The sequence below is a fragment of the Carassius gibelio genome, chromosome B3, assembly GCF_023724105.1.
Source record: "Carassius gibelio isolate Cgi1373 ecotype wild population from Czech Republic chromosome B3, carGib1.2-hapl.c, whole genome shotgun sequence".
NCBI lineage: Eukaryota > Metazoa > Chordata > Actinopteri > Cypriniformes > Cyprinidae > Carassius > Carassius gibelio.
This window is the reverse complement of record NC_068398.1, coordinates 20,794,292-20,855,239: the sequence shown is the minus strand read 5'-3', so window position 1 is coordinate 20,855,239 and position 60,948 is coordinate 20,794,292. Positions and strand designations below refer to the sequence as shown.

Below are 60,948 nucleotides of genomic sequence, written 5' to 3'. Positions count from 1 at the left end.
CAGTCAGGAAGGATGCAGGGAAGCATTCAAAGACATTAGGATGGTGTGTTTATAATGTTAATTCTGCTTTCTTGTCATACACATTTTTTAAATTATTATTATTATTTTTTTTTTAAGAGACTAAAAAGTTCCATGAGCACTAAAAGTGAGGACATTTGTTTTTTTTGAGCTCTGTATTTTTTTCTAATTTATTTATTTATTTATTTGTTAGCTCTTCAGCCATTAGTGCTTAAGAGTTTCCAATCTTTTTTGTCTTGTGCACTTTATTTGGTTGCCATGACAAACATGAATGCATGAGAATCCATTTGAGACCTTTTCTAGTGCGGCTGGTTAGTGCGTAATCTTCAGTAGGTGGAGATATGAGTCCTCTTGCTCTCTCTCTCTCTCTCAGCGCTGGGCTCCCAACAGCACACAGATCAGAGGCCAAATAAACATGCATCACTCGTGTCCTATGCATCACTCCATTACTTCTTTACTTTACTTTTGCACTCATCACAAGTGTCTTGCTCTAAAAGTCTTGGTCAAATCAATCAAATTATTAGGAGGAGTTCACTTAGGATTTGGCATCACTTGGAATATTGCTTATTTATATATAAATATTACATACATACACTACCTTTCAAGCGCTGGTTTTCTCAAAATATTATGCAGCACAACTGTTTACAGCATTGCTAATATTAAGTGTTTCTTAAGCAGCAAATCATCATATTAGAATGATTTCTGAAGGATCATGTAACACTGAAGACTGGAGTAATAATGCTGGCTAATTAAAAATTAAAGTGCCCCTATTATGGGTTATGAAAGGTTCATATTTTAGTTTTGGGAGTCCTGATATAGATGTAAGGTGAAAAAACACTTTCATTTTCCAATTAAATAAATATGCATTTATTTTTTTCACACACGTTTCACTCAACGATTCATTTTTCCAAACCCCTTCATTGCGAGACGATAATTTGCAGAGATTGGGCCGATTGGTCTTATTTTCATTTTATCATATCTATAATGACTGCAAAGAGTATAGAGCAAGACCAAGCGGCGAAACGCTGATGCTTTTTGAGTAACAGTCTCTAGGTGGTGATTCGGTAGCGCTACCGTTTTGGAATGAAATTTTCAACTGAATAACAGCACAAATTCACAGAAACAGACAGAATAACAATGAAAGAGAAGTCAAAGTGGAATAAAAGAATGCAATGTTGGGCAATCCATGGCAAGATCAGTGTGAAAATCTTCCCTTTCATCGTTTTCCCAAAGACCCTGACAGTTTATTCACAAAAGTGTAAAAATATTGTGTTTTTTGAAGTGGGGCTTAGCGCTGTCTTATTCACCTGCTAACTTTAACTGTTTTCAGTCTAGTGGTAAACTTAAATCCTTTTAGGAACTGTAGGTCCTAGCCATAGAAACCATAATAATTATTTATATGGATATGACACCAAGTAATGAGTTTATGCAACTTTACACATTTACAATTATTTATTATTATCATTTACTATTACTCCACAAGGTCTGAAATATACAGTCATGGCCAAAAGTTTTGGCAGTGACATACATTTTGTATTTTGCAAAGTTTGCTGTTTAAGCTGTTGAGGTGTTCATTCACATTGTTTCTAGATTATTATGCAGAGTGATCAGATGAGGAGTCACGTCTCCAGCAGTGAAGAGCTTGCTCAGGAACGGCAGCAGATTGGTGTGAGAGCATCTGCACGCACAGTGAGGCCAAGACTTTTGGACAAAGGCCTGGTGTCAAGAAGGGCAGCAAGGAAGCCACTTCTTTCCATGAAGCGTCAAGGACAGACTGAAAATTCTGCATGAAGTACAAGGATTGGACAGAAGACTGGTTCAAAGTTATTTCCTCTGATGAAACTCCCTTCCTACTGTTTGGGACTTCTGGAAAATCGATTGTTCAGAGAAGAAAACACTACCATGAGTCCTGTGACGTTCCAACAGTGAAGCGTCCTGAGACCATCTGTGTTTGAAAGTGAAAAAAAAAGTGACGTGACATTCAGCCAAGTATGGTGACCCATACTCAGAATTCATGCTCTGCATTTAACCCATCTAAAGTGTACACACACAGAGCAGTGAACACACACACACACACACACACACACACTGTGAACACACACCCGGAGCAGTGGGCAGCCATTTATGCTGCAGAGCCAGGGAGCAGTTGGGGGTTCAGTGCCTTGCTCAAGGGCACCTCAGTCATGGTATTGCCAGCCCGAGACTCAAACCCACAACTTTAAGGTTAGGAGTCATACTCTCTAACCACTAGGCCACAACTTGGGGTTGCTTTTAAACCAAGGGAGTGGTCTCTCTCATAATTCTGCCCAAAAACATGAATAAAGAATGGTATCAAAAACGTCCTGCAAGAGCGACTTCTTCCAATGATCCATGAGCAATTTGGTGATGATCCGTGCATTTTACACAACAAGTCATAAAGCTAGAGTGATGAAGTAGCTTGAAGATCATTGCATTGGAATTTTGGATCCATGGCCAGGCAGCTCACCGGATCTCAATCCCATAGAGAACCTGTGGACACTTCTCCAAATGCAAGTGGACGAGCAGGAGCCCAAAAATTGTGATCAACTCTGAGAACTAATCAGGTTAAGAATAGATCTCCATCAGTCAAGATTTGGCCCAGAAGCACAGAACACTGTAAATATTGAATCATTATATATTTTTGCCAAAAAACCTTTAAAACTTATGATATGCTTATCATTGTTTTTTAATTTAACATATACATGTTTGGAGAAATAATCTACAAATACTGAAGCAGCAAACGTTGCGAAACACAAAATCGATGTCACTGCCAAAACGTTTGGCCATGACTTGTATGTTTTAATCCCCTTGAACACACTACAAACATGATTGTCTAGATTAGAACATGATGCATCGCTGTGTCATAATTAAATAATTAAAAAAAGTTGCTGTATGTGTTTGTTTCTAACATAAATATATATATATATATATATATATATATATATATATATATATATATATACAGTATTCCTTTAACAGACTTTCAGAAATGTAAGACAATACTGCAAAAAGCGTTATATTCTTGTTATATTTTAATTGTCCAACATTCATAATTGTATTTGTATTGTACTTTTCATTGGCTAGAAAAACAACTGATGTAAAATTTTTTGATGAAATTGTTTTGATGAACAATTTTTCTCTCCCAAGTCACCCGTCTCCATTTTGGAGAGTATCATCCTCTGCACATAAACAAGGCGCAGCGCATGTGTGTTCTGCGTCAGCAGCATCATGCACACATATCATGAGATCTAAAGCACGCGCATACAGTACATCATGATACTCTAAATTTGGTGCCCTAGTGACTCATGGGAGAAGAATTGTAGAATAAAGTTGATATTTTTGTTGTCTTTGCACACAAAAAGCAATTCTCATAGCTTCATAAAATTACGGTGGAAATACTGATGTCACATGGACCATTTTATCGATGTTCTTACTATGTTTCTATGCCTTGATCATGGTAGTACCCTTGCTGTCTATGGGAGGGCCATCAAAAGTATCTTAATTCGTGTTTTGAAGATGAATTTAAACCAGGCAACATTTAGGGTTAAAACAGGGTTTTCCCGAATTCAGTTACCGGAGGAATGTGAACATACAGGAATGTGTATCCAATGAATTAATGGAAAAGATCATTAAATCATTGTGTGAAACAGCAGTATGAACGCTTGCAGTCCCCTACCAATTAATGTCAGATTTTCAATCACATTTCCTTTATTGAACCCATCAATGGCAATGAAAACATCATCAGGTCATATATTACCCCAGTGCTTAGACCAGTGAGCACTCCGTCTCCCTTTCTTGCCTTTCAGTTGCACTCTCAATCTATCGTCATCTCGATCTTTCATTGCTCCTTTATCTCTTGGCTTCCCTCGCTGTTTACTCTCATCTTTAATTTCTGACCAGTGAAGTAGTCAACATTACCTACACAGATTTTGCTTTTGAATTTGTCACTTCTATACATTTTGAAACCGTAACAAAACCTCATTCTTAGTCACATCACACTCCTGCTGTAATTTAAGATCATATGACATGTCCAGAATCCTGCAGTCCTTCTCCCAGCGGCCAGCGCTTTGGGTAGAAATGTCAGCTGTCTAGTATGAGCCATACAGATGGATTATTTTCCCACACAGGACCCTTAATTCAATCAAAGGATCAGGTCAATAGACACAATGCTCAAAAATGCAACGGGCCAATAACAAACAATATCTGAATAGGAGGAGGGGGAGGCAACTTTATTGGCAGCCAGGGAAAAAAGTAAGTGAAATACAATAAGACCATATATGACATACACTCAAAGTCAAAGAAACGCGCAGAGAGGAAAAGCAGTGAATTTGCTCCTTAAATTCTTATCATAATACTATCAATAGCTATAATTAAATAATATGAAAATTTTATTTTTGTATCTTTTGAACCAGGATCACATAATTTAGTATTATTTATTTATTAACTTCCAAAAATATAAATGCAACAGTTTCCATGCTAAAATGTTTGGCACAAACCGCTAGTTTCTAGCACCGGGATCATCGTAAGGATTTGCAGAGCAGCAGGTGCTACACATCTTTTTCCAACACAATCTCATGACAATTCATATCTATTTTTAGTTTTTGCTTATTGGTGGCCAATTTATATGAATTTTTTATTTGTTAAATCTTATTTGTACATTTTAGTATGATCTGCTTATGCCCCAGTGGTGGTTATGTTTAGGGGCTGGGTAAGGGGTGAACCATTAATGACCTTTTTTTTTTTTTTTTTTTTTTAATTGTATGTTTTTATGTAATTCACATCACCACCTTGACATTGCCAGCTAGTAAAATATGTACATTTTCCTGTAAGATTGGTTGGCTTCCAAATTTAGGCACCACTTTACAGTACATTACTATAACTGGGTGAACTAGTGTTTGAATACTGGATAGGTATCGCTAATGTTTAAATGGTGTGTTTATTGAAATCTATTTGTTTGAGCTAAGCTGTCTTTTTGGTTAGTTTTTCAGTTTTGAAAATTGCAACGTTTTCAATGCTTCTGTATCTACAAATAAATACATGCACTAAAATAAAATAAAGGTTTCCAAAAGCTTTCCCCCCCGCAAACAATACTTAATATGATCCACTTTGTGTTCAGTGAACAGTTCCTAAAACAACCTTTTTTTATGTGTAAGAGCATTTTACTAATGACCCTTTTTACAAAGAATCAGACAATATATAAAGTTTCAACTGATTGAAGTTATAGATGTCAGCAAAGACACTTTATTTTAGGAATGTATATTAAAATATGGATTTTTGATGATACGAGTCCCTGTGAAAGGATTCTTTGTAATATAGTCTGTCAGACATCAAATCTTAATGTTTACTGTGAGCTTTTTTGTGATGAGATTTTATCTTTCCTACTGTATTCTATGTACCCTTTTGCATTTCCCTGTGTCGTCCCCTCCTCTCTTCTTGGTTACCTTTCTTTCTTTCTTTCCCTTGGCTGTATTGCTGTGGCACAGAGAGGGAGAAGAAGAGAGGGTGGGTGTGTGTGTTGGGGTGGGGGGTGGGAGGGGGGGTTACTCAGTATAAAATCCTCAGACTGAGAAAACGCCTCTGCAAACATACCCTGTCTCTCTTCTATATCTGCTTCTCTCTTTCTCTCTCTCACGCTGTCCTTCACTCCCATGCGTACACTAGCTCACTTCATCCTCTCTTCCTCTTTACTGCCTCTGCCATCCCTCATTCTCTTCATTACCGAGTGAAACTCTGTCCACCAGACAATGGGATTGACTTTTGGGGAGAGCGTGTGAGTGCGTTCGCATGCATGCGCCTGCGTGAGTGTGTGAGAGTGTGTATGCATGTGAGTGAGACCGAGCGGATGTGGGATCTGTGTGAAAGCGCTTTCCTGCCAGCCCACCGGATCCAGTGAGCCAGCTTAGCAAGCCAGGCGTGCACGGAGCTGGGCAAGTGTGTGAGAGCGTGTGCATGTGGGTCTCTTTCACCCTCACCCGCTCCTCAACACGCTTGGGATCCTAGGGCTTGGCGACTTTCCCCCGGGACCCCACCCCCCCTGCACCCCTCTGTCTGTCTCTCTCTCTGCGGTCTCCTCTTCTCCAGCAGTCACCATTTCGGCTCCCGGCAGACCCACGCTGGCTGCCCAGCCACTCCCGCGCCTCAGCCTGGGCAGGAAGACCCTGGTGGCGGCCGCCGTAGGGGTCATGCTGGTGCTGGTGCTGGTGGTGCTCATCCCCGTGCTGGTCAGCTCCGTGAGCAATGACAACAGCCACTATGAGATGCTGGGCACCTGTCGAATGGTGTGCGACCCGTACCAGAACAAGGGCACCAGCACGGGCATCGCCAGCACCGGCTCTTCTGTGCAGGCCGAGGCCGAGGCTCTGGCCGACCACAGCAACATGCCTCCACCCTCCACGCTCCTCCAGGGGCCACAGGGGAAGCCGGGCCGGCCAGGCAAACCGGGACCTCCAGGGCCACCAGGGGAGCCAGGGCCCCCGGGTCCGATGGGGCCCCCGGGGGACCAGGGGGACAGGGGCCGAAGCGGGGTCCTGAGTCTGGGCAATGATGGAGCTATTAGCACGGTTACATACAACACGCACCCACGGGTGGCTTTCTACGCGGGACTGAAGAACCCACATGAGGGCTATGAGATCCTCAAGTTCGACGATGTGGTCACCAACCTCGGCAACAACTATGATGGCACTTCGGGCAAGTTCATCTGCAGCGTGCCGGGCACATATTTCTTCATCTACCACGTCCTGATGAGAGGAGGCGACGGAACCAGCATGTGGGCTGACCTGTGCAAGAACGGACAGGTAAGTGCCAAATCGTTCCTCTTTGCATAAAAGTTATTTGTGAACATTTGTATTTATTTATTAATGTTGCACGTCTTAGCTATTACACATTACATTATAGGCCTATAAATATGTTAATATTTTATTTCAATGTTATTGTTTTCAATATTTTCCTTTTTATGTATGTATATTTTTCCTGATCTTTTTGAAGTGTTTCTAAATTCATGTTGCATGTCTATGAAGTGCATATCTTATGTGCTTGTGGTTTGCGCTGGTATTCACAGAGCGGATCTAAAATTAATTAAGCTGTTAATAATGACCCCGCAGAGGACAAACGAGACCGTTGTTTCGCTTTCTCCTCTGCTTTTTTTGTATGGTGTGAAACTGGTGGGAGACGCAGTAACATCTGCTGTGGGTTTCTGGTCCCCCCAGAGCACGCGGGTGAAGTTCGCACAGCTGCGGCGACACAAACCCGGCGAGAAGACAAGCGCTGAATGCGCTTAATGCGTGCTGACTTTGAGCGCGTGTCCCCGTTAACAGAGGACAGAGTTTCTGCCTTTCTCTTTAATGGTATTATTGTCTTTGCATGGTCCAAACTTTTTTATGACGTGTCAAATATGTTTTAAAGCGCATAAAACATTGATTTATTTTATTTATTTACTTATTTTTATGTATTTTGTTTATGGATCTATAAATAATATAAGTAGACTAAACGATATAATTTTAGCTTTGTTGTCGAGTTTGTTATTATGACTATTATCATACAGATATTAAAGGGAGGAAATACAACACGGGATGCTACTCCATCTGTTTACACTAAGTCGAACTCATGGTTTTAAGGAAATGTTTCACCGCAGCTGTGGCTATTTTAGCCACAAAGTTAGGATCAGTTGATCAAGGGCGCGGACGAAAATGTCACCATCTGACAGAAACCGGCAGCGCGAGGAGGAATCGTTCAACATCATGAACTTGTAATCAAAGTGCCTCGAAGACAAGCTACAGCCACAAACACACCTTATTATCTCAGCATGTCTCAGAAAACGACCATTTAATGTGTGCTTTTTACTCTCTTCTTCTTGGTCTTTCTGTCTGTGCCTTCCTGTATTTGAATGCTCGCATCTCCATCTGTTTAAAGTTTTTTTTTTTTTTTTTGCTCTCTTCAATTAGGAAACGTGCAGTTGTGCACTAGATGCATTGGCGTGTGCAGATAGAAACATACCTTGCAATGTTTAAGGATCTGATGCGCTTACGATTAGGGTTAGTCGCCACGGTTGTAATTCCCGATTCAGTATTTATTAAGGGACCGTTTTATATTGCGATGTGTGTGTGGTTTGGCACGCAAGGCTAAACTCTCAGGTGGGAGAAAAGCGCACGTGCAGCGTCATCCCATGAGTTTATGTCGCACGCGCAACGGGGGAGCTGTGACAAACTGAATAGAATTAGACAGTATGAGTCTCTTCAGGATCTAGTGAATTATAAAAAGTTTTTCATGTAATGAAATATTACATCTTAGGTCAGTATTGAGTTTTAAAATGAACTATGTCATGTCAGACATTGACAAAATCTTTCATAAGAGTGACGTGTTTAATCACTTAAACGGTCGGCTAAGATAAGTTTGAGTACTGTTACTACCATGGTAATAAAAAAATATTAGGCTAATAATAATAATAATAATAATAAAATTATATATATATATATATATATATATATATATATATATATATATGTATATATATATATATATATATATATATATATATATATATATATATATATATATATATATATAATTATTGTTGTTAATATATATATATATCAAAGTTTTTTATTAAATATTTTATTTACCTTGACTAATCTAAGCTTTATCTGCTCTGGCGTGTCTTTTAATTTAGCTTGTGCGCTTTGTTTAGTGCTAATATGGCACCATTTTACTGAAAGACAGTATGCATGTTTTATTAATAGCCTACATAAATCAAGCATTTCATGCATACATATCAAACCTTTTTTTTTTGATGTACAGTCTGTGATTTTTACTTTTAATGCAGTTCAAGCTCTTCTTAGGCTCAAGTATTCCAGTTAATATAAATAACTTAAATGTCTCCAATTTGCCTTGCTAACACAGACAAAGCGACCATATGTTTGTCAACATTTATTTTTAACAATTTAGCTGGAATTGCACCTGGAATTGAAGATGGTGTGAGGAGAGCAGCACCTGGAGGGCGCGTGCGTTTTTAGTCTTTCCTTGGCCCGGAGGTCAGCGCGCGCAGGAAGCGCAGCTTTCGCGAGACAGCCGATATTTCAGTCAGATAAATACAATTACAGAGGGTTATCCGACTGCCGCCGCGATCATCCAGCAGCCTCTGTTAGAAGAAATAGTTCAACTCCCTTAAAGAAATTGTCACAGAAGAAAGACCGCCAGACGTTGCCCAGAGGGTAAGCGGAAAAAATGAAAGAGATAATAAAAGGAACCTAACAGTCACTGTAATATCTGAAATTGAAATTGCATTATGTTTTTTTCCCCCGTCCTCAACATGACTTTAAACTCCATCTCCTTCTTTCTCAGCTCATATGTGCCTCACTACCAGCTACATTTCTGTCTTTTTTAAAACCTTATTTAAAGTTAATCATGTTCTTTATTAGATCAAACCAGGCAGCTTGCTGAGACAGAGTCCTTGTAAGTGCTGCCTGTCTTTTATACTCTAGTTGCCATATTAATTGAACTTGTCTGGTCCCTTGGTGCCATGACAATGTGGGCAGATCACATCCTCTTAATTGAGATGAACACTTGTTTCTGTCACAAACACATCTTTTGATTTGATTATGCTTTAATCTGAACCCAGACCTAGCGCGCAACCTCAGAGAAGCACCTTCACAGCAGGAGGCTGTACCTTTGGGAACTTCTCTGTTGTACAGCTTAAAAGTTTATCTGCTAACTTGCAGTCTTCCCAAGTGCTGTTTTAAGGTTTCTTTGTTTTCCCCGTGCCCTAACTAGATTGCCTAAGCAAAACCATAAAATAAGTACACTAATGGCAAAGGCAAGAGCACGCAAAAACTGCTGGGAGCACAGTACAGCATTTATGGAGTGTGTGAAGGAAGAGCATTGGGGAGGGAGAGCATATGTTGTCGTAAAGCACCGTCTGTTGAACACAATGGGTCCTGATCTCTAGAGACCCTCCTCACAGACACTTTAGGCAGACATGGGCGACGAGCCTTCCTCCTGAGAGCAAGCTAATCTTTATAAAGTGGTTACCGCCTCACTAATTAAAACGCTATTCCAGATCAGAGGAATTGCAGCAGTATGTGTGTGTGAGAGAGAGAGTGGGCATAGGACCTCAGGCGGGCCGCTGTTGGATGTGCTGTTTTCGGAGTCTCATGTCGTTCCCTAACAGTTTATAGAAACTTTTACTATTTAACTTTGTTGTAATCCTCTTACTCTGAGAATGTGTGTGAAAGCAGTACAGTATTTCTCAATGGCAGTGATGGAGCGCTAACAGACTTCAGCTAGTCTGCTGCATCCCTGTGGACTTGCTCTATTCTTCAAGCGGTCACTGACCATACCGCCATACAAACCCACACAGCTGCTGAGCAGGACGTATACATGAGAGAATGAGGAAGAACACGAAATAATATTTTTGTTCTGGTGAGACTGTGTGGGAAAATATTAGTGCTCTATTTATTGCCATCACATTGTGTATGCTTAATGGATTTTAGCTTTAACACACAAAGGATGCATTCCTTTTCATCCATTTCCACTACTCTTTTCAAACTTCTTCTGTTTATTCCACACCGTCTCAGCTTTCTTTTCTTAATTTGCCAAATTTTTGCAGAAAAAAGTCCCATTTTTGCCAGATGGACATGTACAGATGCCTGTGCGTTCCTTTTGAAACTCCACCGGCTTTACAAGGAATTCCACTTCAAATGTGATAAAGGAGCGAGAAAAAAAAATGAAAGGCTGGAAAAAAGAAAAGGCGTTTGTCGTGTGCCAGAGAGTCTTTTTAATCGTAATTAAAAACTTTGAACCGCATCCAGATTGCGCTGGCACCTGTCCTCGTGTTCCTTCTGTTGATATTGTCATTAATCCACCCAAACCCATTCTGACTTCATTATAAGCAAATGCATCCAGGCAGTCTTTGTGTTTCTCAAGAGGCTCCTTCGGGATAATCTTGCTGTCTCAGACAACACTCGCACGCGCATGCGCGGATGTGCACTCGCACGGTTATCTGAAGATTCACCTGTTTGGTTTACGGATGGTTTATACAGTATTTGATATGTTTTCCCATGATATTTTCAGATGACTTAAATGGAGTAAAACTGAGTGAAGTGAGCAAAAATGGAAATTCTGTTATCATTTATATTTTATCTTTTTTATCTTTTTTTTTCACATAATGGAAATCAGTGGGGTCCAATAAAAAGTCCACTGACTTTAATTGTGCAGAAAAAAATAAATAAATAAAAGGTCAAGATATGTTCTTTTGTGTGCCTTAGCAGAATGGAAGTCATACAGGCTTGGAATGACATGAAGGTGTGTAAATGATGACAGAATTTGCATTTTTAGATGAAAACTGCCCTCTTATGCATGAAATGACACTAAATTTTTCTTATTCTTTTTTTGTTCCCTCACGCCTTCTGTAAGATATCTCTGGGAATAGTGTATGCTTTTATGCATTTGCGTGCATTAAATGTGCTATTATAATCAACATGACTGGGAGCAATACATATACAGTATGTGTATATCACTGTATGTGTGTGGAAAAGCAGCACACCTCACCATCTGCAACAGAAAGAAACAACATGTTCTTAATTATAGAGTTCAGTGTTAAATTATTAGAGACAAACTTACTCGTGTTTAATTACACAGCACACAGAAATGCAAGTGTTGTTTATTGGTATTTGGATGAAGAGAGAGACAAGTAACAGGCTGCCAGAGTGAAAACAACCCCAGGATCAATATTATTTTTGCAGGAAACAGGACAAAAGAACATACAGTATAGCTTACGCAATAATCCTTTTGGTTGAAGTGTACCAGATCTTTCACTTGTCTTTTTTCAGTCACGAAACAAACTTATTATCCTTAAAATAATCTCCTGGAAAAAGTCTGCAGCATCTTTTAACAAGTCCAATAAGCAGTCCTCTTCAATAACAGCTTGTTAATTTGCGTCGGAGTTGGAGGGTGTGCTTGTGTTTCAGTCAAACACACTCTTCTCGCTCTCCACTCGTCTAATCAGCTGTTGAGACGCCGGGGCGGGGCCTTTGCCCCTGATGTGATGTCTAATTGGACACTAAATTTGCCACCCAGTGGAGCAGAACATTAAAACCAGTCTAATTGGGTGCTGTACGGTTATTAGCACTGGATTTGCCCGTGCTGCGAAGAAATGCCACACATGTCAGATGTGTCTGGTTGTAATGCAGCAAGAGCTGCGGAGGAATCCATCATTTATTTATAGGCGAGGAACTACACTCTTAAAGCACAGTCCTTCTGCACCTCAGCTCTATCAGTCAAATATCCAGCCCAGAGAGACTTCAGCAGTACTGTTGTGAGCGTGTATGTTGAATACATGTACTAAAATAGCTGCGCCTCTCTGTTTGAATGACTGTGGCCTGGCTGGTGACTCAGGAGGAGACGCTCTTCTTCTTTTAATGAGCAGAAATCAACACTCACACTGACAGCCCAATCATGTTTTCATGTGTTCGACACACACAGACACATATACACACACGCTAGTGCTCTCCTGGGGAATAACAACTTGGCCCTCGGCAAAGTTCTTCTGTAAACATCTTGATGCTTCGATGATGTTTTTAATGACTCCTTCCACTCACTTCCACTCAGACACTACAAACCTACGTAGGTCCACTGCGACTCCCTCGTTCAGCCCACTTACCCGGTCGAATTAGTCAGCGCGTGTCCGTGCGTGTTTAACACCTCGATCACCTCGGAAAATAAACAACGGCTACTGTAAGATAACAACTATCCGCCCGGCGCCAAGTGATGAATAGGGCAATTCATGAAAAACGTATGCTGCAGCAAAAACCTTGCGTTTCTCCCTCGCTCCCTCTCCTCATCTTTCTCCCCCACTCCTTCAGTCTCCCCCAAGACTAGCATTACTGTACTCTCCTCATTACGGTACTGAGAGGATATGAGGCTACTCTATCACACCATAATGCGTTATATTGCAGTGGGATGTTTCATTATGCAGCTGCGCTCCTCCGTGACTTCAGAGGGGCTTCGTGCAGAGGTCAGACCACTGTGTGCACACCAGGAGAGCAAATATAAGAGTTCAGCTTAAGGGGGAACCGCCAGTTTCCCTTTGGGGGAATATTTTTTTGCTGTAAGTGTGAGGTCATTAATTTAAATCGAGCTCGACTGACAGATCTTTTAAACAAACCAGTTAAAGGGCATTTAAATAACTGTTAAAAACTACAACTTTTGAAGGACTCTCAAATATGATGTAAACACAAATGTAAATACGAAGGCAGGTATCCACCTTATTTTCCCTGGAAGAGCGGATTTGGTAAATTTGATGTGTCTGGCTTCCGGTCTCTTTTACTTCCAGCTATTTTTAGCTAGTACAAAACAGCTCATTTTGTTGCTTGATATTGCAAACTGGTGTGTCTTACCATATTATTTGAATGTATTATCTTAATTATGAACACACCGGTTTGTAGTGCAGACAGTTTTAGCGTTTACTGCACGTTGTTATTCTGCTTGTTATTTTCCTACAGCGGCTAATGAACCGGAAGTCTCACATTCACAGAAAACGGGTTTCCATGTGGAAAAATAAAGTGGATATAAAGGCAAAAATCATAAAAATAGAAAGGTAGGGATGTATTTTAATATCTAAAGTCTCATTTATATTGTGCTAAAAGTTGTAATATTAAGTGTTTACTAAATATAATAATTTGCTTTGTAACGTTTCAAATTGTAGAACACTTCTCACAGTAAACTTTGTTCCAAAGCAGAGAATATTTTAATAAGTTACAGGTTGTGTGTGTGTGTGTGTGTTGGCTGATTTGGCAGAAACACCTCCAAAATAGGCCCTATAATCACGTAAACATAAAGCAGTCAAACTTTGCAAAGATTCATAATGAATTGGGTTATAAGACTGAACATGTTGTAAACTATCTGGCTATTATGTCAACCCTCATTAGAATATATGACTATTAAATGGCTTTTCTAAGCAGTCTAAAAATCTCTCAAAATCAATGTTTTTTGCCCTCCAGAATTTCTTTTGCAGGGGTTATTTTGTGAACTGTCTTCCTCGACTTCAGCTACTTGAACTGAGTATGAATCAGCCTGTTTAGATGTCTTTTAGATGCACAAGTGTGAGTAACTGATGGAAAGCTGCTCTGGCATTAGCTGCTGGCTGCTGGCATCTTCTTCTCTAGCCAGCTGGCCCTCGTCTATCATGGCCATCAGCAGACGACATTATTATTTAAACTCCTTCTGAGTAATATCTTCATTGGGAGTACTTCAGAAGTTTCAGTGCTATTCTTCGTTCATTCTCTGTGCAAACACCACTCCCCGTTCTCTCAAACAGTTTCAACCATTGCTTAAACATTATATCAGTGTTATTTAAGTATTCCTGGAGATCGCTGACAAGACAAAGAGCAGCTGGGTAGATTAATCTCTCCGGCTTTCTCTGCACGGTGGTGCGACAGATGGAAATGAAAGCGTGGCACCTTCACTTTTGTTCTCCACTACTTATCTTGTCCTTAATCAGGTTTGCTTTGCTAATAAACCCAAGTGAAAAAGGAGCACATGGAAGTCTCTAATGTCCTCAGGAATTTCACACAAGCAGCGAGCATCTGGCTCGCTCTCATCTGCAAGGAGATTTTTCTCCAAGCGCTGCATGAAGTGCTCCACTAAGCCTCGATCAGAGATGCAGCTCACAGTCCAGCTTTTAAATATAATTAGAGACAGGCGCGTGCTTCGAATGAACCACGCTACCGCTAACTGTCTAAGAGCCTGAAATGTGGTACGAGAAGTCAACTGGTGTCAGTCACAAGGGGAAAAAAAGCAAGAAAGAGGGAAGGAAGCAGGAGGACATGGAGACAGCAGGATGTGTCCTTCAGGATTAGGTTGCTTTTCATGGATGAAATGTTTCATATCGTTCAGAGACAGATCAGTCTCTGGCAGGGAGATGCTGCTGACATCTGGAAGAATATCCACTGGCTACCAACACGTTTCAGCCGCAGCGCGCTGAATCTCTCCAGGGGCTGTGTTAAGACATTGAGCCAAGGATAAGGTGTAAGGTTTGGTTTACTAAGGTGTTGTCTTGAGAGTGTATTTTACATTTTAACACAACCAAATTTTCAACCAGATTTTAGAATTGATCGGATAAACAGTCCAAACAGTAAACTGGAGTTTGATATATAATAATAATAACAATAAAAGTTTTTAATGTTTATTTGTTAAATGTTTAACGAATATTAGTAATACTGGTGTTATTATATTATATTGGCATATTATATTATTAATGCTGTTCTTTTATACTTTATTTTCATCAAATAATCCTAGAATTTGTTTTAGTACCTTTTCCACTAAAATATTAAGCAGCAAAAACTGTATTCCGCATTAATAATAAAAAATGTTGTTAATAATTGAGCAATAATAATAACAACTGAGCCCCAAATCAGCATATTAGAATGATTTCCGGAAGATCTCGTGGCACTGAGGATCATAGTGATAACTGCTTAAAATGTTGTTTTACAATCACAGGAATAAATTACATAAAAAAAAGAAAAAAAAGAAAATAAATATATATATATATATATATATATATATATATATATATATATATATATATATATATATATATATATACTGTATAAATATAAAAAAAATATTTTTTTAAACATACTATTTCACAGTATTTTACTGTGAAATATTTTACAATATTTTATCAAATAAATGCAGTCTTGCAAAAATCTTACACATAAAAAAAGTGTATTGAAGTGTATTACTCAGTGGTTTCTTGACTTTGGTAGTAGATGTTCTACACCATCTTTAACCCAAATCTACACATGCTTATTAAAATTAAACAAATACATGATTATGTCAGATAATGTCTTATGTTTAGGCGTTTGGATCTGTGATCGATCGCATAAATCTTACAGAGAGGTCACACTTTCAAAGTCAAAAAGGCATTCCATGATGAAGTCTATAAACACATGGCATGTATGTGCTCTGAGCACACACCGACTGTTTTCTAAAACAGGGACAAACAGATGTGTGTCAGAGCACGGCCGCCGGTTTCCGTCTGTTTGAAATGCTAAATGCAGACTGTCTGTCCCCCTAACCCAGCCCTAAAGCCCATGTCTTTGGACTTACATGCTTTGACTTTGCCCAACTATACCGCCTCCCTCTTTCATTTGTTCCCCATAGACCTGGCTTCCAGCTATTTCACTCCCTGTTAAAGGAACATTATGGGTTAAAAATACTGTAAGTGTACCACAGCATCTGTTGCATATGCAGGTGATGATTACACACAATATCATTTTAATTCTTAACAGAGAGAGAGAAAAACAACTTGAGTTTGAAAAAAAATAATAATAAATTGATAGTGCAAAAAAAAGTCTATGGGGCAAGTGCACAATGATTGGCTTCCATTGTAAGTGCGTATACATGTTTTTAGTTTTTACAGCTAAGGTAAGAATCACAATTATTTTTTTATGTGTTAAATTGACAAAATCGACAGAAAGAGCCCTGAATATTCCTTTAAATCTCACTGTTTACTGCAGTGACTGTCTGTTAATGATTTTGTTTGGGCTAACAGAGATGCTCCGGGGGCATCATAAAGAAAGGATTTATCATGAGCCACTAAGAGGCAATTGATACATCCATCTTTCTATTTGATTTCTATTTACACAAAGTTTGAAATGCCTTGTGCTGTCTCCTTGTTGCTTTGGATATCATTTAGTGACAGTGGCTTTACCAATGAAATCAGTTTTATAGTATTGTCAATGAGAACACAGTTTCTGTTGTTAAGTCTTTAGAAGAGTTTTTTAAGCTTAGATTTCAGCCGCAGTTCAATTGCTTTTTAATTACCCTGAAATGATATCCAAACGCAGCCAACAATGGAAGGCTAATATTAAAAATAAAAAAAAGATTAAAACGTGTTTCATCTAAATCCCCTCCAACAAATCCCCCCCCCCCCCCCCCCCCCCGGGCACTAAGAGCGCACCCTTTAATAAGGCCGCTGTGCAGGCTGTGTGTGCTAAAGGAGGATTATTTGATATTAATATGCACCGGACGATCGTCACCATGGATTCAGAATAGCAGAGTTTGTTTGCACATCGATATTAGACTCACCAGATTTAATCAAGAAGGTAAACAATGAATTGAAAAAAAGATAAAAGAGAGACAGAGCGACACAGAGTCATCTGGGTTGAGTGATGGGACAGTCCTCCTCCATTTGACCGACAGAGCCTGTATTCGACGACAAGGCGCCGCAGGAGTTGCTTTATTGGATTGAATGTGCTTTCCACAGCAAACTTTACTTCTGAAAAAGTTACTAAAAATGGAGAAGAAAAGGATAGTACATTTTACAAACAATCACAAAGAAACAGCAAGTAAAACGTAGAATTAAATGTGACTGTCGTATTGTCTTACGAAATGTATTCCAATAATCTTTGTTGTAATGACAACTTTAAAAAAAATCTTTGTTTATAGTGTACATGCTGGCACAATATCTTCTTAACACTAGTCTAATGTTTTATTATGGCTTTATAAATATTATCAGTATTGTACCTATAACTATTTGTAGAATTATTCACTATAAAAAAAAAAGGTCTGTGACTCACATCGGTGTAAGACACACACTTTAATATAATATAAATCAGTTCTTTCTTTGTTGTAATTAACATCTTTACATTAATGTCACTCTCTGTTTTTACACTAGTGGTTATATTAAGGTTATGGGTGGGATGAAAGTTATTATACCTGATATGAAGTCTGACAGAACACCTTAACTATGTATAACATTAACAAAGTAATTCACAGCTTCAGGATGGAAGATAAACTTTAAGAATAAAGTGTTGCTAATGCTTTTAAACCTGTAAATGATGGCAGAAGAATAACTAATGGAAGCTTACTAGGCGAGAGATGAAGATGGTGGACAGATGGTTACAAGGTCAGGGTCTCTCTGTCTCTCTCAAGCCATTCTCATCTACATCAGCAGCCGTCTGCTCCTCTTACCTGAGCTATCGATCGTCTGCTCTCGGCCTCTCAGACCTCAAGATATGGACAGAGATGGAAACAGAAATTAGAAAGTGAAAAAAGGAAAGAGAGACCTAAGATTATTAAGAAAATAAATTTGGATGGAAGACAAAACTGTGAAGAGATTTATAAAAGAGAACATAATATACGACAAAAAGAGACTCAAACAGATGAGAAAATTAGTTTGCTGATGTTAGCCACACAGAATATACAGTGTTCGCAAAAAGGGTTTGGACGATTTAGACACATTTAAACATGTATGAATTTATTAGCACTCATTTTAAAGAAATTCTGCGCAGGCACACTTTTCAAGCATAACGTTTCTCTTTTTTAAAAGAAAAACAGAGCTGTTTAAAGGTATGAAATAAAAGACAGATTGTTTGAAATTAAGTATTGCAACAATTTCTGGTTGTCAATCATATCTGGAGTTAATTTGGTTTGATGTAATATTATATAATGCAGGGTTGCCAAGTCTTTCAGCCAAGCCACGCAGACAGAAAATATTTACCTGAAGAATTTCACAAAACTTTCACATTTTCATGGTTCTCTGAAGTTGGTTAATGTTTAAATGACCTTTTTTTTATTTTAGTAAATGTCTTGTTTTGATGAATAATTTTGCCTTATGTGGTGATTTTAACAACGATGTGATATTTAATCTCATATGAAAACCCTAAAGCAAATACACACCTACACAAACATTTCAAATCCTCAGTCTTTTATTTTGAGTGGATACTGGTGAAATATTGTCAACTTCTGTCCTCAGAAATGCTTGAAATTATCTAAAGGTATAAATACATTGATTAACTTTCCACCAGCTCACAAACCCCCCGCAGTTCCCTTACATTCCCCCTTTCATAAGAAACCCTAGTCTAATGCAAAGAAATTCATATATTTCAAGAATGGCTCCGGTGTCTAAATGCTCCCGTCAAGTCACTGTAAATATACAGATGTGCCTGAGACTTCATCCAAGGATTTTGAAGCTCTCTGATAGTTTCGTCACATTTCTCTCCATTCCTTCTTCCTCTGCACTCTGTCCATCATAATTAAAGAACACATTACAGTCTCAGGCTGACAAACTCACTGCCATTCAGCCCGAAATGAAAACTAATGAGACGACTCCGCTGTGTTTGCTGATCCCACCGCATCCCTAAGGAGGACTGGTCCACCTCTCCAGATGATGGAAAGCTTCAGATCTCTCTCTCTCTGGCTCAGAAAGTGGACACTAAAAGAGGAGGGTGAATTCTGGGCAATGTCACTCAGGCAGCGCAGCACTCTTACACTGACACATTCAGTAAACAATGTGTCCGATCAATAAGGAAAGATTCTGGCAAGAGCTGCCTCAGCACAAAGCCCAAAACACAGCAGAATCATTCGATTTGAAGCAACTGACAGCTCTTTTCAGGATCGCTTCATAATATTCTCTCGCTCTCTTAGTTTCTTTATTGCATTTTCTTCCACCATTTGCTTTGTCACTAAAATTATAAACTGATTTGGTCCTATAGAGATTTTAGTAGCTAGCTATCTCTGCTGGAATTCAGACTTGATTTGGCTAAACTGAATCAATATAATTTACAATCCTCACACTGTTTGCCTTTTCTTGCCTATTTAACAAGAAATAAATACACTTAAAGCAGTTTAAATGATTTTAAAAATATACTATCATAATCACATATATTCCATATTTAATAAACCAGGATATTCATTAATTTCTGTGTAAGCATCGAGAAAAGTTCTGTGTTTACGTATCTGCAGCCTCTACACCAGTACCCATTTCACATCAGCACCACAACCTCATGTGTCCCTCTCCAGCCACCATACCACAGCCCAAACATCCATATGGCCTTGACCTCAGGGAATCCCCTCTGCCAGGATCTTTACAGGGTGTCTGTGTGGACGAATGAAATTAGACAGCTACACCCGCAAACACCAGCCAACATTTCAACGGGACAGGTGGTGATATGTGCCTGGCTAATCAATCCAGTCATTTACTCAAGCAACACAAACATACTAAAACCTAGAGAGCTGCCTCACTGCTCACCGTCTACATGAGCAGCTGCCTTCTAAGGGAGAATCTCAAAAGCAGGGATTCCACACAAATAGCTCCACACATGTATGACTCAAGCAGCCGATTTCAATAGAATTCGACCAAAGTACCTTTTTCAGGGAAGTCAGTTCACTCAGCGGCAATATTTGCAACGCCTCCAAACAGCTATTTCAAGCATGCAAGACCAACCTATCTACTTGAATCAGGAAACACTTCAATCTCAAAACTGCTTGCCAAACTCACATTTAAATAACTTATTTTGAATCGGCAACTAATTCTGACATCAATTGACCCTTAATTGACTTCACTAACTGCCAATAGGATCTTTTAAGAATGAGGGACATCTTATGAGTCGACAGTGTCATTGAGGCTTATTTAAGGGAAGAAACCTTTACATTTCAAAGATAGAAAAAAAGCCTTTCAAACAGCATATGGGCAATATAAGTGAATTGTCTTGTTATCTTTGCTTAAGTCTCAGCCTCAGATGTCACGCTCATGGACCGCTGGCTAAACGTCTGATGCATATGGGACACAAAAGTGGAAACACTTCAGGAGTGTCAAAGTCGTCATCGGATTGGTTGAATTATACAGGATTTCCAAGAGAAACACAATTTCCACACACAAAAAAGAGACACAATTTCCTTGTGTGTCATGTTCTTTAACGATCCACCTGGAAACAAAAATGTTGTGGCGCCAAACCCCCTCACGAAAGAAGAAAGCGCCATGTTTACAACTGTGACAACAAGCACTTATCAGGATCAACTAAACACTGGATTCTCAAAACTATGTAAAATATTTAAAGTTCAGGGCATAGAATTTGTCTATTATTGTTGCGACATTTCCACACCCCAAAACGTTACGCTGAATGAAACATACTGTGATTTTTGACATGTCAGTCAAACAGCTTCATTTGCCAAAGAAAGCTGTCATTGATTGCATCTTTTCTTTGACATTAGCATGTTGCTAGCTAATGACACAATGCTTAGTGGCAAAGTGATACACATACTTTACACATACTTGTTAATTCTAGAAAAATACACATAAATATATATATATATATATATATATATATATACAATTTTTTGTGTTTTCACAATCTGTGCTTTTGGTCAATCAGCTGGGTCCATTGTTGTTTTGAGTCCTATTGATTTTCTCAATATGAAGAAAAAGAGTTCTTCAGATATTTTTTTTTTTTTTGTTGTGTCCCACAGAATAAAAAGGTCGTACATGTTTGGAATGACATGAACTACTGTGGGTGGCCTGTTAAAATTTCCTTTTTATATAAAATACAAAAAAGAAAAAAGGATTTGTCTGAATGTGTAAATGCAATATGCTGCACAGAGTGTGTGCATTTTACTTCCGCAAAAGAAGCAAAGTGAATTCATTTCTGACCCTTCCCCTTCCAGAAACCCTCTTCCCTGTTCAGTATATTTCTTACCAGTATTGCCAATGAGCGCAAGTCCACATTGTGTGGGAGGAACACACATACACACTCCAACTCCGCCACACACACTGGTGTTGATTATAATCGTGTATCGGGGTTTGCTCTAACACCTCTGCCTACGGAGCTCTCCCTCGAGTCTGCAAAAACCTTTCAAACAGAACTCTTAATTAGATGGAACAGAGGTCATCTAGAACCAGAACACAAGGACAAATACACTCCCACACAAACACTTCCTTCCTTCTTCCCTTCCTTCTTTTTCTCTAATAAATATCATACACATTAGCACTTATCAGAAGCTGAACTTTCTGTCTGATAATGAACTGAACAAAAAAAAAAAGTCGGCCTGTCACATTCATTGCTTTTTAAAACACATTCACATTTCACAGGGTGTTGTGAGTGAGATCCAGGCAGTCAAGCCGTACATATTCATGCCTCCACTGCCAGCTCAAACGTTCATTCACCAGACAGATTACAGAAATCCTCAGCAATTTCCCCAACACTGTTGTGTGGTACTCAAACAAATCCACACATATTAAATCCATCCGTGTCTCAATCTTTTCCCGGGCCGCTCAGGTGAATGAGAACAGTTGTCATGAATTTGAAGCCAATCTGAATGTGTGTCAACGCTTGCGTGTTTTCATGCATCCTGGAGTCTTATGCGTGCTTATGTGTTGGTGGATATCTGATACTTCCTGGTACTACCTTCACAGATGCTGCAGATTTTAAGTATTGGAGACAGAAAATGAGATCTAAATTAAAACCCTTATAGCTTGATTTGTCTTTAATACCTGAAGGAAACTATCCATTAGCTTTCCAATACATCCCAATGGCAGTTGCTTGGCTGATGCAGGACCTTTGCAGTATGGCACTTGGCATATTTGAGCCAATCACCTAAGATGTTACTTGCATAAATACTAGGGCTGTCAGTTTAACATTTTAACTTACTTAATTAATCATGAAAAAATAAAGCAAATAAAATATTTTAAAGGCGTTAAGGCACTGGCCCCGCCCCAAGACTGGTATGTCATCTTACATTTCATACAGTTGACTGTTGACAAATATTCAATAATTTTTTTCAAAAATCTAATTTTTATATCACATGATTAGCGAGATCACACAAACAGCGAGAGCAGTATATTACGAGTGCTGTTTTTGTCCTGAATATCATGTGTGCAAATGTGACTTTAGCCTATACAGCAGTTCAGTAAATAAGAATTTGATATTGCATTATATTTTAAACACAACATTGTCTGTTTTTGCTCCGTTGTGCCAACAAAAATATTACCTATAAAGCCCCAGCAGAACTGTTGTGCATGTGTGAGGAACATAGCGGTGTTTAGTTTCTGAATGAATTTATGTTGAATCAAATGAAATAGCTACTACTGTATTTGTAATGTCTACTTAATGCTTTCTTATTTAACAAAATTAGCTTTAAATAATCTTTTGGGGGTATTTTCACAGCCAAATGTAATTTGTGATTAATTTGATTCATTAATCGACACAGCATGTAATTAATTTCATTAAACATTTTTAATCGACTGACAGCCATAATAAATACTACTAATTCTAACAGACTCAGATGACTTTTGGATATAGATTAGAGCTTGCTAACTAGCTAAACCTTAACCAACTGTGTCAGACAGAGATTATTTTCTATTACTGATGCCCTTTTATTCGTTTTCTCTCTCTCTCTCTGTCTCTCGTGTAGGTGCGAGCCAGCGCGATCGCTCAAGATGCTGATCAGAACTATGACTACGCCTCAAACAGTGTGATTCTGCATCTCGACGCCGGCGATGAAGTCTACATCAAACTGGATGGCGGCAAAGCCCATGGGGGCAACAACAACAAATACAGCACATTCTCTGGCTTTATTCTTTACGCCGACTGAATATGTGAGCACAGAGGAAAAGCAGTTGGAAAGAAAGAAATATAGCAAAGGGAAAGTGGAAGTGAAGGAAGGAACATTTAACATCCCAGCGCTTAATTTGACCAGGATCTCTCCATTGCTTCAGCACACATTTTGACAGAAAGAGACTCAGTGGAATGAGGGTTCAGTAGCTCCTCGTCGAATCACCTTATTGATTGATGAAAGACAAGGAAATAAAGTGATAAATGTGACGTTTTTCTCTTTCGGTGTTGAAAGGGCATTAAGACTCCAAGAGACACTGGCAGAAATCTTTAAACTCATCCTCATGTGACTTTCCTCAGTAAAACTCTTTTTGCCCACAGATATCTAATGTTAAAAATATCCCTGACAACCTGTGGGAAAAAGTATGTTACTTTCGAAGGATATATGAATCTGATGACAACTTATGTATTCAAATAGTTCTAAGGCCTGTGTCCGGTTTCTCCTTACCTCTATATTGGACACAGCACCCCCTGTTGGCTGTTGTTGGTAACTGGTTTCCATCTGCATTCTTTCCGTATGTGTTGTACTCTGGTGGGACTGCAGTAGCTGATGAGCGTTGTGAATGAATGCTATTCCTTACAAGCACTTGATACTCAATTTAGACAATTGGTACTCTGCTACTCCCGCTTCCCTCGACTCCTTTTCTTCCCTGTCAATTAGCACTCGACCCTAATACCGCTCCTCTCACTCACCTCCTGCCCCTCCAGAAACACCAGATGACTTATAATAGTCTAAACTCTTTTATTTTGAATGAAAGAGACGGCTTAAAGGATGCTTACGTTTGCTTTGGTGTTAGTTAACTTACTGCAGATTGAATGGAGAGCCTGCCATGAGCACATAAACAGAATATTTTTCTCAAGCTAAATGTAAAAAATACATAACAAGTTCAAATAAAAACATAACAATAGACTTTGGCAAACATTCTGTGCTTAAAAAGTATTGATTTTGAAGAGGGCTGGAGGAGGAGTTGAGGTGCTGCTGGGAGGCTTCACTTGTCACTCAATCATTCTTGCTAACAAGTGCAACAACATGCAGAGCGAATATTTACACGCTAATATTTTATTCCGGTGGGGCGAATGAATGTGAGAAGATTTTGTTTATTTGTAAGTGTGCACGTTCGTTTGTGAGTGTGTTTGAGCGTGTGAGCGTGTGTGTGTGTGTGTGTGTGCGTGTGTGTGTGTGTCTGTACCAACACCAGAGCATGAACTACAGTATATTTAGTCTTTGCCACATTACTGGTTTGAGAAATGTTCTATGCTTTAGCCGGTCAAAGATGTGATATAGAGCCAATGAGATTGCATCAGACACGTTTAGCTAAGCCTCTACAGAGAAGATATAAAAGAAACAATAAAGCTGTAAATTAAATAAATCTATGCTATGTTTGTCAGTCCTACTCTATCTTTTGGAAATGTTGAATAAATTTAAATAACAAATGGGATTTTTGGAGTCATTTGTTCTGTAATGATTTTTTTTGTTCACTGCCAGAAAACAGTTTTGGGGAAAGAGAAACCCATTTGCATAAATCTTCCAATTTATCTAATTCCTCACATAATAGGCTATTTAATATATGCTTTAGTCATTTCAAATTACATCAGAATAAATAGGAAGGCAAGAAAGCTTCACGTTTATGTCTCTGCTTCTTTTTCCTTCCACAGATTTCTTCCTTCCATCTCTCTATTTTTATCTCGTACCTGTCACCTGGCCTGACTCACAAAAGCACATGGGGAAAAAACACAGCTGTAGTCTTAACAAAGGTTTCATTAAGTGTGTTTCATTGCTTGATTCACGTTGTCACCTCTGTTGCATCTCAGGACACTTTCTTCCAGACGACACATTCAAACAGCCAGGGCTGGTGTTCAGAGCAGAGACAGGAGAAAGAGAGAAAGAGAGAAAGAGAGAAAGAGAGAAAGAGAGAAATGTAGAAGGTGCCTACTGTTCTTAAGAAAAATCTCCCAAATACTGCAAGTCTTATGGTATGTTTTGCATATTAGAATATGTTTATATAATGGCTATCAGACATTGCAAAAGATTAAGAAAGGCATTCAGAGGGTATAAACAAAGTTTGATAAAGAAAAAAAGTGTAAAGTAAACTATGTTTTAATTGTGAAGTATATTAAAAAATATTTATGGAGCTTCTTCGGGGTAGTACTACATTTTAAAAAAAATCATTGAAATAATATAATTTAATTTTAAAAATTACTTTTTGTCATTTGATCTCTTTAGAATAATAATAATAATAAAAATCTACACATCTAATTTTGCAAAGGGGAATGTAAACTTGGCAGAAGCAGAGTAAATCAAGAAATCTTTTCATTCAGAATAGTTGATGACGTGAACTGAGATTCCAGCATTTAATTTTTCTTCTACACCTGACATTGTTGTCTTGTTTCTTTCGGTTTCCCCGCTCTGGTCCTCTTGTGTGCTGAGAGTCTTTTCTCATTCTAAACTCTCTTTACTGAACATCAGCTCAGACGCCTGACAATATCATGGGTCAGAAGACCCTTTTATTCTCCCTCATTTCTCTCTCTCTCTGAATGAAACAGCTCTATACACACACACACACACACACACACACACACACACACACACACCATGTACTTGGGCATCTCTAGGGAACCGCTGGAAAACAAGATAAAACAACAGCAACAGACATCCTGTGCTCCTCTCTTCCTTCATGAGCTCTAACCTTCCAGAGATCGACACCTCCAGACTATTGTCCTGGGATCCATCCTGCTCCGAACTGCCATCAAAGAGCTTCTGAGTTTAGTCTGATCACAGAGCAGTTTAAAGACGGTCAGACGGAGAGCAATCCAGCTCCGAGGAATTCAGCACCTGTCTGACAGGAACTGAAGCATTCACTGATTTCCAGCTTCCACAGGCAGGAAATGATGCTTGGTCAAAATAGTTTACTTTCAGTTGTACACAACAGTCTAATAATAGCCTGATAACAATTCCAACAATTTATTTTAAAGCCTATTAATTATTAATATTACGATTACTTATATATCCATTATATACTGTATTTATAAACAAGAAGAAATATACATAATACATAAAAAAATGATATTTTGAATATTTAAAAACTTTAAGAAATACAATTTCTATAACAGTCTCAAAATGATGAAATGTAATGTTCCCCTAACATTTGCTTGACCAAGATCTGGTTTGCATAACATCGCATAACAAACCAAGACCTTGTCATAACGTGGTAACACTTTATAATGACGTTCATGTATAAATCATTAACAAATATTATATAGCCTAATGCTTAACAGATAATCAGTTAATACATGTTCACATAACTAGAAATAAGAGATAATATGCTTGTAAATGTTTACTAATGTACTTATTAAACATTGTGTAATGATTAGCATATTATTTAAGGTAAATGGAAATGCTTACAAATGACATTAAAAGTTCAGTTTTCTGATCGTGAACTTTTTAAAACAACATTCATAAAATGTTTTTGACAGATGGTTAATAATGATTAAAAGCTTATTTAATAAATCATTAACAAACATTATACAATGCTTTATTTGAACATTAATGTTTAGAAATGTTGTTACACTTTCGAATTATATGATAATGAATTTTAAAAAAATCTACAAATTATTACAAGTTTATTAATGTACTTTTAAATGAGTTTATTTGTTAATGTACTTTTGAATTCTAAAAAAATGTCTTAAACTTCCGTTCACATATTACCTAATGCTCTTTTTTAATACATTTTTACAAATGTTATGGGAAAAATGACTTAATCAGTCATTTTAAGCACTTCACAAACTCTCCAGGTTAACATATTCTTCATTAAATCACAGTCTGTAAAGGTCATATATTTGTTCTATGTTGTGCATACTTTTACGAACTAAATAAAAATATAAACAAACGAATCAATAAATAACATTAAATACAGATCAGAGTTAAATCAATAAAGAAAAATAAAATAAAATGAAATTATGTTTTTATGTATATTATTATTTTTGTACGAATGTTGCAGTTGACCAATCAGAATCAAGTATTTCACCGAGCTGGACTGTGGAGCACAGACCCAGCACAATGTGAAAAATCCAGCAGATATTCAGAGAAGGAGCTCGGATTGGAAAGCCATGGATGTCCACTATGGTCCATGATAAAAATTAAAAAGAAAATACACTACAACAATAGTCTCAAACAACCCTGCAGCCTAAAGGGAACTTCGAATGTACTTAGACTGATTCTCAAGTGCAAATAATTAAATAATCTTTTCATAAGAACAGATGGAGGTTTATCTCTGGGAGATAATCTAAGGGCTGATGAGGGAGACAAAAGGAGAAATGATAATTGTGTGTGCACATGTGTGATAGGAAAGGTGTTGTTGTGTCTGTACGAGTGTGTATGTTTTGTTTAAAGGCCACCGCATCACTGAGGGAGACTCACAGAGCCATCTGCCCAATTAGGCAATGCACCCGCCGCAACTCACTTCTTCAATTATCACACTGATCTCAAACACACGCACACACACGCACACACACACGCACGCACGTAGCACGCACACACACCTGCATAGGGCCAACAGGAGAGGGAAGAACATCCACAAATATATTTGTGTGTATTCCAGCACAGACACACACACACATTGTGACTTTCTGGTGAGTTTCTGACTCAAAGGTCAAAGTCACACAAGTTGAAGGCTCCTAATGTCGAGAAGTCACTGGTTTCCATGATGATGGCGGACATTTGGTCATCAATTTCTTGCCAGCTGAAAAGGCCACAGTGTCCTGCCATGCTTGTTAGTTAAAGACCTACTGAATCCTTCTTAATAAATGTATGTGTGTGTGTGTGTGTGTGTGTGTGTGTGTGTGTGTGTGTGTTTGTGTGAGCTTAAAATAAATTAAGCGTAAGAGACAAAGATTCATCTCCTGATATTAAACACTTTTAAACACATTTTCAAGAAATTTGCACCTTTAAAGTTCAGTGTATTAAAATGCTAAAGTAATTTTCGAACGGCTGGCAAAGGTAAATATTAATGCAATCTTTGTGTTATATTAAGAAACTGTATTTATAGAGCTTAGATATTAACTGACATTTCACGAGAGAGAATCTTATGACAATAAACAGCCGATTGGCCAAGACTCTGCATTACATCATTCTCAAATATTCCTATTCCAACCATTTCCCAAAAGAAATATCCTATGCTAAAATATTATTTGACTAATGAAAAACTTTTCTATTTAATATACTGTATTTTAAAAGGTAATTTATTCCTGTGATGGCAATGCTGAATTGTTAAAAGCCTTTACACCAGCCTTCAGTGTCACATAATTCTTCAGAAATCATTCATATACAAGAATCAACATTAAAGACATCACAGGAACACATTTTTCATGAGCCTGGATTGCTGTCATTTGTGTAAAACAACTCCATCCATTTCTTAATAACCTGCTGTTAATTTCATTCATTGGCTCTTTTGTGTTTCATTAGCGTATCTGTAATCAGGCAAAAAAGAACAGCAACCCCACACAAAGGCATAATATTCAGTTTGACCCTACTTTGATTTGATTTGACATTATTAGAGTGCAAGCAATTATGCACATTTGCCTATTTGCAGCATTTCTGGCTGGCTGCAAAGGAACAAGCCTGATGTCTTTACCCTGCTGCTCAGCCGCGTACGCTCTTAATGGAGGTCAACATCAAATACGGCCTCTCAGCATCCGTGCCTAATGAAAACAAGTGTGTGCGCGAGTGTTTGAAGTGCGTGAAAGCCCTATCACACGCCATAATCCAAACACATCCTGAATTCTGCATGCACTGTCAACAGACTTAAGCAGAGTGCACACAATCCAATGAAGGAGAAAAGGGCAGACTCTGACTTTGATAAAGGCCAGTCTTATCTCGCTCTCTGCTTCTCTTTCTCTTGACTTCTCATTCACGTTTTTACATGTTGCCCTTAATCTTGCTGTTACACAATGGCATCCAAAGACCCATGTGATTATGCATGATGGCAGTTTAATGCCAAGGAGATCAAGCATTTTAATGCAAAAATATGTATGAACTTCTTCTAAGGGGTTGTCTTAAAAGTTATGTCACAATCATGAAGATTTCAGAATGAGCTATTTTGTCTTGGTTTTCAAAAAAAGAAAAAAGAAAAAAAAAATGGTTCGGCTGGTTAGCGAGCCCCTGCTAGTAGATGCTGTAACTACAGTCAGTGGTTCAAAAAAATCATCATTTTCCAGATTTTCTAAATTAGCAGTATATTCTGACTAAGTACTAAGCTTTGTTAGTTTTTTGTTTTTTGTTTTTTTGCAAGCAACATACTCTAATATCAAATACATGTGATGTATGTTCACAATTGTGCATTTATATCATCAAAAATACAGTAAAACCAGAAATATTATTACAATTGAAAAATATACAGCTTATCTCAACTGCTTGATTGCTTTGTATTGTTACCAGATCTAAGCTATATTATCTGCTAAATGCGACGAATTTGACTATTATATTATACAGTAAATGTTTTACCAGGGCTATTTTTTTTTCCAAGGATACTTTACCTTTAAAACCATAATATAATATAATATAATATAATATAATATAATATAATATAATATAATATAATATAATATAATATAATATAATATAATATGACATGATATGATATATGATATCATATAATATAATATAATATAATATATAAAAATGTCACTCTGAGTGAATGCTATGCATGTCAGTGGCTGTGGAGTTATGTGTTGACCTCCTCTAAGAACATGTTCCTGTCCATCCCCCCTGTGTTGGCTTTAGCCCCAGGATAAGGCTAAATCACATCAGTGTTTGCCAGCAGAAATGCTGAGTTGGGCGTTTGACTGACCCACTGCCTGACTCCCACAAACGCACACACAAACTCACAACACATCTTCAATGATGGTTCACAAATACACACACTCACAGCTGGTGTCAGATTTAACACAATGACCTTTGTGGCGTGGTTTGTCGCAGAATACTAACACAGTGTGCTCTGGAATCAATGCATGACTTGTCAGTCTGACACTAAATATTGCTCTAGTACTTTCTTTTTACCTTTCTTTGTACTGGTGCACAAAGGCCAAGGACGTGTCTTAGAAAGGTCAGCGCTTCAGTGTCAGTCTGGAGACCATAACTTATTCTGCTGTAGCTGCAGACATCTGCTATAGCATATTGATAATACCGGACTACTAGCTCAGCCTAGTCTCCAAAATGTAGCGTTTACAGTTGTTACAGATTCAGCTTTTTAAAAATATTTATCTGCACTGAAACCACAATAATAACAGTACTGCAGACTAGTAACTTTCAGCACCATGGACAGCGACAAAACTGAATTGCTCACTATGTGTCTAACATTGAATCCATCCATCAGGCAAGTCCAGAAGATAAAGACATCATGTGCAGTTAGAGTCAGAGAAACAGCAGCAGTTCTGTGACTGTGTAAGTGTGTGTGTGTGTGTGTGTTTGTGCTCATTAAAAGTGGAGAGGGGCTCCTCATGCATCAGTGTCCAGACCAGAAGTGAGTGAGTCAGTCAGAGCAGCACAGCTATTCTAACGCATGCACTTCTTGTGTAAATAACAGTGCACACACTGCACATCCACACACACACACACACACACACACACACACGAAAACAAACACACATACTTACACTAACACCACCCTCATTCATGGATATTATGAGTACTGTGGATTTAAAATACAATGTACTGTATTTCTCACGCTTTGAGACAGTGGGTCTTAATGGCTAACCGTTCATCCGTACACGTTTGTGCATGAAATCTGTGTGAACAAAATAATGATTCACTAACAATTTTCTGGAATGACTACAACAACACGTATGCAAACATCACATACTCCTGGTGGCCGTATTAAAAATTTAAGATGACATTATTTCCATAGATATTCCTTGTTTACATTATATTTCATAAAGGAAAAAGAAAATATTATCTCAAGTTGTGAGGTTCCTCTGCAAAAAGACACAGATATGTGTACATTCAGCTGGCTAATACACTGAAAAAAAAATTATTATGGCCCCAATTAAATTAAATGTAATTCAGTTTTGCTAGTTTAATCCATTTAAATTTAGTTTTTGATTTTAATTAATAAATATTAATTGGTTTTATACGAATTACATGTGTTTTAAATCCAAGCCATGTAAATTAATTAAATTCAGTTTGAAAATATTAAGTTGATTCTGTGCGCATGCGCGCAAATGCACATTTCCACGGGCGTCAAAAGGAGTTTCCAGTCAGTTTCACAGAGAGAACTGAAGACCTTTTATTCCAGTCCCTGAAATTTCATCATTCAATCTGCACAGTAACACAGTTCATGTAATAGAACACAATTTATTACAGTGAATAGTTATTTTCACTCTATAAAGAATATAATATGCTGTAGTTCAGAACGAGTCATACTCCACACACACGCACAGACAAATAATGCAAATATTACTTTTTTATGTGTCAAACTGTATTTTAAAAATATTTTTGGATTACAATGTAGATTTATAAAATTAAAATACAGCGTTTATTTATTTATTTAAAAAAATGTCTTAAGTGCTTTCGGTGATGAAAAAACACCTTGTGTGGAAAGTCCTTATATGTAGATGGTTAGGGCGTATATTATGCAAATGATATCTGGCATGCAGCTGCTCATTTAGTATACTCCAAATTCATTAGCGTTAGAACAACATTAAGATGAACATTAATGTGTGTACACATGAGTTAAGAATTAAGTGGAAATTTTTTATTAGAATTGTGCATACAAATACAAACAATTGATATAAGTCAATGGGACCCAGTGCTCTTTCATGTTCAAGAAGAAGGTGAGAAGAAGAAAAGGGTCGAGAGCCCCAGAATTAAACCTACTGCTCATACAAACCTATTCACACTTCAGATCTACATAAGCAAATTTCTGTGCATGTTTATTAATCAAACATTTTTTTCACTGAATTGACCTACACACACACTCTCTCTCTCTCTCTCTCTCTCACTCTCTCTCTCTCACACACACACACACACACACAGAGGCTAAGATGCATGTCTGGTCTATACCAGATTCTGAATTTCTGATCCTACTGAGATCTGAGACCCAAAGCAAGCCATCTGATAATTATGCACATTTTAATCAGTCATATCCCTTTTTGCCAGTAAAGCTCTGTGTATATGTGCCTCTGTATGTGTGCGTGTTTAAAAGATGGAGAAGGGATTGGAAAATGGAACAGAACCATGAAGACACTTGGGGTACAGAAAAAAAGTAAGTTCATTTATGTGCATGTGTGTGTGTGTGTGTGTGTGTGTAACAAAGTCAAGGGTAAAAAACTATTAAACTAAAGTGGACCTCAGGCCCCTGTAAGACTTAATGTTTTTTCCCCTGCTTTCTCTCTTTCTCTCTCTCCATCGCTCTGGGTCTCATTCCTCTCCTCTAATCCCACATGCTCAGACGTAGCAGGTAAATTGACTTTTCAGTGACAGACACAGGGGCTTTTCTTCCTCACCTGTGACAGAGCATGTCTACAGCTCACATCACTGCTCCATTCTCAGAGCTGCTGCCATTAGCTCCAGATCACTGCTGCCATTAAAGCAACCTCTGGCTAAAACAGCACTCCGACCGTCATCAGCACATACACACACAAACCACCAGATCCACAAATAAAAGCAACAACAACCACACACTCAGGACAAGGATCTGTCCACTATTCTCTTACAATGTTTCTTTGAAATGGCAAAAAAAAAAAAAAAAAAATCCCCCACTCATTTGTATGTAGATTGAACCATTAAATTTACAACAAAAACTTCTGTTTTCAATTTATATTAAAATATGTATTGTTATGATTTCTAATAGATGGTGTTCTCACTGTAAAAACGTCTTACAGTATACAGGTCCTTCTCAAAAAATTAGCATATTGTGATAAAGTTAATTCTTTTCCATAATGTAATGATAAAAATTTAACTTTCATATATTTTAGATTCATTGCACACCAACTGAAATATTTCAGGTCTTTTATTGTTTTAATACTGATGATTTTGGCATACAGCTCATGAAAACCCAAAATTCCTATCTCAAAAAATTAGCATATTTCATCCGACCAATAAAAGAAAAGTGTTTTTAATACAAAAAAAGTCAACCTTCAAATAATTATGTTCAGTTAAGCACTCAATACTTGGTCGGGAATCCTTTTGCAGAAATGACTGCTTCAGTGTGGCGTGGCATGGAGGCAATCAGCCTGTGGCACTGCTGAGGTGTTATGGAGGCCCAGGATGCTTCGATAGCGGTCTTAAGCTCATCCAGAGTGTTGGGTCTTGCGTCTCACAACTTTCTCTTCACAATATCCCACAGATTCTCTAAGGGGTTCAGGTCAGTAAACCATTTACCAGTGGTTTTGGCACTGTGAGCAGGTGCCAGGTCGTGCTGAAAAATGAAATCTTCATCTCCATAAAGCTTTTCAGCAGATGAAAGCATGAAGTGCTCCAAAATCTCCTGATAACTAGCTGCATTGACCCTGCCCTTGATAAAACACAAAGGACCAACACCAGCAGCTGACATGGCACCAGACCATCACTGACTGTGGGTACTTGACACTGGACTTCAGGCATTTTGGCATTTCCTACTCCCCAGTCTTCCTCCAGACTCTGGCACCTTGATTTCCGAATGACATCCAAAATTTGCTTTCACCCGAAAAAAGTACTTTGGACCACTGAGCAACAGTCCAGTGCTGCTTCTCTGTAGCCCATTTCCTGCACACGCCTGTGCACGGTGGCTATGGATGTTTCTACTCCAGACACAGTCCACTGCTTCGCAGGTCCCCCAAGGTCTGGAATCAGTCCTTCTCCACAATCTTTCTCAGGGTCCGGTCACCTCTTCTCGTTGTGCAGCGTTTTTGCCACATTTTTTCTTCCCACAGACTTCCCACTGAGGTGCCTTGATACAGCACTCTGGGAACAGCCTATTCGTTCAGAAATTTCTTTCTGTGTCTTACCCTCAAGCTTGAGATTAAATTTTTGGAGAAGGATCTGTACAGTATTTTACAAAAAAACACAAGTTTGCAAGTCGCTTTGGATAAAAGCGTCTGTTAAATGACTAAATGTAAATATAAATCAAAACCAACAAGCAAGGGTTTTCAAGTTTTGAATTCGGACAACAATAAACTTAATCAACAATAGATTTTTGTTACAATGCATACGCTGCAAATTCATTTTAAAACAGTTTGTAGATATATAGAAGACCTGTTTTAACAAATATATCTACTATTTACATTTTTTTTTTATGATTTATCCCAGTGAATTAAAGGCTTTTTATTTTCACTACATAAGCATATCTGAGTATTTAAACTTCTTAATTTCATAATTTACATATATTTGTAGCCTACATTACCTTTTGACTTTACTATGTAATGCATGAGTAGCAAAACTGAAACATTTATCCAAACTCAGCTTCCCTAGATTTGGATCAAGTTAACTTAAAACTACAAGTCTGTTAAATGCTTTAAAAACAACAACAAAACATTTTAGGTCAAAGTATAATTGTCAAACCACCTGCCGAATCACCACAGATCCTTTATTTAAGACTTTTTTGTTGACACATCAAAGCATTAAAGCAAGATGAAAGAATGAATTTCTTTGTGGAACGTAAAAAGGTTCTTCTATGGCAACAGGCTACAGAACTTGAATCTTTATTTTTAAAAGTGTAGCAGTATCAGATGAAAGTAGATTATACATTAACACAAATATTCTTATACATTAAGGGTGCTTTCACATCTCTAGTTCGGTTCATTTGGTCCGAACCAAGGGCAAACAATTATACATTGTAGCATTTTTCAGCTTTTTTGGTTCCTTTTCTCACCACACTGATCTTTGGTCCGAACCAGTTGAAACGAACCAAAATGCAGTCACATGACAACATCCACAGCACTCACTGGCCATGACATATTTCCTAAACTGCTTTTGGATTGGTCAGAATTTACATGTGGGAATATTCCAACATAAGAAAGAAGACAAACAACACGAAGACAACACAACTATGGAGAGACGACTGCGCATGTTGGTTTTGTCCCTGACCATAATCTAGTACATTGTTTGTATACACCACAATAGGCAAACAATACATTTCTATAATGAAGCGTGCATGCGGCTTGAAAACGTTCTAATGCACTGCAAATGGCGGGCGGGCATCGCTTGTAACTTCAAGCGGAGGCGTGCATTAATTCTTCTTAACTCTGACATGCTCATGGTCATCAGATTAATTTCTATATGGCTCCGCACCTCCTCACTACTGCAAGTTTGTCCACGAGCTGCCATGCTAAAGTGCAAACTGTCAACAAGTACTTTTTGCAGTTGGGTCTGTTCGAGGTCGGATCACGTTCTCACCACAAACAAACCGCTCCAGAGTTCGTTTGAAAGCGTACCGAGCAGGCCTTGGTACAATTGTTTGGTCCGCTTTTGGTGCGCACCAGAGTACGACTGCTGCTTTCACACCTGCCCAAATGAACCGCACCAAAGGGGGAAACAAACTCTGGTACGATTCAACCGAACTAAATGAGGCAGGTGTGAAAGCACCCTAATATGACTTTACATGAACATTCTAATTTTGTTGCATTGTGCTACATCACGTTGTTTGGTTTAAGTGAGTGCGAATATGGTGTAAGTTTCAGAAACCTATTGTGTATAAGGCCAAAGAGCTCAAAGGACCACTGCGAAAGAAACTTGAGACACATGCCACTCTATTCCACTTCCTGTTTGAGGGAAACCTAAGCCCCGTCCAGGCACGTGCACAGGTAGGGCTCAACCTGTGCAGAGCACATGCCTTTTTGCCCTTACACTCCGAAGTGCCCTTTTTTTGGTAGTGTTTTTTTTTTTTTCTTTTTTTTTTTGCTATCAATGCTATCAATGCTATTGGTCACCCTTTACGTCTGTTTTACAAATATTTAGCAAATGAAAGTTCTTAAAACGAGCTTGTGTAAATCTTATTCGATCCTCAAGCTGTCAGTAAGCTGATAACTCCGCCCCATCTATATTCATTGAATCAACTGAAGTTCCACAGCAGCCTGCCAGCCGCACAGTAGACAACAGCGGAGCTGAACAAAGTTTTGCGAAGGGTAAATAAATATCTTGTTGTTTGAATAAGTACTACTAAACACTACGTCTATAAAGGCTCATATTTTATTTTATTTGATGTCTGACTGACTCACTGACTGAGACATGTGGGACGTCGCCTGAGAGAGAGAGAGAGAGAGAGAGAGAGGGCTAGCATTTTGCCATCTAGTCATAGCCATAGCCAACATTTAAATAGCCTGTGCAGATAGTAGCATTTCATTTTTTATAAAATGCGATTTAGGCCAAATGCATTTTACCACAGGAAAAACTGAGCGCTCTGTCTATATAGCTAACGTTACAAAAACTAGTTTGTAACCTGTAGATGAAAATGTAATGTGATGCCGGTGTTCTGTCGATTTGTCATACGCTGTCAGATTTTCGGTGTAGTAGCAGTCGATTCTGTTCCCCTCGGAATGTCTGTTCCCCTTAACGCAAACATACTACAATTGTTGCGTAGTTGCCGAGTTACTATACGTATGATCAGAACTAGCGTGCGCAAGAAGCGTGACTGGATGTACGGCAAGTCAAATAGTTCAAAATACCGTCCTAAATCTTAAACTTGAAAATAAATTTAGGACGAGAGGTTTTTCAACTTGAAATGTAAAAATATAAGACAAAAATAACGGAACAACTGCAAGATGAATAATAATAAAAAAGAACATAAACGGGAGTGTGAGAATCATTTTACTATGCTGCAGTGTAGCAAGAAATTTGTCCTTTTTTGCATTCCTTAAATCCAGGTGTGTTTGGTGTATTTGCATGTGGGAATATTGCCAAATCCGCGGAATTTAGGCTACTTTGGGAAAATGTTTGATTAACTATTTGGTTGGGTTTATTACACGGACCTGGCAACCCGAGGGGAAACAGACATTCCGAGGGGAACAGAATCGACTGCTGCAGCGGCAGGCGCCGTCGCCGTTTTAATGACGGGCAAAAAAAAATCACATTTGCACACATTCACTGGTCAAAAACTATATATTGATAAGTAATACAACACCATATAATTTGTTTTTTACTATCGAAAAATCATAACAGGTGCGCCCCCGCGCTGTTACGTACCTCGTCACCTTGATAACATATATTTCTAAGAAATTTTCTTCTTTGATTTATGATTGCTGATACACTTAATTTATTAACATTTAGGCTAATCATGTTATGGTATACTCTCCGCTCGTCCTGACATGTATAAAATGTAGTAAAACATGGTTTACGACAGTAATGTAGTAGTAACTAAAAAATTTTTACAGAAGATCTCTGTGAAATCTTTATATTTTATCATGCAGAATGTAATTCATGATTCATTCCAAAGCTTCATTTATTTGATCCAAAATACAGCAAAAACAGTAATATTGTGTAATATTTTTTACAATTTTAAATAACTGTTTTCTATTTGAATATATTTTCAAATGTAATTTATTTTTCTGATCAAAGCTGAATTTTCAGCATGATTACTCCAGTTCAGTACTATTCAGTGTCACGTGATCCTTCAGAAATGTTTTTCACTGCAACTGTACTTTTCACACTATTTTTATTTATTTTTTCATTGCTGACTTATTTTAGGGAAAGTGTAGTTAATAAGAGACCTTCAAGAGACCAACATCCCTGGTCCACCAAAGTATCAAATTTTTGCCAGGTAGGCTGATACATGTTGGATATGTTATAGTAACGGTATGGCTATAGTTTCTTATAATCTGGAATTGAGTTGTACCGTAGTGTTGGACATAATTACTTAAATTATATTTCAAAAAAGTTTGTCAAAAATACTTGACTCATTGCTCACCTTCCCCTCTTCTCAATGTCATTCATAATCATGTTAACCAAATAATACAAATTAGCTTATAAAACCAAACAGAATAGCTAAAAAAGAGAATATATATATAATTGATATAAAAAAAGGGAGGGTGTGCCCTTTTTCGGTTTCAGCACATGCCCCTCAAAAGGTCTGTGCACGGCCCTGGCCCCGTCTATCCTGCTGAGCTCGAGTTGTATTTCAGACATGCATGAAAATCTGCATGCACGCACACACATGTGTGTGCACATACCACGTAAGCATTTTTTTCCCTCGGATGAGCTGAAATCAGCCAAATGTGTTTCACAGTTTATTCCATTACTTCACTGCACAGCTCTTCAAGTCCCTGAAATAGAGAAAACACCCGAGACATCAATGTGTGTGTGTGTGTGTGTGGTCATATCAGGCATCCGTTTTCCCCTCTAATTGCACAGGATTAGAAGAAGTTTGCCCAATTTAAGCAACAAGGAATGGCTGTTTAATCATTTGCCTAATTGCTGCCAACTTGCTTCCTGAATCTCTCCATGGGCTGCATGCACTCTATGTGTGTGATTGAGAAAGGTGGTGAAAAGATATATGTTCATCCTCGTTTGTGTTCTTCCAGGAGTACGCGTGCATTAATTTGTGCCTATGTATAGGTGTTTGCTAAGCCTGGTTCCCCTGATCATGCAGCTTTCTTCTCCTTCTCGTCCAGCAGCTGTAATCTAAGACTCATACAGTAATTTAGACAGTAGACAAATCTGTTGTGCTTTCTTAGCATAAACAGTGTCAATAGAGCCATGTGGTGCTCGGCTGTAACGAATGAACCTGCATATGAAGTCATCAGTGCAGCCGTGTACCATAGCTAGCAAAACCCTCCTAGGGCCCAATTGGAATAAGTTGCTATTTGCCGCACTTTGCCTTGTGTGTTAATTGTATTGGTGCTTGTGAGAAACGACTCTCAAACACAAAGCATTCACTATTCCATATATTTTCTAAGATATGTAGAACTTAGATTTACCCTTCTTATTTCTGGTTTTACAATGATATAAACGTGTAGTTGGGCACTTAAATGTGTGTCATGTTCCAACGCTTCCCTTGAATTATGAACACTTTTTGCATGGATCTAAACCTGGGAATTGGGTAGGTGGGACAAATTACATAACTGTGTGGTTTTCAGGACAAAAATCTGCATTTAACAAAATACCGACTTAAATATCAGCCTGTTCTCATAATGCTCATAATATATCTACAAATTCTTGAATTGGGATGCATTTACTTGAGCAAATGACTTAAGATATTTTGTCTTGCTTTCTGAAAATATTATCTAAATTTAGTTTGTTTTCACGTAAAACAAGTACCAATGGGGTAAGAAAAATAATCTTAATTCAAAGACTAAACAAGAATATTTTTCTTACCCCATCGGTAGATATTTTTACTTGTTTTACATGACAACAAGCAAAATTTAGATCATATTTTCAGAAAGCAAGATAAAATATCTTAAGTCATTTACTCAAGTAAACACATCCTGATTCAATAATTTGTAGGTATTTATAATAGAAAACAAGACAAAAATATTAAGGAAGAAAATAATTTTTTTGCAGTGTATATTTTGTTTTATATTTAAGACAAAGTGGGATTTATTAATTCAAGCAAAACATAAAAAAAAAAAAAAAAAAACATTCTCATCAGATAAATTGCCAGATTGAGAAAGTCTTTGACAGTTTTGTAAGCAATATGCATCAGACAGTCAGTGTGCCATTGGTAATGGAGACAACGCTTGAAGTTATTGTGAGAAAAGTTATCACATGTCTGTTGATTTGATATTTGAAAGTGACATGACATACAGCCAAGTACCATGCTCTGCATTTCACCCACCCAAAGTGCAAACACACACACACGCATTGTGAACACACACCCAGAGCAGTGGGAATCATTTATACTGCAGCACTCGGGGAGCAGTTGGGGGTTCAGTGCCTTGCTCAAGGGCACCTCAGTCATGGTATTGAGGGTGGAAGAGTGCTGTTCATTCACTCCCAAAACCTTCAATCCCTGCCGGCCCAAGACTCAAACTCCCAACCTTTGGATTACAAGTCCAAATCTCTAACCCTTAGGCCACGACTTCCCTAATTAATGTATAAATACAAAACAACTTCAGTGTCTAAATACTTTTTAGGGGCCTTCTTTATAGGATTTTTTAAATATCCTATACAGTATACAATTGTTTTGGTCAGCAAATCCATTTTCTCCGTCCTGTCCTTCTGTTTCCTACCCCTCTCACTTCTCAAACGAAGCTCCATCCATCTTTTTTCTTCCGTTTGTTTGTCAGCATGTCTCCATTGACATGCTTTCATGCTACAGCTTTCATGAGACTTTATCACACAGCACCAGCAAAAAAGTTCCAGTTGCTCAAATCTCTCTGACTCACACACATCCGCTCAGACTGATGTGAACATTCAGAGCTGTCTGTGTCTCTCTCATGCTGTATGTGATTCAGGATGATAAGTAGAAAACCAGAGTCGTCGCCGAATTAACATAAAGGTCACGTAAAGAATCATTCCTCATCTTCCTGCCCATCCTTTCTTCCTTCACTCAGCCTATCTTTTGAAACGTAAATCAAATCTCTCCTATTTCCAAGACTCCAGCATTCACGCTCAGTGACACTATTAGGATGGACATATATTTGGAAATGGCAGACAACATGAAGCTCCAATCCATGATCAGCTGCTAGAAACAAAAACACAGACAAACACAAGGTTAGTGAGTCCCAGACGCGGATCCCGGAAACTTGCATTTATAATACTTAAAAATAAATATTAGGCCAACCATTGTGTTACACTTCAAAAAAGAAAAAGAAAAAAAAAGAAAAAAAAAATTTTTTCCTACCCCACTGGGAGATTTTTTTATTATTATTATTGTTTTAGGTTTAAAGTCACATAAATTTAATATACTGTATTAAAAAAAAAAAAGACTTATGTTTGCCATTTTGCTCGTATCTTCATTTAAGAATGTTAAGACATTTGTATTGGATAACTAAAAATAGTAAATAAGAAAATCATTTTATTTGCAATTCAGTGTCCATTTTAATAATATTAACAAGTGCACATAACCATTTCCTTTGACATAATAAAGCATTTTTCCCCTTGTAACAATCTTGTAATCTTTCTTGTAATCACTGTACTAAAGAAAAGTATTAATGTATTACGCAGAAAATATTTTCTTTTTTTTTATAAAGTATATTTTTCTACCCACTATTGAGTGGTTAGATGTAATGTTACATTACAAACCTTAAAAAAATAAAGTTTGCTTTTATTTCTTACTGTTAACACTAAGGCTGTAAAGAGAAACACAAAAATAAAATCTGTGAATTAATGTCATGTTTTGAAATAAAATGATTTAGAAAATCAATTAAATTAAATATTAGTGATAAAATTGTTTTAAAACAATCTAAAATAAGCATCCCCTTGTTTGAAAACTGGTAAGAGAAATGTGGTTTCTAAATCGGTTTGTGAAGCTCTCCATGTACATTGATTAATAAGTCATTTGTTTGTTTCCTTTCTGAATATCTCTTTATCCTATTATAGTCTCTCTCTCTCTCTCTCCGGGTCTCACACGCTCACACTCCCTGTTCTCCCCTGTCACCAGCAGTTCAATTAACTGCTCAGGCATTAGCTCACAGACACTTTGGCTGGCTGTTAATTTAAATCAGCCGTCACATTATACTTGCCTCATATTCATCACCTTCTCATAACCTTGTCATTCCTCTGACAAACTTCCTTCCCCTACATCTCTGCCTCTCTATAGTCACCATCACGGCCACTGAGGCTCCCAGCCAGTAGTTCACACTGTGGCAACATTAAAGAGCTCACGAGGAATGTTTGGGAGCGAAAAACATCTTTCATGATTCTGTGATGTAGGGAGACATTTATCCAGGCACGGATGTGTCAGACGAATATTCTCGACAGCAGCGGCCCGTCAGTGGAGGCAGAGGGGCATGAGCTTCCTCAAACAAGCATTCGAAATGACCGTAACTGCTGTTGAATTAATTTAAATACTTGCTTGCTAATGTGTTCTTGCATGCCTTGTAAGCAGTGTAGACAGAATGCTATGGTGGCCCAGTAGTGCACAATACAATGAAATGCACAGGACTCATTTCGTTGTGCTGTGCTAATTTTGTTGTTGTGTATTCTGTTCATAAATCTTTATGCATTTATCTGAATGGTAACAATTTAGGCATCATTTTTACCTATTAACTAGTTGCTTATTAGTATGCCTATTTTTATCATATTGGCTGTTTATCAGTGCTTATAAAGCGCATATTCTGCATGACCTCAACTTAACAGCTACCTTACTATTAATAAGCAGCAAATTGTGAATTTATTCAGGCAGAAGTCATAGTTAATTGGCTGTTAATTGCAAGAATTAAACCTTGAAATGGAGTCTGACCAAAATGTCTATATGTATGTATATAGGCACATGTATATTATGTGCATGCACGCTTTCAGGGAAATGGACAGAAGGTTGTGTAGAGGTCAACATACAAAGCAGAGGGGGCATTGATGAGTGATGAGAGGGGCACGGGCATGTTTGTTTTGCTCTGCCGGGCACAGAAGGATCTCTCTCACACACCCAGGGACATATTCACTCAAGTCTCAGTGGAACTTCACCAGCCTGGATGTACCCGTCCCATCCATCAGCTGCTCAAGCCTAAAACCCCAGAGGATTAGCAGAAGTGCTACAGTATGTGTGAATGTGCATTTGTGTGCGTACTTGTGTTTATTAGAGAGAGAGCATAAAAGACAAAAGAAGGATGTGTTAGGAGGAGGATCCAAGTGTAAGCAATAAAGAGACTCGGATACAAATAAAAGATTTATCTGAGAAGCTAAGCAACCTTTTAACTGCAACTCCGAATACTATGCTAGCTCTTTCTTCTCCCCAGGCCATTTTCCTCGAAACCAACTACAGTCTTTTCTCCCTGCACCCGCTTCAAAGTGGCTGATTCATAAAATCTGCTAACTTCCACAAAAGTGCCCCTCGACAAATTATTTCCCAGAGTCCCGCATGAGTCAATCCCCTACAACTCAGCCTGTTCGACCTCTGAACACCCTTCAGATTCCCGTACATGTCACCCAGAAGGCCTTACAAATGCTACTTGACCTTTTCACTAACATGTAACACTGCTGACAGCACCTATACAGTACCTGTTCTTGCCCTCTCTGCTCCTTCACCGGTCCTCATCATCCTTAACCTCGGTGGCCCTTGCAGTGTTCTTCAGCCCCTAACCCTCCTCCTTCTCTAATGTTGTTGGCTTCACAGTTTGGATTCAATCCCAGCAGTGACAAGGTGACTGCCTCCTTATGTTTGCACCAATTAAAAGAGAAGCATTCATTTGTCCCTGACTATATTAGGCTGGTTTAGTCGGAGAGCCCAGCTGTATGAGAGAGGGGAGAACTGTACGCCTGTCCTTCCAGAAGTCCTATAAACAGTCTCTCTCTCCCACACTGTTCTTGTCACACTGATGCTCCTGCGATGGATTTATTATAGCAATTGCATAGATGGGCCTGCATGAAATCACATACAGATGGAGTAAGATGCTTGCAAAGATCATTTGCATAAAAACCAGAAAAGAAATCATAAAACAAGCTTCATCTGGGTGGAGAATACAGGTAGTTTAAATAAAGTCTTGGGCCTACTGTTGGAATATCACTGATTCTTCCATGATATTATTTTCCCTGGGAATCGAACCCAAGACCTTGGCATTATTAGCGCCAAGCTCTGCAGTTTGAGCTACAGGAGCTATTTTTTTTAATTATTTTAATGAGAATATCATTGAGATTTTAATGTATGAATGTAAACACTTTAAAAAAAAAATTATTTACTGACTCGTTTATTTATTTATAGTTACACGAAGTTAACAGCTTTCTAACCCGACAAGGGTTTTATCTTCATTCCACAATAGTCCAGGATATGTCAGTGTCTGCCAGGCTAAAAATTTAATTTGTAACAAGATAAAATGTAAATGTTTTGGTTTTAAGATAATCTTGTTATGTCGAGGATGGCAATACCTAACTGTTTATCTGTCATTTCTAAACATAAGACTTAAAATTATAACATGATATAATTCAATTACTTACTGTTTCACTTTGAACAATCTGTGATGCATGCTTTAATATTGTCAGAGGGAAAATAAATGGCTGAAGACACACGTACATAACATAACATGGTAGACTCCACAAAGACAGCCAGCACAGACTGGGACTTTAATACAATGAAAGCACAGGAGAAACTAATTCATGGAGCACATGAGGAGGGAAAACACAACAAAATAGGACCATATTCCTGACAAATATGTCTGTAAAAAAGAAAAAAAAAAGACCTTTACTACTATCAGATATGGTACTGTCAATGCATCTCATCTGACCAGAAGCAGGGATGAAAAATCAATGATTAGAAAGGGTGAACAAAACAAGAAAACTGGGCAGAACTTATTTTTATCCATCAAAAATGGAAAAGATTGAGAAAAGTGGTGTTAAATATGTATTCAGATGGTTGGGAGTATAAAAGTTTAAAACTACATTATTATATTCAGGACATTCATGTTGACTTTAAAACTGTAAACAGTAATCCTAACATATTCCCATACATCTGCAGCCATGCTGCATGACACTGCATTTAACAGATCATTGCTGGAATACATTTACTAAGAGAAAAAATGGAAGGTTTCATCGTTCTTTATGGTCAATAGACTTTCTAAGTGCATGCAATTTCCATTCTAATGTATCTGAGCAGCAGGTCAATGTGTGAAAGTGCTTGTTTAAATTTAAAACAGCAACCAGGAACAGAGTCACACATGATAAATTAATGAACACAATAATCTAACACATCTTCATTATCACCTCTCATCTCTGTGGTCCTCTCAGCCTACTTAGAAAGTACTGTGGTGGCTAGAACACAGAGCAAACACTTTCATTCATTTAAAGTAAGGTATTTCTAACTAACACACTCACACATTACCTTTACGTGGTAGGGAGGGCTGATTTGATGTTTTAACATACTTTACATTTACATTTTATATTGGAAAAAGGAGGAAGTCTATGATGGTTATTTATCTCAGTCAAGATAAACATACAAATAAAACAAGAAAGAAAACCACTCTGTTAGATGTCTCGAGCAACAGAAGGGAAAATTCACCTTTTAATTCTACTGATGATGCCTCACAGTTCTGGCTCCCATGGTAACCATGTTGTCATTCTCAATTACAAGCCAGTGATCAAGATAACACTCAGTGACTTAAGTGTTTAATAACGCAACTTCTACAGAAGTTGATTTCATAGCAATGCAAATCACCAACAGAATTGTAACAGTTTAGTTCACCCCAAAATTTAAATTGTGTCATCATGTACGCACCCTCAAACATGCATGGATTTCTTTCAGCTGTTTAGCATGAAAGAAGTCATTTTGAAGAATGTTGGTTACCAAACAGTTGACGGTAGCCATTGAATTTTATAGCATGAAAAAAAAGAAAAATATGAAGGAAACTCAAAATGATGACACAAATTTAAACTATTCATTTATATATATATATTTTTACTAGCATTTGGTTGTGGATGACTGTAAATCTTTTCACTAGAACCAGCAAGACTTGAGGACAGGACTCTGTGGAAGGAAGTTGTCAAGAAAGCTGTAAATATAATAGAATTATCTGAGCTCTGGCCTTTAGTATTCGTGGAGGTTTATTTGTGCTCTCCCAAGGTGTATTTGTCAAATTTCCATTCCATTTTTATAGTAGGTAGAACTATTCCCCAGTTGTTTAATTTGATTGATATTAAACTCTTAAATCTATTGTGGTCTTAATAGGACATTAGATTGCAACATTATTAAATCATGATTTGACGAAGTATTTAATTTGTGAACTTACTTTTTCTCTCTTGCATGTGGTCACATTTTTTCCTCACAAGTGGTTTTTGAATGCAGCTTGTTTTTTGAATGATAAAAGAATATTTAAAGAAATCAGATGCAAAAAACTGAACAAAAAAACCAGCTAATTTTAGATGAAAACTTCAGACAGCACTTAGAAATTTTTGCATCTGAATTTTTCATTTGTATTCAGTATTTGTAATTTGAGTGAGATGATAATATATAATAATAAATAAATAAATTTATAAACAACATTACAATATAATGTCCAAAATCAAGTCTGAATTTGGACCTGCATCCTCTGGCTTGCTCATCATAAACATTATATGTCAAAAATGATTATGTCATGTTTGGGGCACCAAATGAGTCAGGACTCTGTCACTGTTTCCCCCTCAAAAAACGCCCCTGCAAATATTTTCACACAAGTTAAGTCAAGCTGGCAGCCATATTTGTTGGAAAAGACTATATGTTCCCCGTGAGTATGACAGTGAGCTACAATAAATATACCAGTCAAAGAGTCATCTCTGCCATGAAAAGTGCACTTCAACAACACAGAGAAATCACATGACAAAGAGAGTGACGCGGACTGAAAATGAGGAAAGAGCAAGAGAAACGGGGTCTTTAGAGGGCATGGGGACATAAAAGCCTACATAAAAGAAGAACAGAGACAGAAATTGCGATTGAGATTGCGATAAAAAAAAAAAAAGATGGCTGAATGTGTAAATGAAAAGTACAGATAAAAAGAGCACAGGCCGCAGAGAGACTATAAGGAGAAGGCATGGGACAATAACAGCAGATTTCGTCTTTTGTGCAGTCTCAGAATCGGACCACAGTGACCACACAGACATGACAAACAAAAGAAGAACCTCCATTCCACTGCAAAGAAACGGTGAAATGACTAAATCAAAACTTTCAGAGCACAATCATGAGTGCAAAAATGTTTTTATCTTGTTATTCTTCAAGTCAGAAATGATATGATACAATCTGCATGCAGGGATCAATTTATATGCACATACAGTAACATATATATTCATGGTATTATTCTATAGTCTACACATGCATCGTCCTTTCAAAATGACAACCACTGAATTTCTGTACTTACACAGTGTCAATAAATCAATGGATGGATAAAAAATCATATAATCGCCATCAATGTTAAATGGAAAACCAACACAGCCCTTGCATCTCCTCATTCATTCATCCACAGGGACAAAACCGTAAAGGAAAATCACTTAAAGACAGGAGCTGACAGGAGGCAGAGAAAAATGTCACTTCCTGGAAAAGTGGGAGAGATGAGCCGTGCAGCAGAAGTGTGTGTGTGTGTGTGTGTGTGTGTTTCTGCAGACTGTGAGCTCATTAGGTGTCTACTCATCCCGTACCTCTCGAACCTTTACTTCCTCGCACCTTTTAACCCTTCTTCCTGAATCTCAACACCACGGTGTTCTCCTCTTAAACCCCTTCTCTCACTTTTCATCTTTCTCAATATTTACTTTCCTTTTAGAGAAACCCTCAGTCTCAAATCTGTGCTTCAGTAGATTCTTTCTCAGCCTGTGCTCAGAGAGAGAAAAGATGGTCTCTTTTGCTGTCTCCATCTGTCACTCCTCATTGGTCCCTCTATCTCTCAAACTGTTTGACTCCATCACAATCTCCATATAGTGCGTCTCGGCTCGCTTTACCGCATTCGCACACACACTCACATAAACACACGTGTTTATTAGTTTATACGGGTTTGTGATCTACTCTCGCATCCATGTCAGACAGCTGGAGCTGATTAGCCTGATGTCACAGTGTGTCATATTGCTGCCGCCACAGAAAGCACAGCTTCTGCCAGACAGCTGCACCCACAGAGGGAGAAACCTCGCTGGGAATACGCAATAACACAGATCAGCCACGTCTCCTGTTATTAATAATCATGTGTTTTTCAGTTAGGTTGGTCATTTCTCAGGTCTCATTCCTGTGCTTACTGGAAGAAAAAAAACTGACAAAGATTTACAAGCACTTTTTAAAAGGCCAGTCACTTTTGAATAGGAATGCCAAATAAGGTAAAGGATATTCAGTCACCCAAAAAACTAAATTCTGTTGTTGTTTTCCTTTCTTCACACAATAAAAGTCACTAATGTAACAGTGTTGTATTGGGCCTCAATGACCTTCACCATGAACAAAGCTGAAAAAAAAAAAATCTTCAAAATAGCTACTTTTGTGTTCCTCCGAAACAAAAAAGTTGTAAAAATTTGGAACAGCATGAGAGTGAGTAAATAATGACAGAATTTTCATTTTGATTTCATCATGTGCTATGCTACAAATCCTTTAACTGATTTAGTGTTCCTGGTAAAAAAAAGCTGCATGTAAATCTCATTATGCTGTATTATCACTTAATCTTGGATTTCATTTTGTGTCAATTTGTTTTCTTTCAGTAAGGTTTTATAGTGCCTAGGGGTTTGTATTTATTTTTGGAACTGATTTATCATAGGCATCATGGGTCTGAGTTTACGCACCTCAGTCTTATGCACTCAAAATATATATTTTAAATATTTTTTACACTTATTTTGTGTATAATCCCAGATTAACAATTTAAAGAAAACATGCTCACAAAAAAGAACACAATAATTGATCCAATATTTGGTCATTAAACAGCATTTCAGGAAATGTCTAAGCAATTCCATGTAGGTTAGTCATTTTTGACTGGGAGCACAAGTGTACTGTAAGTTGTTATACCTGTTTGAGCAAAATCTGTAGAGTTTAGTCCAGATCGAAATGACTGATAGTAAAGTGATAATGTAATGTAATGTTTTAGTAATGGTGTAGAACAAAACAAAACTGACATTCTCTTACTCGTACATTAATGATCAGATCAAATCTGCACCACTGATCATAATTGTCATTTTATACATTCAGATTCAAAATAAAAATAAAAATCTTTCCAGATGTTTGACAGCTTGGAAATGATCAGTTATAATGGTTCTCTAGGCAGTGGCACAAGCGTTGCGTCTGAAGAGTGTGTGTGTGTGTGTGTGTGTGTGTGTGTGTGTGTGTGTGTGTGTGTGTGTGTGTGCGTGTATGTGTGTGTGTGTGTGTGTGTGTAAACAGATGAGTGGGCCAGAGCAGGCAGCCGTTCTTGATGCTCATCAGACAGGTTGTTGGTTCAGTTGCCCCTCAGTCTCACGCAAACAAATCCAGATGGACAACTTTGCCAAGAGAAAGAAACTAGAGAAATGAGAAAGAAAGAACGACAACAGGCGCAGGATTAAAAAGAGAGAGCAAAGAAAATCATATCCTCAATAAAATATATTATATTCTAGAAGGAAGAACAGGCAATGTTTGAATGCTGACACTCCAGATAGTGAAAATCAATATTCATAAATTAGAGATATTCTAAAAAGGATTTTGCTGTGTTTGCATGGTTTTATGCCTTTGCTTGCACTGTGCATCTGCTCTGTATTGCATGCCATATTTATTTATTCACTGTATTTTTTATATTGAATTGGAATTGTATTTTCAACAGATTACTATACATATATTATGCTCACCAAGGGTGTATTTATTTGATCAAAAATACAGTTAAAACAGAAGTGCTATGAAATGTTATTATTTTAAAATGTAATTTATTCCTGTGATGGCAAAGCAGAATTTTCAGCAGTCTTTACTTCAGTCTTCAGTGTCACATGATCCTTCAGAAATCACTCTAATATGCTGATTTGCTGCTCAAAACAATTCTTATTACAAATAATGTTGAAATCAGTTGTGCTGCTTCGTAGTTTTGCTGAAGCGGTGATACATTTTTGGGATTCTTCACTAACTGTAAAGTTCAAAAGACAACATTTATTTGAAACAGAACTCTTCTGTAAACGTCTTTACTGTTAAACAGTACCCAAAAGACTGGCTGGTTTTAACACCTTCAAAGGACAGAGAGATCATGGTATTGGGTCACTCAAGGTGAGATGTTTTTCACCTTTAAAAGCTATGTAATGATATGTCTTCTCCATCACAAGCAAAAATAAGTAGACAAAAATAAACACCCCACCGAATATAGATATAAATCATTTCGCTCTTAACGGATCTCATCCTTCCTGTTCTTATCACCCTCGCCGTGTCTCTCTCAGTCAGGGTGCACATTAGCGCCAGCCAGAGGAGATCGGCACACCAGTCCTAGCCTCTGTAATCTGTGAGCGTGAGCCGTGTTTACTCCCCTCATCAGCTTTGATGCATGTAACCCCAATTATCTGAAGCCTGAGAGCCTCACATGTGCCTAATTGTCAAAACGTTTGTCAGAATATGTTGCCTAAAGCTGACTGATAGCAACCTGATCAGTGTCTGCGCTGACGGGATTCCCACTTTTGAAGATCTCTTCCTCTCTTTAACGTGCCTTGGCTTTACATTTCACTTCTTTACTTGTTTTTTCTTCCTTTTTTCCTCCTCAGTGCATCCGTCATTCTCTCTCTCTCTCTCTCTCTCTCTCGGTTTGCTCTATTCACTCATATGGTCTCACTCTTCATGCTTTCTACTTACAGGTTGCTCAGCTGTTTTGTCCACTGTCACTGGATTTTCCTGCATCATTTTACTCCTCTTCTCATCAACCACTCTTTAACTGTAGCCTACTTTATTTCGCCCATTAGGATGAGGGAGGAGAGACACTGGCACTCTTGTATGAAGAGCTGCCTCCTCCTTAGAGGAACATTAGAACTGACACCTCATTTAAGGTAGTGAATGACTGTATGTTTCAAAGAGCCTGCCATATCTCTCGCCCTCGGGGATTTTTTTCATAAGTTATATCCATCTTAAAAGCATAGAGCGGCTCTTCCATTTGGAATCAATTACGTGCATTTCATTTTTAATAAATGATTTAAATATATTGAACTCTTTCTGAGCATTTAAATGGGTTATATTCTCCGTTTCCCTGCCAAATCTTGGTCAGACAGCCGCTCTTTTCAAACAGCACTTTAAAAAGCTCTCTGTCGGCTGACTGCGCCTCAGCCTTAAGGCAAGTGAGATGAACTTAGTTGTTTAAGTTCAGATATCACCCAGATGCAGATTTAGGGATAAAAGAAAAGGTTAGTCCAATTAAAGGTTCACACTGCGAAATGCTGTATTGTTCTTTATAATTAACTCGGTTTGACAAGGTTGTCTTTGTTATTTCCCAATTATCGGCGAAAACAAGCTAGTGCAAAACTCGCTGTTCTCATTACGATTTCAATTCTTACACCCTTTAATTTATTTTCTCCAAAATCTGGGGACATATAAACAAAGTGCGAGCTCCGCCAACGGCCCTCCAGCTCATTTGTAACAGTATCACCAGCCTAATCACGAATCCCATCTCTACTTCCCCCACACAAATCTGCTAAATGAAAAAGTCAACCTTTACAATGCCGTCGATGATGGATCATAGGAAACAGAGGCTTTGCAGCACACGTGAACGGGAGCTGCAAAGGCCAGTCTTATCTAGTGAACACAAGTGTTTTAATAGATAACTTCATCAATCCTAAAATTGTAATGACCACTAAACTATGGGATTGTTCTCCACTTGCATCACATTACAGGACTCCTTCATCTCTATAACTGCTACAGTAGGTTGTGTATGCAGTGCCGACCCATAACTGTATCAAATGGTGATTACGCTGCACTTGCATGCTGATGTAGGGAACATTTGCAACACGACTGTATGCTAAGTAATGGCAAACATGCTTTATAGGCTGAGATAAGACAAGAATGAGATACCCCAAGGAGTTTGAATATGGTTCATGGTAAAGACTGTGCGACCTCTATATTATTCGGAGAAAGAGAACTGAAAATAAATGTTGGAATTATTTATTTTACAGGAAATGTATTTAAGGGTTAGGGCAAGAAGGAAGAAAAGCTTAAAGCTCAAGGCTGTTTATGATAAAAGACATGCTTTTTAAAAGTCAAGTCTACATGACTATATCAAAAAAGAAACTAGTAAGCAGTTATGTAAACAACAGCTTGTACGGCGCAGAAAAACTCCACTAATATATGATCTATCAAACGGAAATAAAACACTTTTAATGAGCAAGTCTTCTGTCTGTTTGTGTTGAAGAAATCTGCTTTTAATAGGAAACTACTCGTGTTTGTGTGGATGTGTGCTGAATGTATGGCACATTATCTTCAGATGTAGGGTGTGCATTTTGATCGAGGTCTCACAACACATGGTTGGAAGCAGTTTGCTTAAGTGAGTACAGTTCTCATACTTTCCCCTCCGACCCTTCCCAAATGTCGGTGCCTTGTGAGATAACTGACAGTAATAACTGACTACAACCATCCGCCACAGGGGAGGACAGCAAAGAGCAGACCAGTGTCCTTCAAAAACAAACGTGAATTGCTTTTTACTTTATATATGTATTGCCATGTTGGTCTCCAGTGGTCAGAGCATCAGGAAGTACAGTACAAAGTGCTGTTCTAAGGGAAAAAAATTATGGTAAAAAATGAATAAATGTTTACCTGAATACAATTTACATGCAAATACATAGAAAGCAGGGCTAAGTTAATTTAGTCTGATAAATTCAGGGAGCATCCAAATATCAGGGAGCATGTCATACGTAAATTCTATAATAATGACATTTTTAATAGCATATATTTTGGCATTATTAGACAGTCAAGAGCTTTTTTCTGAATATCTGATATTCAGCTCAACAGCACGACTAAGAATGTGAAATAGATTTTATTTACCAGTTCAATAAGCATTCAAAGTTATGTTACTTGATGCATTTTTATAGTCCAAAATGAAGTCTAATGTGGATTTCTGGTCCTGAATGAATGCATTTGAATGAATCAGTTAAATGAATGATTCAATGACTCACAGATTGGCTGCATTTCCATAGTAGTCAAAAAAGTATGTGAACACACAGTATGTCGTATGATATGACAGTGATAACATTATGGGCCAGATTTAATAAACAAGGCAAATAAGCATTAGAGCGCACATGCATAAAATCTGATTGGAGGGGAAAATTCTGAGTGTGATTTACTGACAATGTGCACACTGAAGAACACAGACCGAGCCAGTTCATTTCCATAATGACCAGCGCAATCTACCAAGAGCAGTGCAAATTACCGCCTGCTTTAAGACATGCTTTTTTGGGGCGTTGAATAATGGCGCAAATTCCAGTAATTCCAGTAAACTTCGGCTTGATTCACTTTAGTTCTCTCCTCACATGAATTTTGTGTCTGAAAGGGAAACTCCTACAGATGCATTTTCAATAAGGTGAGTCGCAAAAATAACTGTTCGCGCCTTTTCAGTGCTAATTCTTCACTCTGCATCTTTAGTAATTCCTGACAATACTATTTTCATGCCAAAAGAGAGTTTGCGCTGGTGCAAGCTGTTATTAAATTTGGCCCTAAATGAATAAAATCATACATAAATGAGTATTATAGAACTCAAGATACCACAACTACTAATAATAAGGATAATTAAAAGATGTCACACTACTGTGGCACATAAGAATAAAAAAATTATAAACATGACACACACGTGTGTACAATTTGTATTCAATGATTTACTCATGTGCCAAAATAGTATGACCTCTATGAATTATCCTTAATTGAAGATTTTTCTCATATATTGATGCTGCATACCATCCAATTAATGTATGCAATGATAGCCTTAATAATAAGATAAAAAATATAACATGTAGACAAGAAAGTAATTCCTTCAAGTGTAAAATAATTTATGAGGAATCACATGAGTGAGCAGCCGCTTGGAGACTCAAGCGGACAAAGGGCAGAGGAATTTATAGAATCCTCTAAAAACCAGGAGGTGCCGGCCGCCTCCGGCTACAAGCAACACCTCGTGTAATTATCTGTAGAATCACCAATTAAAAGACGGGACTGTCAAAGAGGAAAGTGCTGGCTTCCGTCTGCTCTCCCCTGCTCATGTTGTCTTTTTTGGTTCTTGTGTTGTTGTTTTTTCCGGCTGGTTTTAGCATCACAGTAGAGTATCGCAGAATGGTGCTATTTATTTCCACAACAGCTTACAGATTCGCCTTAATTAACATGTTTCGTTCAAGGGGAGGGATGATGGTGTCAGCTTCCCTTTCCCTTCCTCCTGCTCGCCCTCCCTGACAGCCATATGAGCTGATGGGACGAGAAAAGGCTAGAGAGAAAGAGAAGAAGACAATATACACTGAGTTTTAGAACAGAAATGGAGGTTGCCTGCTGGATGCCTCACACTGATGGACTCGAGGCACATTGAGTCAGAGTTTACCTGCCTTAAAGTGACAGTTTATTAGGACTACATATGCTGGGATTTACTTCACCGTTTCTCTCTCAAGGGTGGCAGGCAGGGTCATGCGGCCACGTTTGTCCAAAATACGGGCAATTTGAGTGTGAAGGCATGGCGCTAGAGGACTGGCTGACTGACAGAAGAATATATCCATTGGTTGCGTGGGAGTTTGGTGTGAAAGACAGCACTGACTTCAGAACAGTCCTAAGCGGTGCCACCTCAGGCCATCTTGCATCCTCTCAGCCTTAACAGCTTCCTTTGCACCCGCTGTCTTTAACATCCAACAAATGGCTGTAATCAAATAAGTGGGCTTGGAAATAAACAGTCGCATGTAAAACTGACAAACACAAGCAAGTGGGACGGGGTAGGGATCTGACTTGGGGTGCGGACGGCGTGGTGGCATCCAGCCGGTTAATTGGAGCGGAGTGACATTTTCAGCGTTAGCTGTTACTGGCTTTATGTCACCACTCATGCAGAGAGAAGCCCGGTCATCCAAGTTCTAGTAAAAAAACAAAAACAAAACACTATTTCCATCTCTTTTCATCTGATCTCTTGCTCGTTCTGGCGTCTCAATTAAGTATGACCTGCGCAGCCTTCAAAAGAGCCATCCAAATAGTAATCAATAACCAGAATCAATCGGCTCTTTCGCTCCCTTGTTACTTCTCTCGCTTCGCCTTGTGCGCAGCTGCTCCTCCCTCAGGCGTTTGAAGCCACTTGGAGCACCTATCAACTTCACACAAATGTCAAAAATGCCATTAATTGACTAAAATGGATATTCAAAGCATCCAAGGCTCTCCTCTTCAATCACTTTCTGATTAGAAGCACAGTATCTAATGATGAGAGGTTTAGAGAGAGAGGGAGAGAGAGAGAGAGAGAGAGAGAGAGAGAGGACAACGCACTTATTACTGATGTGCATTGCAGACACATTTAAGAAGGTGACTCTACAGTGTTAGCTGCTGAAATCTATTCCCAGCTCTGAACAGATGCAAACCAAAGGAAATCTACGCAGTTCCATAATCGACATAATAACCAAGGCAACAGAAAGATACAGGTATAGAAATACACTATATGGGCAAAATTATGTTAACAAATGGGCTGCACCCATATGTGCTTGTTGATAAGCTTAAACCCTTCTGGGAAGGTTTTCCATTAATCCTGGAAGAGACACAAGAGCATCAGCAGCTATGTCTCCATTATCCACTTCTAATTTAATTATTAAGAAAACTATTTGCAAAGAGAGCAGCGCTCTATCATAAAATGTAATAAAATGACCACTTCTGGTGAAACTGTAGGAAATAAAATTGATTGTTGTAACCACTGTTTTATTAAATATATAACTTTTTTTTATGGGGTCAGTAAGGATGCATTAAATTGATTGAAAGTGATAGTAAAGACATTTATATTGCTAAATATATATATATATATATATATATATATATATATATATATATATACACACACACACACACATATATATATATATATATATATACACACACACACACACACACACACACACACACATATATATATATATATATATATATATATATATATATATATATATATATATATATATATATATATATATATATATTAAACAGCACAACTATTTTCAACATTGGCAAAAATAAATGTTTCTTAAGCAGCAAATTCTTTAATAATCCACATAGCAGTAAACCATAGGCTTTAATGAGGGTAATTGACATAAAATACCTGAACATGATGACACAATCAAGGGGAGACAAAAAGATAGGTCAAAGAATACGAGGGATGGAAATGAAAACAAACACAAAAGTCCATAAAGTGTGACAGCTTGGAATGGGCAGGACAATTTTTTATATAACTACGACTGGATTCGTCTGAAAGAAGAAAGTCATATAAACAAAGGATGCATCGAGGGTAAGTAAAATTTAAGTCTAATTTTCATTTTTGGGTGAACTAACCCTTCAAGAATTTAAATTACAATAATATTCACAATATTACTGTTTTTGTTCAAATAAATGCAGCCATGGTGAGCATAAGAGACTTCAATCTATAGGGCACCTATTATGCAAAATTCACTTTTGCATGTTGTTTGAACATAAATGTGTGTTGCAGTGTGTGTACACAACCAACGAATGTCTGCACTGTAAGCAATTGCTGTAAATTTACAGCTGATTTTCAACACTAAAATACTGTTTTCATGTTAAACAGTTTAGTACTGTAGTTCGCAATGCATTGTGGGCTCCTTAAACCGGAACAACAAGACAGAGGCCCTAAACAGTATGCTGATGTTTTAAATTACAGTACAATACAGTATTTTTTTGAAACTGCGTATTGACTGGGGAATTTGGAGCATGGTCAGAAGCTTGTTACAAGGTTAATATTTTTAAATTGAGGCTACTGCTTTTGGTCAACTTTAAGAAATACAGAAATAATTTGCCATTAACTCCTGGAGGGACTTCGGGAACCATCATTTGGATAGGAGATTGTCCAGAACAGGATACACAATTTAGATGACGTGCTGCACATCGTTGAGTGTTCTTCATCAACAACCATCTGGTCTTGCATCTACAAATTAAACGGTAATTCAAATCTTATTCATATTGCCAAGAATGCTTGATATCAAACTTATAGTAGCTTGTCTTGCTAGGGATTTAAACATGTCATTTAACAGTGGGGCTTAGATTTGAATAGCCAAAACCATATTACTTTTGGGTGGTATTTTATTTAATTTTGGTAATGTTAGCTTTTCTTTCACTATCTTAACATTGCAACTCGGTTAAGGTTAAACTTTTCTGCATGATCACTGATACGGTGTAACTAAAAATCAGCCAGCAGCCGTAATCAAGACTAATACATGTTTGTAGATTTTCAGTCTACAAGGAATTTGCCATTGGGCAATAACAAAATGTTCCCGTCAGATCTGTTGTCATAACTGTGCCATAATAGTGACATACAGTACGGCACATGAGAATTCATAAAAATACACCTAATTTAACCTTTAAGTGCGTTTTGGGGAATACTACTACATTTGTGAAAACGGAAGTGTAAATTATTTTGTAGCTCACAGGAAGCTGCGTGTAAGCTGATAAATTACCTCCATGTTGTCAGCCAGTTACTAAATTGCATTATGGGTAAAGTAGGTGCAAGGTTTTAAAAAGTATTGCACTTGTCTTCTTTGCCCTACTATGACACTGTTGAAATTTTTAAAAGCAAATGATCAAATCAATACAGCAGAAACACAAGTTTTAACTTTTTTATTCCAAATATTCTTCTTCCTTTTCAAAACCTGGTGCCTACATTATCCACAATGCAACTTGACCACTGAGTGACATCACTGGAAGCAATTTATCATATTATGTGCAGTTTCCTCTAGAGCCACAAAAGGGTTCATACTACATTTTAGACGTCTGCAGTAGAACTCCCCAAGACCTGTAAAAATAAAATTGTTACCCTTTACATTTTTTATGCCAAAACTATTTAGCAGTTTGATTGTAGGTACTTCAGAAGCCTACTTCTTTCATCTCTAGGTTACTCTCCTCTAGTGTTTACTAATTATTGTTCTTTATATAAATATTCTTCTTAAAAATCTTATTATGATAAAGATAATGTACTTGTTCCCTTCAGGTGTCTGCCACTGCAGCTGACGTTAAGACAACTCTCAGTCTTCCTGCAAGTCCTCGCCTGATACTGCCTGGTAATATACATTTAATTTATATTCATTGATAGACAAATTGTATATCATATCGCCCATTGATCTTGAGTTTACAAATGTTTACACAAGGCAACAATTATTCCCATGTTGCAATGACTTGAAGTTTCAGGTGCAACAGGGCAAATCACAATTATGGGTTGGGTGATCACCTTTGAGGGCCTTGTAATCTCTGAGGGCATCACACCAACATTTGCAACAGGACTTGTTGATATGTTTGCAATCTACTACATTTTCAACCTTCAGTATCAAGAAGAGGCAGCCTGCAACTCTGGAATTCATTCAAAGGTAAACCCCTTCATTCCCTGTCATCATTATATGGATATATACAATTAAATTAATGTGTTTGTATTTTTTTGCATAAAATTTGCATTTCAAGCCTCAATACACACACACACACAAATACACACGCACACACACACACATCTACACAAACACACACACATACACACACGGATTAAGCCACAAGAGAACTGTTATTATAAAATTTATAAGCATTAGCTTGGAGTGTATGTTGTACATTCCTGATTGTATAGTTTATTTATCATTATGAATATTTGTTGTTTTATGACAGTGGAAGTACTGGAATAATGCTGCACAGAGGAACAGCAACTACCAAAGTGATGGTCATCTCTCCTGGATCAACAAATAAGATGTAAAAACACAAGCCTCATAGGACAATTTTAAGAGGTAACCTGCAAGTCTAGCTTGCAGTGGCACAGTTGCCTACCTTACTGTTTCATTTTTAAATGTATTTATTGATGCATATTTTTGATTCATCCTGCTAAAATGTTCTAGTTTCAAAATGTTCTTAAGTATGTTTTCAAAATGTTGCCAATTCTGCATATGTTCAAATGTTATTATGAAAGTATATTTTTACAGACAGCAGAGAATATATTGCATATATGTATATATACATATATACATCTTTTAAGTTGACTTGTGAGGAAATTTTTTCTTTTTCTTTCCATTTTTATTTATTTTTTTATTTTTTTATTCATGTTGACATTGGCATTGCTCTTTGAAATAAAGTTATTTGATTATCAATGTATTTAATGTATTTAAATATCAATGAAGAATTTTAAGAAACAGCTAAATTTAGGATTATTTCTAATACAGTAAAAAAAATGCAGCATATATCTATGATTTATTTGAAAACTAAAATAATATTGTTTAGGTTGTTACTTTAACTTCTCACAGTTTACTGTAGACAGGCACAGTAGATGTTATAAGTTAAAGTAACAACCTAAACAATATTATTTTAGTTTTCAAATAAATCATAGATATATGCTGCATTTTTTTACTGTATTAGACTGTGAAATCATTTAACAGTGTGATTACAGAAATAAACTGTATTTCTGGTTAACAGACTACTACCGTAAAGTCTATTTACGTATGAGTACCGTAAAAATAACGGTATATTGCTGGCGTCTTTGCTGCCAGCTCTTTACTGTAAATTATAGAAATACAGAAACATACCGTTTTTCTGGTTTACAGACTACTACCGTAAAGTCATTTTACGTATGAATACCGTAAAAATAACGGTATACTGCTGGCGTCTCTGCTGCCAGCTCTTTACTGTTATTTTACAGGACAATTTTTTACAGTGTGAGTATTTCATTTATTTATTTATTTATAAACATTTATTAGAGGATCAACCCCATGAGATGAAACATCTCGTTTTCATGGGACTCCTCATATGACAATTTAAGCACAATAAGACATGAAAGAGAACTTAGTTTAGTACCCGTGCCTTGTGTAAGCCAGTTTCTGCACACGTGCTTCAGATGTGTCTGCTCAGAAAGCCATATATCAGAAAATGTAAACTGCTACGGTTTAAAATGCATGATTTCAGCACAATAAACATAATAATCAAAACCAAACAGATACTTTTTTTTTGCCAGAGTGTGTGAGGAATAAAACGTGTTTCTGCTTTGACTCAAAATAGACATTTTCAGCTGAAACTCACAGACACATTCTAGGGACACACAAGCTTTATATTATATTTTGTCAAAAGGGGCATAAAAGATGCCCTTTAAAACTAAATCTCACTGATCCCAAACTTCTGTACATATCAATATAAAATACATAAAATACATGTATGGAAACATAACTAGTTAAGTCTATAAAAAAATAATATAATGAGAATACAAGAAGATGTAAATGAATGTTTATGTTGTAGTGATACAGCATTCAAACTCAAACTACAAAAAAAAATTGTTTTGGGATTCGGTTGAAAAGTCTGATCCTCTCTGAGACTTTTTTCCCCCTTGTGCCCCAAATCCATCAAGCATTGCAGCCATCTTCCCAATCCCTGCATGCCCTCTGCACAGCAGCATAAAAGGCGAAAGCGTGTGAATAACAAATACAAGCACACACACACACACATGCAACATACATCAGCAAATTCATACAAAGATCCAGTACACATGCTGAGAGATCATTTTCCAAGTCCTTCCTGGTCACCTGCAGTTTGATCCAGTCTCACTCTAAAGGGTAAAGGATGTCTTTTCCCTTCAATGGCCTGCCATAAAGCCCATCTCCAGAGCCCATCATCCTCTCCGGAGAATTCCAGAGCCTTTACCCCAGCCCCTCACGCACAGCTCCTTTCAGCTGCTGGCAGCCTGAGGATGTAGAGATGATCCAATTAGGGGCAGGCAGACAGGACAGGCCGCAGTGCCAGGTTCACCCTGGGCCTCATGAAGCCTAATGAGGCATTACCTTTAGCGGTGACAGCCCGGTCCTGCACCCTGACAGCAGCACTCGGTGTGTATGTGTGGACGGGGGACACTGGGGTGAGCTAAGCTTACAACCAAACATCAT

At 37.8% G+C, this 60,948-nt stretch overlaps 2 protein-coding genes across 2 annotated transcripts in view; one reads left to right on the top strand and one right to left on the bottom strand.

Annotated features, from left to right (window-relative positions):
- The first annotated feature begins 5,594 nt into the window (after positions 1-5,594).
- On the top strand, positions 5,595-24,859 carry LOC127953674 (C1q-related factor-like). Its single transcript, XM_052552940.1, has 2 exons — positions 5,595-6,830; positions 23,221-24,859. Exons 1-2 carry the CDS (start codon positions 6,219-6,221, stop codon positions 23,398-23,400), a joined length of 792 nt encoding a protein of 263 aa, XP_052408900.1. The 5' UTR covers positions 5,595-6,218; the 3' UTR covers positions 23,401-24,859.
- A 35,846-nt stretch (positions 24,860-60,705) lies between these two features.
- LOC127952280 (uncharacterized) overlaps positions 60,706-60,948 on the bottom strand; it is a 12,093-nt gene continuing 11,850 nt past the window's right edge. Inside the window, exons 12-13 of the mRNA XM_052550669.1 lie at positions 60,847-60,925; positions 60,706-60,749 (exon numbers count right to left, since the gene is read on the bottom strand). Coding sequence (XP_052406629.1) covers positions 60,706-60,749; positions 60,847-60,925 — 123 coding nt within the window. The remainder of the gene's footprint in view (positions 60,750-60,846; positions 60,926-60,948) is intronic.

Bases quoted from the DNA above. Each gene is read 5' to 3' on its own strand.
- LOC127953674 (XM_052552940.1), top strand. From the start codon at position 6,219: ATGCTGGTGCTGGTGCTGGTGGTGCTCATCCCCGTGCTGGTCAGCTCC. The intron at 6,831-23,220 runs GTAAGTGCCAAA...TCTCTCGTGTAG, and splicing joins ACCTGTGCAAGAACGGACAG to GTGCGAGCCAGCGCGATCGC.